Source organism: Scardinius erythrophthalmus, assembly GCF_964197995.2.
Source record: "Scardinius erythrophthalmus genome assembly, chromosome: 5".
NCBI classification, from domain to species: domain Eukaryota; kingdom Metazoa; phylum Chordata; class Actinopteri; order Cypriniformes; family Leuciscidae; genus Scardinius; species Scardinius erythrophthalmus.
The window spans coordinates 3498220-3568153 of record NC_138225.1 but is presented as its reverse complement, the minus strand read 5'-3'; the positions used below and the strand labels follow the sequence as shown (position 1 = coordinate 3568153).

The 69934-nt window shown below is 38.4% G+C and overlaps 3 protein-coding genes across 3 annotated transcripts; 2 read left to right on the top strand and 1 right to left on the bottom strand.

The window, feature by feature from the left end:
• Positions 1-11146: 11146 nt before the first annotated feature.
• LOC308691325 (cytosolic phospholipase A2 gamma-like) lies at positions 11147-15010 on the top strand (the record flags this gene model as incomplete). The annotated part of the gene is made up of 5 exons (XM_081366400.1): positions 11147-11158; positions 11569-11637; positions 12660-12908; positions 13014-13179; positions 13265-15010. The coding sequence occupies 5 exons, from the start codon at positions 11147-11149 to the stop codon at positions 13429-13431; spliced, it is 663 nt and encodes a 220-aa protein (XP_081222526.1). The 3' UTR covers positions 13432-15010.
• Positions 15011-17497: 2487 nt separating this feature from the next.
• rplp0 (ribosomal protein, large, P0) lies at positions 17498-24171 on the bottom strand. Its single transcript, XM_081365939.1, has 8 exons — positions 23754-24171; positions 22996-23106; positions 22601-22776; positions 20938-21025; positions 20709-20855; positions 19658-19843; positions 19278-19418; positions 17498-17705 (listed from the first exon to the last, which is right to left on the bottom strand). Exons 2-8 carry the CDS (start codon positions 23047-23049, stop codon positions 17547-17549), a joined length of 951 nt encoding a protein of 316 aa, XP_081222065.1. The 5' UTR covers positions 23050-23106; positions 23754-24171; the 3' UTR covers positions 17498-17546.
• Positions 24172-24203: 32 nt separating this feature from the next.
• On the top strand, positions 24204-42209 carry dhx33 (DEAH (Asp-Glu-Ala-His) box polypeptide 33). Its single transcript, XM_081365937.1, has 12 exons — positions 24204-24562; positions 26057-26217; positions 28585-28812; positions 29850-30020; positions 30790-30975; positions 31063-31174; positions 33256-33415; positions 34369-34457; positions 35303-35430; positions 36129-36332; positions 37192-37278; positions 40845-42209. Exons 1-12 carry the CDS (start codon positions 24355-24357, stop codon positions 41151-41153), a joined length of 2043 nt encoding a protein of 680 aa, XP_081222063.1. The 5' UTR covers positions 24204-24354; the 3' UTR covers positions 41154-42209.
• The last annotated feature ends 27725 nt before the right edge of the window (positions 42210-69934 follow it).

Below are 69934 nucleotides of genomic sequence, written 5' to 3'. Positions count from 1 at the left end.
GATCTGCTCTGGATCGGCGTATACGACAGCGTGTTCCTGGTCCTGCCAATATCCAGCAACTTCGCACAGCCATTGAAGAGAAGTGTACCAAAATTCCACAGGCCACAATCAACAACCTGATCAACTATGCGAAGGAGAAGTGTTGCACTGCGTGAGGCAAATGGTGGTCACACCAGATACTGACTGGTTTCCCCCCAATACAGTAAAACTGCACATTTTAGAGTGGCCTTTTATTGTGGCCAGCCTAAGGCACACCTGTGCAATAATCATGCTGTCTAATCAGCATCCTGATATGCCACACCTGTGAGGTGGATGGATTATCTCGGCAAAAGGAGAAGTGCTCACTAACACAGATTTTGACAGATTTGTGAACAATATTAGAGAGAAATATGCCTTTTGTGTACATAGAAAAAGTCTTAGATCTTTGAGTTCAGCTCATGAAAAATGGGGGCAAAAACAACAGTGTTGCGTTCATAATTTTGTTCAGTGTAATAGATTCTTATCTAACTCTGCTATAATTTCCATGATCTGAATCCTCTTGATTTCACTACACGACGACACAAGAAAATGCTTACGGTATTCCACAAAGGTCAAAATAAACGAGGAGAAACGTTGTGAAAAATAATAGTAGGCCTATACCACAATCACAAGAAAGATATGAGAGACGGCGTTAAACTACCTCATGTCTCAAAGGACAAAAAATTACAATAATAATGAACGTTAACAACTTACAGAGCTCTTGTACCACCTGACTGCTGCAGATTCATTTCGCCATTGATAGTGTTGACATATAAATGCATAAATCCGAGTCTGAGGACGAACATTTTTTGGTCCTGAGACTTCCACAGAAGATATATGTAGGGGAGACCGGGGACAGTTGCAACAGGGGATGGTTGCAACATGTCATTTTTCTCCAATCAGAAACAAGCTAGAGTGATGACACTCATACTGAACATGCACAGTTAGACCCTCCACCCACCAAAAAGACAGTAGACATTTTCAACATCTGCTGCTGCATTTATTGAACAAAACTTGTTTTGGAGGTATGAAAGTATTTTTTTTCATGAGATGTATTTTTGTCATACTGTCCAGACATTTTGTATGAATTAATCAAAACTTACTTAGTTTGAATTATTGTTGTGTTGACTTCTAAGTGACATGGTTAGCATGTGTCAAAGTCAGTGTGTCTAGCAGGCACATGATGTTCTGTCATGGCTGATAGGGTCGGGGACGGTTGCAACAAGTTATAAATTGCATGTTTAATAAAGGTTTGTTGCATTGCAAATTGTTCAATTCTTCCTGTCTGACACTGAAAAATGGAGAGATTGAATATCATCTGTAATTCCTGCACACTGAATCTATGTAGGCCTATGTTTTACACATACACAAACAAAACTCAATAACTGTTATTTGATAAATATGACTAAATAAATAAATTATAGGCTACAATAATAGTATTGAAATACATAATACTATAATATTATAGTAGGCCTAAAACAGTTAATATTTTCAGAATTATATGCTCATTGAGACAAAAAGCTAAAATTAATTAGAGAAATTTAAGGTATTTTTAATGTGTTGCAACCGTCCCTGGGTTGTGTTGCAACCGTCCCCTGGGTCGGGGTCAGTTGCAACATCTGACTTCTTCCATTCAAATAAATACTGTGAACAATATGTCATATATAATCATCTTTAAATGGTATGGGTAATTAGCAGACAGATGCAAGTTTAATATATACAAATTTGGTTGGTCTACTCCAAATAGTCTCTGAGTAACTGAGAGAAATGCAAAAAGTGTTGCAACTGTCCCCGGTCTCCCCCTACATGTTTTAATATTTAGACCACTTCTATTATTAATAGCTATCAGGATGTGAAGAGTTTCAACCAGTATAACAAAAAGTGTTTATAAAACAAATTGCGTACCCTTCATGTAATCATGAATTGGGCAATACACGTGTGTGTACAAGCTGTGTTTTTGGTGCACTCTTTCATAAGAGTGATTTGTTCGTAAATCAGGCTAGACAGGTTACTGTGTGTTTCTGACTCAATAAAAATAACCAGTTCATGAGAGGATTATATCTGAAAATATAAATTACAGTCTAAAGCATTGTCATTTATATTCACTTTTAACCAACATCATAGAGATAAAACTGAAGGGGGGGGGGGGGGTCATCCAAAAATGTCCATGTTTTAATCTGAACATTTCTCATGAAGTCAAACAGTCATATTTCTTTTTTCAAGCATGAATAAAATGGCGATGAAATTTACTCAACATTTTCTCAGTTAAATTATTTTTATAAAGTTTCTCACTGCAGAAAGGATACTTGAGGCTCCATTTGTTCTGCAGATCTTTATAAATAGATCTTAATTGCTGAGAAAATGTTGTGTGAGTTTTAATGGGATGTACTTGTCCCCGGCAAAAACTGTGTTTTCTATAGATTGATGAACGCACTCTCACAGAGCAGTGGAACCAGCAGAGTAAAGACCCGCTTCCCATCTACACGGTGATCGACAAGCAAGGCAAACAGTTAAATGAAGCAGGTCTGTGTTTGTCTGAAAGAAAGACAGAGAGTTGATGTGTTTGTGTCAGCTGTTATATGGACGTGTTTCTGTCTGCAGACCCCTGGTTCGAGTTCACTCCACATGAAGCAGGTTATTCTCTCACTGGAGCGTTTGTGGACGCCTCCAACTTTGGCAGTCAGTTTCACAACGGCTCTAAGAAAAATAAGCAGAATGAATTTGACATGCTGTACTTGCAAGGTAACAAACTCTGTCTCATTGACCTTTATCTCAATCTGTTTTGTCAGGCCTGCATTATTAGCGTATTGCATTAAATATGTGGTATTTATGTTATATGTTAGGGTGTTTTACTGTAAGCCTTATGTTTACTGATATTGTGTGTTTTTCTGCAGCTCTATGCGGCAGCGCTTTAGCTGATGAAGACGAGATTAAGAAAGTCCTCTGGCAAAAGATAAAAGGTGCAGCTGCAATTATTCTGAGGACTGAATTCTGCTTAAATTTAAATGGTTAAAATCATTACCATCCATCTGATTTTTTGTTTTTGTTTTGTTTTTTAGATTTCTTTCAACAAAAGGAAAACATACTTGAGGAAATGAAGAAGGGTGAAAAATGTCTTAGGCTTTATTTACTTAAATATTTAACAGCCCTGATTTGATGTTTTTAAAGAAGTCTCTTCTGCTCAACAAAGCTGCATTTATTTGATCAAAAATACAGCTAAAACAGTAATACCATGAAATATTATTAGAATTTAAAATAACATTTCTGATTATTATCAATGTTGAAAACAGTTGTGTTGCTTCATATTTCTGGGGGGAAAACATGATTTATTTTATTTTTCAGGATTCTTTGATCAATAGAAAAGTAAATCCTTTAAAAGTATCATAACAATTATTATAAAAGTATCCTTTTTTTATCTTACACCAAACTTACAGCACAGCTGTTTCAAATGTTTCTTGAGCAGCAAATCAACATAATAGAATGATTTCTGAAGGTTCATGTGACTCTGAAGACTGGAGTAATGATGCTGAAAATGTAAATGATATATTTAGAACAGCAAGAGAGCAGTGAGGAAGCAACAGGACTCAAAGAGTTGAGTCAACTAGATCCATACTCTCCAGATACAGACGAATGCTACCAGGAGCTCATGGATCTCTTGGATATGAATCTCTCTGTTTTTAATGGTAATAATCCTTCTGCTCTTGATGAACCACCCATCAGAACAACACTGAATGGTGACAAACCATTGAATGGTCTGTATGTCCATCACAGCCTTGTGTTCATGACTTCATTAAATACACCACGTGTCCACGGCGGATTTTATGTTCAACAAGTCTTCACAGTGAGAACCTGCTGTTAAAAAGATTGAATGAAAATAACCCCATAATTGACCCACCCTCAAGACATCCTGTTGTATATGACTTTCTTCTTTCAGCCAAACACAATCTGAGTTTCTAACACCCATGAAAGAGACAAATTTAGCCGTCTAGCTCCATAGACTCCCATTCATTTTGCACTCATGGGTGATCACCCCCCGGGGGGGCTCGGGTGGAACTACAACCAAAATTCAGTAGAATAGGACTTAATAGGGAGTGGCCAGGCTCTCCATAGATGGGCTCTGGATACGTTTTCTCTTGTTTGGTGGGTGTGTCAAAAATGTTAGCCCATTTGTCGTTTACAAATATGTCCGCTGCAGCTCGGTATACTCAACAATTGAAGATATTAGAAGACATGTTTGTCGTAAAAGTTTTATTGTAAAATTATAGCATATCAACAGTGATAAGCAATAATTATAAGCCTAATACTCACAATAAAACATCACTAATTATATAGCTTGGAAGAGCCAGAATATTTTTAAATATAACTCTGATTGTGTTTGGTTGAAAGAAGAAAGTATAGCTACACCTAGGTTGGCTTGAGGGTGAGTCAATTATGGGATAATTTTAATTTTTGGGTGAGCTATCCCTTTAAGTCCCGTTCACACCAGGAACGATAACCATAACGATAAAGATACAGTTCTAAAAATCGTTCTAAATATAAAAGAACATCATAGTCGACACCACAACTATAATGACATTGGCAAAGAGGAACAATATCATGGCATTGGAATCACTTTCAGAATGATTTTTTCCAGCAAAATTGACAGCCAATCAGAATCCATCCTGAAGACGACAAAACTGCAGCGAGTGCTTAATAAACAGAATGATATAATCCGCTGGTGTGGTCTATGTGAACGCTAAAATAGTTATCGTTATAGTTATTGTCCTTGGTGTGAACGGGCCTTTATAGACACAGATTTGAGAAGAAAACCAAATAATTTGTTTTAAACATGAAATGCTGTCTACAGTACAAATTAAAAAAATTGTCATTTGTACGTCATGTTGGTAAAAGCAAATGTTAATGATAAAACATTAAATGTACTACAGTCTATTTAACAGCTTTTTGGCACAATTTAAAAACAATTATGAAAATCAAACCATGAAACAGAAGAAAAGTGCAAGATAACATGCAGAAATATCAACCCATTTTTGGCTAAGAATGTATTAATTATAAATAGATTGTACTTGTAGATACACAAACTACAGTAAGAACTCACTAACATACATGTCACGTCTTTCTACAGAGCCCTCTCTAGAGAGCACTCAGAGTACTGATGAAAAAGAAGAAGAAAACCTGAATGTGAAGCGTCACACCATGGATGTAATCAACAATCTGAGTAAACGGATTAATATCTGGCCATATGGTAGGTTAAACTGTTTCTAATATCATCCCTCCATTCTCCACACCACTTTTCTAGAGTCGTGGAGATGCTGATCTACACTTTAAGATGTATGTGTTTGAGTTTCATATAAAATTTCCATCCATTGTTTTAAAGGGGGGGTGAAATGCTCATTTTCACTCAATCTCCTGTTAATCTTGAGTACCTTTAGAGTAATATTGCATCCTTCATATCTCCAAAAAGTCTTTTGTTTTATTATATTTTTAATTGAAAGATTGGCTGTACCGAGTTTTTCCGGAAAAAAACGAGCGGGTGGGGGCGGGCCGTGTGGGCGAAGCTAAAGCTGTGCTAACGCGCCGAGCTAACAACACACAGAGACATTTGTTCAACAGTTTTACTCACCGTTCCAACGCACGACCGCGAACCTTTATCATTGTGACTGCTCGATCCTTAAGCATTAGACGATCTGGGCTTTGTTTATAAAACAATCATCGTCGAAATGCAGGGAACAACAGTCTTAACAGTTACACAACTCCGTTTATGCTCAGGAAAACAAACTCCATCCACGGGTGCCTTAACGCCGGGTTCTTTGGGAATCTGTGCAGGGTTGTCTTGCCCTGGCAACCAAAAACACACTTCTTTGGTGACACTGACTTCCCAAAAGCCGGGCAGGGCGCTTTGATGGCGAACTGCTTTCTCTCTTGCTCTGTTTTACGAGTGCGCGCGCGCCCGCGATCTTACCGGAGAAGTGCCCTTAGGACCCATATAAGGAAATTCCGCCCTCTCTTACGTAAGACAGAGCCATACTCGAAAAAAACTTTCCGAAACTTGTGACAAACCGGAAGGACAATTTTTGGAACAAAAATACTCCTTCAAACGTACAACTTAACTTTTGAAACTTTGACCATGTTTAGCATGGGAATCCAACTCTTTAACAGTGTAAAAAACTCAGTATGCATGAAACAGTAATTCACCCCCCCTTTAACATAAACTAATAAACGTAATGTGATGCATATTTGTCAGTCATACATAAATAAAACTAATAAACGTAATGTGATGCATATTTGTCAGTCATACATAAATAATACAGGATTTCTGCACTCAAAAAGTTATTTATTATTTACCTAGTTTATTATTAATGATTTGATTGAAATTATAATATAAATCATATTTTCATGTTTCAATTGATATAAATCATATTTTCAAAAAGCCTTGATTCAAATTGCTTAGAATCAGCATAAAAATGTGCATTGTGAAAATCAATGTATGAGATTAATCAATATACACTCACCTAAAGGATTATTAGGAACACCTGATCAATTTCTCTAATGCAATTATCTAATCAACCAATAACATGGCAGTTGCTTCAATGCATTTAGGGGTGTGGTCCTGGTCAAGACAATCTCCTGAACTCCAAACTGAATGTCAGAATGGGAAAGAAAGTTAATTTAAGCAATTTTGAGCGTGGCATGGTTGTTGGTGCCAGACGGGCCGGTCTGAGTATTTCACTATCTGCTCAGTTACTGGGATTTTCACGCACAACCATTTCTAGGGTTTACAAAGAATGGTGTGAAAAGGGAAAAACATCCAGTATGCGGCAGTCCTGTGGGCGAAAATGCCTTGTTGATGCTAGAGGTCAGAGGAGAATGGGCCGACTGATTCAAGCTGATAGAAGAGCAACTTTGACTGAAATAAACACTCGTTACAACCGAGGTATGCAGCAAAGCATTTGTGAAGCCACAACACGCACAACCTTGAGGCGGATGGGCTACAACAGCAGAAGACCCCACCAGGTACCACTCATCTCCACTACAAATAGGAAAAAGAGGCTACAATTTGCACGAGCTCACTAAAATTGGACAGTTGAAGACTGGAAAAATGTTGCCTGGTCTGATGAGTCTCGATTTCTGTTGAGACATTCAGATGGTAGAGTCAGAATTTGGCGTAAACAGAATGAGAACATGGATCCATCATGCCTTGTTACCACTGTGCAGGCTGGTGGTGGTGGTGTAATGGTGTGGGGGATGTTTTCTTGGCACACTTTAGGCCCCTTAGTGCCAATTGGGCATCGTTTAAATGCCACAGCCTACCTGAGCATTGTTTCTGACCATGTCCATCCCTTTATGACCACCATGTACCCATCCTCTGATGGCTACTTCCAGCAGGATAATGCACCATGTCACAAAGCTCCAATCATTTCAAATTGGTTTCTTGAACATGACAATGAGTTCACTGTACTAAAATGGCCCCCACAGTCACCAGATCTCAACCCAATAGAGCATCTTTGGGATGTGGTGGAACGGGAGCTTCGTGCCCTGGATGTGCATCCCACAAATCGCCATCAACTGCAAGATGCTATCCTATCAATATGGGCCAACATTTCTAAAGAATGCTTTCAGCACCTTGTTGAATCAATGCCACGTAGAATTAAGGCAGTTCTGAAGGCGAAAGGGGGTCAAACACAGTATTAGTATGGTGTTCCTAATAATCCTTTAGGTGAGTGTATAAACTTGGTTGCTGTGAATTAAAAAACACAGAAATTTTAACTGTTTCACTTATGTGTGCAGTTATGCATTTATGAACAATTATGCATCACATTAAGCTTGATAGTTTTAGATCAAATGGATGGGAATTTAATATGCAATTCAATTACATTTAGGCCTCAGTATTTTTGCCAGTCCATCAGTGTGTCTAATATTCAAATAACTTTTTATCCTCTAGTTCATTTGAAAACCAGTTGCATAGTTCTAGTAAAAATGTTCTGGTCTGAAGATCCTGCAATGAAACTTGTTGACAAGAAGTAAAGTATACAGCCAGCATTGCTCTTGATAAGAACTCAAAACTACACTATGCAACTGTTTTTATGCTAAATTAACAAAATTTAAACAATGAGCGAGTACATTGAAAATCCATCTTCCAAATCGTGTTTTTTTGCCTCACCCCAAATCACTAAGTCCCCCCTTGTTCCAATAAAGCGGCATCCATAATAATTTTATTAAATACAATATACAATATTATAATATATAAAATATAATAATTTGCACTCTTGGTGATTATACCAAGTAATGTACAACACTGAGGTGCAAATAGTATATGTCACTATTTATAAATATAAATAACTACTATTTACACAAAAAAATATATTTTTATATTATTTTGCTATTGTAAATAGAATTTCACTTAGTGTAAATGGCATATAGCGCTAATCTATTGCTATTTGCCATTCATATTTGAGAGCTGTAGGATTTTGTGTTAAAGTTAAACTGCATATTTCCCTTGCTAATGTCATATCCATAAATAGCTAAGAGGTCCCATGACATGAAATTTTCACTTTCTGAGGTTTTTTAACATTAATATGAGTTCCCCTAGGCTGTATATGGTCCCCAAGTTTCTAGAAATTTCAATCGGTGTAAATCGAGCTTTTGCTATCTTTCTCTGCCTTTGAGAAAATGGAAGCTCAATCGCGCTGATCTTGAATCTCCTCCTTGTGACGTTATAAGGAGGAATGTTACCTCCCCTGTCTCTGCTTTGCCCGCCCAGAGAATATTTTCCGCCCATGAAAAAATGAGCTAGGAAGGAAGTAGGAACACGCGCGCGCGATTTTAGTTTGTCCACGAGAGATATCATGGCTTTTGAGCAAGCGAAGCATAACACTTGCTCAATAATTGGATGTACAAATGAACACCGAAGGGTTAATACAGAGCTGGGCTTGCTGAACGTCTGAAACTAAAGTCTGGATCACTCTCTTTGGCTCAGCTACACACCTCGGAACAGTAAGTCAACCAGCGGCGGTTTCTTCATTAGGGCGATCGGGCGACGCACCACCGGACTTTTTCAATCACTATCTCATTCAACCACAGAGTTACGCTAGCAGTCACTCACTGTTGTTCTGCCTCTGGATATAGCAGCTAGTCCAATCAGCGCCGAGTCACGTTCTGTGGAGTACCGCCTCTTTTTGGGCGATTTCACTCTGGCTGAGAATCGCCCAGAGTCTTCCCATAGACTTACATTCAAAGATTTTTTTTTTCGAACTGCAGGCACTGCAATGCATTCTCTATGGGTTCCGGGAGGGCTCGCACTAACGTGCTTTCGTCATCATACGTAACCTTATCTTGTGCAGCGATTGGTGGAAACAAATGTTCCTCTAATAGTATTTAGCCATAAGCTGAAGTGACATCCAATAATTTCCTCAGTGCATAACTTACATTTCACGGACATATTCTCCATCTGTAAATGTTAGAAAGTCCAGTTTGCTGTCATGAGTGGGCGAGCTTTCTGCAAGCTATACTTCCGTGAACGAGCGCCCCCGCGTGCATGCGCGCCGAACAGACGGAGCGCAATAGAATAGGAGCGCAATTATTCTGACTAAAATATACATTAGCACTAAATTATAAATATATTTAGCTAAAACATTTGTTGTTGAATATTTGTTGTTGTTGGTGAACATAAATGTGCTAGAGAATTTCAAACCTACATGTGTATTTTTATGATATTAGCTTTTTTTTTTTTTTTTTGGGTTTAGTAAATTTAACTAGGCTACTTCTTTAAAAAACATTATTTTGTTTTTAGATTGTAATGTTGCAATGTTAGAATGTAATGTGATTTGACCCCTTTTTTGGATAGACTGCAGATAGACAGCAAGGTTACACTATGTTTGTTTTTATAACCTTCAATATAAACATTGTTTGAAGGACAATATCGATCTGGATATTAAATATTAAAAAAAAAAATTAAATACAGGTTTTTTTTATTCAAATAGAAAAATAATAATTAAATACTCAGATTATACTATACATCGCCATTTAGCCCAAAAATTCTGATTTATTTGGCAATTGGCTACCCTACCGGCTGAAGTTTTAGCTAAACTTTAGGCTAATGATAGCTACATTATTATCACTGTTAAATTGTTATTTAACAATAAGCCTACATTCAGTCCTGAATTAAAAATTCAGTTTGTTGTGCCCCCCCAAAAATTTTTAGCACCAGCCGCCACTGAAGTCAACTAATGATATATAAGTGTGTTGCTTTACTGTTTATGTTTGCCTAGACTGTTACAAGTAGAATGTGGCTGTCACATTAGCTATGCAGCCATGCAGTTTATGTGTGTGAATACACACACTGTAACGCGAGTGTTGTACACTTCTTTGTTATTTGGATAACCGTTTTCCTGTTGGTTATACGGCGCGCGCGATATCCGCATTTCAAGATCGCAGAGCTTGATGATGTAATTGTAATAAGATAAATTACAGATGTTACAGATCTCTCATGAAAAGGCAACAGTAGGTTAGCGTTAGCTACATGATAATAACTGTAAACCATCCGAATAAAGTACCGTATCCAGACATAATATTTTAAACTAACCATTCGGAAATGTCCTGCTGGAACCGCTGAGTTGTTGCTTCTCCATCCGGATCAGATTCTGGGTCAAACTGAAATGCTTGAACGACTGCGTGTCTCCGTGCCATTGCAATATATCCAATGTAAACATGCATGGTCTACCGTTGCCGCAGATGGTCAAGGCCACACCCACCCTCCACCTTGCGCCGCCTTTCTCCTCCTTATTAGTATTTAAAGCTACAGACACCGAAACGGCCTGTCTGAAGGAAGCTCATTCTGGGACTGGCTTATAGTGGCTATAATTCTGCACTGAGACTGAATTTTTGAAAAGAGATTTCAGATACAGTACTAGGGACCACTAAGGCCTATATTAAAGCCTACAAAAAATAGCATGTCATGGGACCTATAGCTAAATGAAAGAATTTCAGGGTACTTTATGCAGTTGAAGAGTAATAGATGCACGGCAAATTAACCTTGAACCTAAATGGAAGCGTCAGAACCCGTAATAAAACAAAAATCAACATAGTTATAGCAAAGCAGCACATTTACTGCATTGGCTAAGTTCACAAAACGATGTTTATGCTGGTAACTAGTTTCCACTGTGTTCTGATATGAATAGCAATCGTTATGTCAGCACCGCTAAACTTTTGTAACGTTATTTTAAAACAAGTGATTCCAAGTCCAGTCAAAACAACAGTTTAATATATAGTTACCTGCTCATAAGACATTATTTATCCGTCTTTCTTTCATTAACGTGGGAGTTGTCATTACTTGTGACGTTCGCACTGATCAGATTCATCCGCGTAGGAGCCGAAGCACAACTCACATGATCATTAAAACGATGTTCCTCCGCAAGTAACTTGTAGTTGTATGCTTTAGCCGCTAGAGGGCCAAAAGTCACATATTGTAGCTTTAAGACTGAGCCCAAGAACCGAAGATTTATAAAAAAAAAAAAAAAAAAAAATTTTGTGCATTTTGTTTTACAGATGCATTAGGGAGCATTATTGAATGCATCACTAATTGGATCTGGGGCAGGAATTATAACTTCCTCCACAACATGCCAGGTAAGAACAGACCTGCAAACTGCTAAGATACTTTTTAAACACCCACTGACATTTTAAAAAGATGAATCCACAAATAAATAATGACTTATAATATGCAAAGTAGATTTGTATTTCATGCCATTGAACATTTAGCCCTACTGATTAAAATATAAAGTCTATTAATATTAAGGGAATAAAAATCCCCCCCCCCCCCCCAGACATGACATGCATGCATAGAAAATGCACATCTTGAACTTAAATGGTTGTAATTCAAGAATGCTTTGGAATATATATGTAAGATTGGTCTTGTTTTAAAGTTACAGCACATTGGAGCTGAAAATGTCAATATAAACTAGACATCTAGTGTTTATATCTATGGGTCTTATGCACCAGAGAAACGAGGGCGCCGCCATCTTTAGAATATTGTCTTTGAACTTCCGTTTTTGCGGTCACTCTGTATATTTCTATGGCATTGCTGTCCAGGAGTAATTAGCTTTTGAAGTGGATTTACTTAATATAAAGTTAACACAAGTTAACGAAAGTTATCATGAGGATTGTAATGTTTAAACCAGATGTCTTAACAAATGTCAGTAGACCGGGAAGATTTTAAAACGAGCCGTTCATTCACCAAACCAAACGCTACCAAAAACTAAAACATCCTTTTGGTTTTGATTATCATCAACCAATGAGGTTCATTCTCGTGTTACGCAGCACGTTTGAGCTAAAGCAGTTTAACAATGCAGCCGCACACGCTTGCTATTATTAAAAAGTACCCATGAAGCCTCCTACAGTTGCCCATATAACAACTTTTACTGACCCATTTTCTGACGGAAAGCATGAAATTACCGCAAAAGCGTATGTTGTCTACTGTCAGGCAAACGGTTGAAGAGTTACGGTAAAATGAATACAGCTTGCTGGTATGTGTCAGCGACACATCACTCCAAACGCTGCTATTATCTCAACAATGTTTTTATCTAGCCCCCTATTTGCATGATAACGGTGATGCTAATTTCACACGAGAGGGTTCTAATGTTAATTTCCAGAAAGTCCTTGACTTCTCGGGGAGTGGTCGCTCCTCAACCAGACTGCCCGGCATTTTCTATTTTCTCAAGTGTTACACACACGTCTCTGCCGTAGAAGAAGCAGTTCACTCCACTCTTCTGGAAAGTAAGACGAGAGACTTTGAAGACGCTGGACTGTTGCTCAACTCACCCTATTTCTCAGTGCTGAGAAAAGAGAGAGACATTGACCTCATCATTTCCCTGGATTTCAGTGATGGGGATCCTTTCATGGTATTATACGCGTATTTAATTCACTACAGCTTCACTCATATGTTTCAGAATCTGGAAAATGTTAGTAATTAAATAATCTGCACTTGTGATGCTTTTCCTCTGCAGACAGTGAAGGACGCTGCCAAGACGTGCAGGGAACGAAACATCCCTTTCCCTGAGGTCATCATTCCCAGTGAGGACTCAGAGAAACCGAAGGACTTCTATGTGTTCAAAGGCCAAAACGCTCCAACCGTGATTCACATCCCTCTCTTTAATGTGGTCAACTGTGGAGGCAAGTTATGATCTTACAATATCCTGAATAAAATGTAATATAATATCAACTGTGTTCTGATTTAAGTGTGTCACTGTTTCTTCAGATGATATCGAGGCCTGGAGGAACAAATATGGCACGTTTCAAGGTGCTTACAGCGCTGAGATGATCACTGATCTCATTGAGGTCGCTGGAAAAAACATCACAAACAATCAAGCAAAAGTGGTGGAAGAGATTCGTGCGATCATTGGGCAAAAAAGATCCAGAGACTAATGTGAATAAACTTAACACTATGACTAAAATCTATTTTTTCTTAGTGTAATTTCACATAAATTCCTTACATGCCCTTAACGGAGTTGAATACACACACACACACAAAAAAAATCTATTGGTTATCTACTGGATTTTAGTTTAGTAATCATTTTCAAAAATGTGTCTTCGATTCCTTATAATCAGTATAAACATCATGAATTGAATCGTGAACATGGTTTAAATGTATGTGAATGCAAATGTCAATTAGGTAAAATGTATGGGACTGATTTAATAAAAATGTGATATGCAAACCTGGTTATTGTGCATTTAAATCCATACTGATAATACTTGAGTCTCATTCTTGTTTCTTTTATGTACAACTGACAAATTCTAATCCAAACTAGGGTTGCAAAGGGGCGGAAAAAATTTCCGGTAAATTTCCATGGGAAGTTAAGTTGGGGAATTTTGGAAATATTGATTACCACGGCAACCGCTAGCGCGTCCACTCTGAAAGTAACTGTAGCTACACATAAGAGACGGATAGATACATTATTTAAGGTTATTTCTATTTGTTAGAATATTGATATATCAACTTGTTGTCATGTAAGCCCCGTTGCGAGCATGTGCGTCTCTCTAAACTTTCAGTGTGCTGCACTGCTCTAGTTGACTTCAAGATCTTCAAGATTATGCTAAAATATACTTTCCTCAACAATATTTAAGTTCCCTATGAAGAACCAACCCTCAACTTTGAAAATTCCCAGTTTATTCCCATAAATTCCTGTTAATTCCCTTAAATTCCCATTAATTCCCATGGAAAGTTTACATCTTTGAAAATTCCCAGAATTTTGCAACCCTAATCCAAACAGATGGAAATTTTACAACCCGAATTCCGGAAAAGTTGGAACGTTTTTTAAATTAATAAAATGAAAACTAAAAGACTTTCAAATCACATGAGCCAATATTTTATTCACAATAGAACACAGATAACATAGCAAATGTTTAAACTGAGAAATTTGATTTGATTTGATTAATTAGTCACTAGATGTTCTCCCAGCTGAATCTTTTCAAAATTGCTTGCTTTTTTAGCCATTTGTTGCCCCCGTGCCAACTTTTTTGAGACCTGTAGCAGGCGTTAAATTTTAAATGAGCTAATTAAGTGGATAAGTGTACAATTTCTCAGTTTAAACATTTGCTATGTTATCTATGTTCTATTGTGAATAAAATATTGGCTCATGTGATTTGAAATTCCTTTAGTTTTCATTTTATTCAAATTTAAAAAAACATCCCAACTTATCCAGAATTCAGGTTGTATATGAATTTAGATTGCACAAATATTAAACGCTAATAGGCCTAAATACTGTGTTTATCTATTTTGAGATTAGAAACTACAGAAAGGAGTAAAGGAACAAGCATAGAAATGTTTCTGCCCTACATTTCATGTTTAATTCATGCATTACATTAAAAATCCTGTGTTAACCCATTTAATCCCACCGGTCACAATAGTGACCGTAAAAAAATGTTTCATTTCTAAGGCTATAAAAATGTTACTGAATGATCTATCAATGCATTTCCAGCAGATATTGAAATAATAAAGGGTCTCAATGAAATATGTGCAGTGTCGCATGTTTACTGTAAATTGTCACATGACCAGAGCTGTTTACTTCCTGTTTGCGCCAAGAGAAGAGGATGGCAGCAAGAAAGCTCCCAAAGAAAAGGTTATTAAAGTATGTTAAAATAAAGATAGGACATAGATTTTTGGTACACATCATGTTTAAGGTGTCTAGTATTGATATATGCATTTGCAATTACTCAACTTTATTTAATGTGGTCATAGAACTCACAAACATGTCAACGGCAACAATAGTGACCGGTGGGATAACCCATTGTATCTACATGTAATACACATAGGCTAACTGTTCTACCTTACTTTCTGCTGCTACCTTACTTTCTACCTAATTTTACACACAGACACACACACAGAAACACACACACAGAAACACACACACACACACGGACCCAAGGAAGACTAGCTAGCTAGCTAATTCTGCTAGCTAATTATGCTAGCTAATTCTGCTGCTACCTAACTTCCTACCTACTGCAACTTTCCACACAAACACACACACACACACACACACACACTAGCTAGCTAACTAATTCTACCTAACTTTACACACACACACACACACAAACACACACACATACACACACGCACAAGTGGTCTAGGAAGAAAAGCTGAAAAAAAAACCCATCAAAATGTCCTAAATGGCCAAGATACTATCCCGTGGCCTCGAGACACTATCCCTTGGCCTCGAGACACTATCCCGTGGCCTCCAGACACTATCCCGAGGCCTCGAGACACTATCCCGTGGCCTCCAGACACTATCCCGTGGTCTCCAGACACTATCCCGTGGCCTCCAGACACTATCCCGAGGCCTCCAGACACTATCCCGAGGCCTCCAGCCACTATCCCGTGGCCTCCAGACACTATCCCGTGGCCTCCAGACATTATCCCGTGGCCTCGAGATACTATCCTGTGGCCTCCAGATACTATCCCGTGGCCTCCAGACACTATCCCGTGGCCTCCAGACACTATTCCGTGGCCTCGAGATACTATCCCGTGGCCTCCAGACGGTATCCCGTGGCCTCCAGATACTATCCCGTGACCTCCAGACACTATCCCGAGGCCTCCAGGCACTATCCCGTGGCCTCCAGATACTATCCCCTGGCCTCCAGACACTATCCCGTGGCCTCCAGACACTATACCGTGGCCTCGAGATACTATCCCGTGGCCTCCAGATGGTATCCCGTGGCCTCCAGATACTATCCCGTGACCTCCAGGCACTATCCCGAGGCCTCCAGGCACTATCCCGTGGCCTCCAGATACTATCCCGAGGCCTCCAGACACTATCCCGTGGCCTCGAGACACTATCCCGTGGCCTCCAGACACTATCCCGTGGCCTCCAGACACTATCCCGTGGCCTCCAGACATTATCCCGTGGCCTCGAGATACTATCCCGTGACCTCGAGATACTATCCCGAGGCCTCCAGACACTATCCCGTGGCCTCCAGACACTATCCCGTGGCCTCGAGACGGTATCCCTTTGCCTCCAGATACTATCCCGTGACCTCAAGATACTATCCCGAGGCCTCCAGACACTATCCCGTGGCCTCCAGACACTATCCCGTGGCCTCGAGATACTATCCCGTGGCCTCGAGATACTATCCCGTGGCCTCAAAATACTATCCCGTGGCCTCGAGACACTATCCCGAGGCCTCCAGACACTATCCCGTGGCCTCCAGACATTATCCCGTGGCCTCGAGATACTATCCCGTGGCCTCCAGACAGTATCCCGTGGCCTCGAGACACTATCCCGTGGCCTCCAGACACTATCCCGTGGCCTCCAGACAGTATCCCGTGGCCTCCAGACACTATCCCGTGGCCTCGAGACACTATCCCGTGGCCTCGAGATACTATCCCGTGGCCTCTAGATAGTATCCCGTGGCCTCAAGATACCATCTTGTGACCTCAAGATACCATCCCGTGGCCTCAAGATACTATCCCGTGGCCTCAAGATAGTATCTTAAGGATTTTATACACTCTTATGCACGCACGCACACACACACACACAGGTCAAATAGACCTATATTCAGTCTGTCCAATGGTTGATACAACACAGTATCCCACCGGTCACAATTGTGACCGATCATAAAACACACTTTTTCACACACTTTTCCATGAAAATTAAAAAAAATTATGATTGATTGTTTCAAAGGGATACTAATGACACATGATTTGGATATTTTTGTTTCTGAGAAAAATTCGGGATTAAATGGGTTAATGTTTTGTATTGTTCAACTTCTGAACCAAGTAAAACAGATCCTGAAATGCTGGCACTATGAAAAATTAAGTTTTAAATGATATTTGTAATGTGCAACAGTATTGTGAACTATTCCTCAAGGACCAATTAATAAAGCTTCCTTTGCATTTAAAGACTACAAGCTCTTTCCAATTTTTTTATCAATAGCAAGACTATATTTCTACACAGAAAACATGAACACACCAACCAAAAGACACAGTCACAACGGCTGTTTCCAGATGTTTTATTGGTGTTAAACTGACATGTTCATTCAGGAGTTTAATCGAAGAGGCCGAAGCCCATGTCCTCGTCAGACTCCTCGGACTCCTCCTTGGGCGCCTCCACTTTAGCAGCCGGAGCGGCGGCTTTCTCCACGGCAGCAGAAGCGGCAGGAGCTGCAACAGCGAAAGCGGTGGGATCAGCCAGGAAGGCCTTCACCTGCGAGAGGAAATAACACATTACAAATCAATCCCTTATGAGGAGCATTTAAACAGAGCCTGATTTCTCAAAAAAAAAAAAAAAAAAAAAAATTCAGAACAAAAATAGCAGACTTCCTGTTGGTTGGAGCAAGTGACTGAATTAGAAAGTTGTCCTGCTCGATGAGATCAGAATGTGTACTGAGTTTGGTTACTGTAGACTTGTTTCAGACATGCTTTTAATGCCAATTAAGGAAAAGCATTTTAGGATTAGGGCTGCATGATGCATCGATATCGCGATGTGCGCATCCGTGATAGTCACATCACAGTATAGGGTTCGTAGTGGAGCCGTATGGACCAGAACGCTGCCCACACCGAAATAAATGTTCCGTGCACATGTCCATTCACGCACAAATTAAGTAAAAAAAAGCCAATCTCGATGAGTTTCCTCATGAACCCATTTGGTTATGAGTTAAAAACAAAGAAAATGGATGTTTTCAGCATTGTATAGTCAGTGCAAAGCCCAATATACCCCCAGCTAAAGGGAAGCAGCCTGCAAAAACACAGGAATCAAAACTCAAACCCCCTTTAAAACCCCAAATAATACATGCAGCGAATACAGAATGTCTGAGACCAAGCGTCCCTGTGAGCCGTGGGATGCAGACACTCAGGGATAGTAGGAAACATGTTGATTTGTGCAGGGGGAACGACAAACAGGCACTGACACAGCCCGTCCGTAACTTATCCTGCACACCCGTACTCATCAGTGCTGTATTAATCACGCTGCTCGAACTGTTTAAAATTTACATCAATGTTAAAGGTGATTTATCATTAGAGATTGCAGATTATAAACGGCAATTTCTAGTGAATAAAATGTTTGACTAGATTTTATACAATTTCAGGAACTCTGAAAGCCTGAAACCTCATTTATAAAGATGAGCATAAGATGATCCGAAATGTGAACGTACGAAAAAACGCTTCCAAAAATGTCCCTATGAATAATGGCATGTACAAAAATTTTCCTGAATGCATATCTTTATAAATTTGTGATATTGCTTGATTTGTATTGCTTTGAATTTTATTGATTTGATCTTGTGCTGCAAGGTGACCTTGAGAACTTCAGACCTTGTAGAAGTTAAATCATAAAGAGAGAAAACCACTTTTGTAGCTTTAACAAAGATAAAGCATATTAATTATGAATCAATTCAGACAGCAAAGACTATACATTTGATTTAATGTCTGTACTGGAATAGTTAAATTTACCTAAAAAACAAAGAACTGATTATTTCATCCATCTTTGTTCTATCGTATTCGTTGATGCTTGTAATTTGTTTTTATATGCAGAAGCACAACCCTACAAAATTACCACAATCATCCTAGAACGATTCTTTACAAATAGAGCCATTAAAATCATCAGCTGAAATGTTTATATTGTAATATATCAAATCGCAGAAAAACAATGTCAGTTTTTCCAATATCGTGCAGCTCTACTTAGAATTGTCAGACCAAGTGTCTCGAAGACCGGGACAAAAAGACCTGACGCAGACACACTCGGGACTGACGGATAGACAGAACGAAAAGAACCGAGTCGTACCTTCTCAGCCAAGGGGAAGGAGTAGTCAGTCTCCACAGCGACAGCCAGGACCCTCTTGTAAGCATTGATGATGGAGTGAGGGATGGAGGCGAGCGTGGGGTAGCCGATCTGCAGACACACACTGGCGATGTTCCTCACACCCTGAAAGGAAAACAGTGAACAGGTTATAGGCAGTGTTTCCAAGCCTGAAGGTTAGGGGGCAACCCTATTAAAATAATGTCTGAAACCAAGCGTCCCTGTGAGCCGTGGGATGCAGACACTCAGGGATAGTAGGAAACATGTTGATTTGTGCAGGGGGAACGACAAACAGGCACTGACACAGCCGGTCCGTAACTTATCCTGCATTTTACACTCAATAGTAGTAGTTTAAGTGCACGAACCTCCAGGAACCTCTGGTGCAGAGCATCTTCAGTGATGTCCAACACCTCTGGGCTGTAGACGCTGCCGTTATCATACACCTGCTGGATGATCAGCCCGTAAGAGAAGGGCGAGATGTTCAGCATGTTGAGCAGCGTGGCCTCGCTGGCGCCCACCTTGTCTCCAGGTTTGATCAGTTGAACGTCGCTCTGCAGGCGGAACAGGTCCGTTAGTTCATGTGCCGTATTAAGAGAAGGAAATCAGCCTAAAATACCAGCTATAGTCTGTTAACGATAAACAAATGAATGAAAAAAAAAAAAAAAACAAAACTCCCTGATCTTGACTGAATAACTGTAAGGTTAAACCAAATATTTAATGTGAACAAGACTATACAGTGTTATTTTACATGCAATTAATTTTTGTTGTTGTAGACTGTTAGTACATCTTCCTGAAAAACTTAGTTTATTTAATTTGCATATTTATTCTGTTGTCTTTATTTGTCCATTCTGTTTGTAATTAGTTTCTTTGTTCCCATTGCATTGCTGAGGGTTGTCTTGTGTAATTGAGGACCTTTTCCTTACTTTAGTCAAGCTAGTTTTTGCTGAAGTATCGATAATTGTAAAATTTGACTGATATTTAAAATTACTCCCATCGTGAAATAAGACTGATCATATCGCTCGCCAATAATATGATTTGCCATAATCAAGCAGCCCTACCACACACACCTCCCAAACACATACTAATTAGAGGAAATTAAGTTAAATTATTTAACATGAATGCTCAAGTATATTTGGAAACATCATGCATTTATTGAACTTTTCTGTGGGGGAAAAAAAAGCCTTTTTAATAGATTTACTTTAAATACAAGAGAAATAAATAAATAAAAGCAACTGGAAACTAGTTAAACTGTCATGGAGTTTGGGATTTTGGAGAGGGACAAAAGTAAAGAGAAATACTACCCACACAAAAAGAGCTGAAATGGGGTGTATCTGATTTATAACATCATTGCAAAATAGAATACAGCGCAATAATGATCTTGTTTCCATAATTATTGGAAACCAAAATCATACTCACCAAGATTTCAATGGTTCCTCTGGAGATCTTGGTGGTGATTCCCAAAGCCTGGAAGAAGGAGGTCTTCTCAGGGCCGAGACCGGTGTTCTGCGCCGGGACGGTGACCTCACAGGGGGCGATGGCTCCGGCACGGGCAGCGGCGGGCACCTAAGACCAGAGACCACGAGAGTTACACCAGAAGAGACGCATTCAAGCCCTGAACGCTCAGCCGCTCAACAGTCATACTCACTTTGTTTGCCAGCAGCAGATCCCTGACCTCAGGCAGATCCTCCTTAGTGAAGACGAAGCCGACATTCCCACGGATGTGGGGAAGCAGCCTGCAAAAACACAAGTTATTAAATAACTCAAACCCCCTTTAAAACCCCAAATACATGCAGTGAATACAGAATGTCTGAGACCAAGCGTCCCTGTGAGCCGTGGGATGCAGACACTCAGGGATAGAAGGAAACATGTTGATTTGTGCAGGGGGAACGACAAACAGGCACTGACACAGCCCGTCCGTAACTTATCCTGCACACCCGTACTCAGTGCTGTATAAATCACGCTGCTCGAATGACTGATTAAAATCTGCTTAAATTTACATCAATATTAAAGGTGATTTATCATTAGAGATTGCAGATTAGAAACAGCCATTTCTAGTGAATAAAATGTTTGAGACTTCAGAAACTCTGAAAACCTGGAGCCTCATTTATAAAGACGTGCATAAGATGATCCGAAATGTGAATGTACGACGAAATGTTCCTATGAATGATTTGTAAAATGTTGGTGTGTACAAAAATGTTCCTGAATGAATCTCTTTATAATGGCAGTTTGTTTAGAATAGCTTTTAGTGATATTGTTGTTTGATTTGTATTGCTTCTTTGATCTTATGCTGCAAGGTGACCTTGAAAGCCACCTATAAATAACAGGTATCATTATTACTAGTTTATCTTATGGTTCAGACTCCAAGCACACTCTCAGAAAATGTGCAGTACCCATGGCTCAGTTTGTTTAATTCCTCAAAAGCAACAGCAAGGCAAATGATTATGAGGTGCACATTAAAGGAAGAACTTGAAATAAAAGACAAGTGCACACTCTTAAGCACATTCATTACTAGGGCTGGGTAAAAAAAATATTGATTTCTCGATTTTAACCGATTCTCATTTTTTTTAAATCCCAAGAATTGATAAGTCATCCTGTTTTCAGTTGACGAATGAATGTAACATTGTAGAAAAACCATATCCAGTGACCATAAACTCGTTAGTCAGCTAGAAAAATTAACTCTAGAGGAGCATTTTGCTAAATATATGCACCATATTACATATTCATTATAATTTAATAATCTTCAATTTTTAATGCATGTTTGAATAAATCTGGCAGGTTTTTATGACAGCCACCATCTAAATGTTTATATTCCATATAACTATTATAAAAATAGTTTAAGTGCTTGTATACAAATCAGTTAATGTTTACCTTCAATATTATAGCAACAACTGACTCCCATAGTTTACAGCATTAGTTAAGAGATTTGTTTTCCTTGAGAAAATTTGCCATGTACTGTACCTGATATCCAAAATAATCTATTGAATCGAAATCGAATTGTGAAATTTGTGTCAATACCCATCCCTATTTATTACCAGCATTTAGCGCAGAAACATCGGCAATAAATGTGATTAAGAGAGTGTGCAGTTATATTTTCTTTGCATCAGTTTGTTTAACCATCAGGAAAGTTCAGTTGCCTTGTGCATAACATTATAAATCTAAATTTGTTCCTCACTTTTGATGGAGGATAAAATCCATGGGATTTAGAGTTGAATTCTGTCCTATGGGTGTTTTAGAAGTAAGGCCCCATAACTTTAAAAGCCCTTAATTTTTCTACCGTGGATCATCCTTGTGCCCAGACTGACACGCACCTCTCCAGAGCCGGGTTGTTCTCCAGGTGGCCACGGATGGCCTTGCGCATCATGGTGTTTTTGCCCATGAGCACGACAGCCTTGCCCCGCAGGGACAGACGGATGGTCTGCATCTGCTTGGAGCCGACATTGTCTGCGCCCACGATGAAGCACTTGGGGAAGTCATCCAGCAGTTGCTGCACACATGGAGAAAGACTATCAGAAACGACTCAACCCGACGGGGTTCACGATTAAACATGTCTGAGACCAAGCGTCCCTGTGAGCTGTGGGATGCAAACACTCAGGGATAGTAGGAAACAGTTTTATTTCAGCAGGGGGAACGACCAATCAGCACTGACACAGCTGATCTGTAGATGACCTGCTGTACTTCATGCCATAAAGCGCTGATAACTTACGATGATTTTCAGAAAATAGTTGGACTTCCACGTGGCCCTGTCTTCCCTGGGCATCTTTGCAGTGCTTCCAAGGATCGGTGAACAGCCGGTTTAAAGACAAGGTTGAAAAATCTGAGAAACAGAGATTGAAAGCCATTTAGACAACCTTGTCTTTATATAAAGTGTCAGTGCTAAAATACAGCTGGTTAAATCTCAAAACCAAATCAACCCAAAATCAAAGGTTATAGAAGCATTGACCTTAAAACATTTTCACGACAATTAAAGCACTATTATTTGATTGATTGGCCTTAATTTACAATAAGAATGTCTGAAACCAAGCGTCCCTGTGAGCTGTGGGATTCAAACACTCAGGGATAGTAGGAAACAGTTTTATTTCAGCAGGGGGAACGACCAATCAGCACTGACACAGCTGATCCGTAGATGACCTGCTGTACTTCATTTTGAGTATAATACATACACACACTAAATACATTATATATGCATATATATGTATTATCCACCTCTATAATCGAAACAAGAAACAATCTACAACGAGAAAATAAGTATAAAAACGTTTCACGTCTCATCTCACGTGGTGCAAAGGCCTAAGCTAACAGGCTAATGCTAACCTTTTCCTAAAACAATTATTATTATACACATATCGAGTAAGAATTACATCTTCTCACGATTCTTAAAACAGTTATGATACATTTATAACTCGTATGGTCACGGGTATGTTTAAAATTAGGAAAGCAGCAGAGGGCCGCACTACACCTCACCTCACTGTAGGGACGCGTGAAAGAAAGAGACCGTTGCGGGAAGCGGAACAATATTAGTACAAGTCGGACATCCAATCAGAATGTCGCAAGAGAGCGTATCTGTGCGCTGATTGGTCAATACACATGTCTCTCACTCTGTAGCAGCGATGGGCGCGAGCTAAGAATAAAGAGATTAAAGTTTAAAGAAAATAATTTGACATAAAGTCCAACTCGCTAAAACATGAAAAAATATTTCCCTTTTTTTCTCTATTTAATTTTATTAGCCTGGCATTGCGTACTATGTGTTGGAACTGAACAGCCTATAAAATGCGGATTTTTTTCTTCAAATAAAGTCATAAATTATCTTATCTGAATCCTTAACCACATAAGGAGGCACATATCATGATAAAGAAAAATAAACATGAAAACAATTGTGAGAGATGCACCATGAGGCGCAGCAACGTCATCAGTGCGCGCCGCCAGCAGAGCCACATGAACACACGGATGATGTAAACAACTGCAGCGCGAGACTCCTCTGCTGTCCGTCTTTCTATTTTCTTTCTTTATCAGCCCTTCTCGGTGAGTGAGACGGATTCACAGTGCTGCGCGTCTCCTGCAGATCATGCCCCACGACCCCGACCCTCCTCCGGCGAAGAGATTTAAGCCGGGCTCTCCCTTCTTCCGCCTGGATAAGAAGCCCGGCATGCTGTTGCCCAGAGCGGGACACGCGCCCGTCAGCGTGGACGCGCAGCGGAGACAGTTGCCCATCTACCCGAGCAGAACACAAGTCATCAACCAACTCCGACAACTGCACAATGCTGTGTTCATCGGTAAGACTTCATATGGGTCTGTAAGCTGACAGTATTCTCAAAGTATAGCATGGTAATACCTTGGTACCGTGGTAATGCTATAAAAGTTTTACGTGTATTTTGACAATACACTACTACTTCTTGGACATTGGGCTGGTAATTTCAAATGGTGAAATTTCACAATTATCGATGCTTCAGCAAAAACTAATAGTAGGTTAAGCAATGTAAGGAAAAGGTCCTAAAAATTACACAAGCACTCAAGAATACAATAGGAACAAAGACTAATTACAAACAAAATCGACAAATAAATACAACAGAACAAATATACAATGTTTTTGTATATGTACCATTGTAATACCATGCATTTTTTATATTTACCAATGTAAAAGCATGCATTTTGGACATGCAACATGGTAATACCATGCGTTGTGGACATGTACCATAGTAACACCATGCACTTTGTACACCTACTATGGTAATATCATGCATTTTGGATATGTACCAATGTAAAAGCATGCATTTTGTACACGTACCATGATAATATCATGCATTTTGGACATTTACCAATGTAAAAGCATGCATTTTGGACATGTACCATAGTAATACCATGCATTTTGTACACATACCATGGTAATACCATGCATTTTGTACACATACCATGGTAATATCATGCATTTTGTACACGTACAGTACCATGATAATATCATGCATTTTGGACATTTACCAATGTAAAAGCATGCATTTTGGACATTTACCAATGTAAAAGCATGCATTTTGGACATGTACCATAGTGATACCATGCATTTTGCACATCTACCATGGTATTACTATGAATTTTGTACATGTACCATTAGTAATACCATGCATTATACAAGTACCATGGTAATACCATATATTATTTGACGTGTGTTGCATCAGATGTAATTATTCTATAGCTCAATTATACAGTATATATCAAAGTACAATGATATTACTAAAGACAATACATTTTGAAAGGGCCATTTCCTATGAAGTTGCAGTTTATCGTAGCATTCTTAATGTTGGAAACCAAATTGTTTTAACGTGTTCTGCAGGTTTTTCATATGAAACAGACTTTATCTGTAAGTAATGCACATATGTTTATGAGATGAGGGACTTCTATTATTTCCATCTCCTGTAGCTTAAACAGTAGAGCAACACCAAAGTCATGGGTTCGATTGTCAGGGAATGCGCGAACAATAAAATAAGTTTAATTTCATTTTTCATACATATAATATAATGTAAACCTTCAACGCAGGGTATGTTGCTTTGGATAAAAGCATCTGCCAAATGCAGAAATGTAAACTTCCTAAACCTTACAAGAGCATTTTGACATTTTTTTTTAATTAAGATTTTATTTAATCAGTTCATGAGTTTTTATTTACTAAAGACCATACTCAAGTTGCCATTTTTCTGTATTTGCAAGGATATTTTTCCAAAATGTGATCCTCACTATTTTAGCAAAAGAAGTGCACACATGATGCTTTCCTGTTGCAGGTGAGACGGGCTCAGGTAAAACCACGCAGATACCGCAGTACCTGTATGAGGCGGGCATCGGGCGGCAAGGCGTCATCGCCATCACTCAACCCCGCCGGGTGGCTGCCATATCACTGGCTGGAAGAGTGGCCGAGGAAAAGAGAGTTCAGCTGGGAAAACTGGTGCGTTTTCACTCCTTATTCAGTTAAAGCCCACGCTCTCTATTTGCATCATCTTTAATGAATATGATTGTCATTACACAATTTATTATTGAATAATGACACTTACACTGGGTGTCAAAAGTATAATAATTAATGTTTTTGAATGAAGTTTCTTCTGCTCACCAAGGCTGCTTTTTGATGAATGAAAAATGCAGAAAAAACAGTAAAATTGTGAAATATTATTACAATTTAAATCAGCTGTTTTCTATGTGAATATATAGTAAAGTGTAATGTATATCCTGTGATCAAAACTGAATTTTTAGCATCATTACTCCAGTCTTCAGTGTCACATGATCCTTCAGGAATAATAAGTGACCCTGGACCACAAAACCAGTCACATGGGTCAATTTTTTTAAATTGAGATGTATGTATCGCCTGGAAGCTGAATAAATAAGCTTTCCATTGATGTGTGGTTTGTTAGGATAGGACAATATTTGGTCGAGATACGACTATTGTAAATCTGGAATCTGAGGGTGAAAAAAAATCGAAACACTGAGAAAATCTCCTTTAATGCCTGGCTCACACTACAGGAGTTTTAAAATCCTAACCGATTTTGAAATCTGGTTGAAGCACAAACTTAAGGAGAATCTTTGCAGATTTTTTCCCCCAAATCTTAAACATGCTCACACTACAAGGTTTGAAAATCGCGGTGCACCACACACTACAAAATGTTATTAAGATTATCGTGCCAGAGGAAGCGTCTCACGTGATCACGTGACGCAGCAGATCTGAAGTGTAAAAACATGGAAACATATGGGATATGCATTGCCATGAGACACACACGCATGCACGCACATACACACGCACAGAGACTTTGAACCTACCGGTACTTTGAGTTAAGAGCTTAGATCGGGCCCAAAAAAATCAAGCCCGACCCCTACCCGAGCCCATGCACGTTGTGTCCGAGCCCGGCCCGGCCCGACACAACACAACACAACACATTAACATAACTGTAATTATGAGCCCGAGCCCGATTTAAACCCGACCATTTTTTTAATACGTGGGCCAGGGGCGGTGCGAGATATTTTTTTAACGAGGGGGTGCTAGATAGCATATAAATACTATTGCAAAAATTGTCCACTTAATATTTAATATTCATTCAATCATTTTAATTGTCACAATTAAAGTAGCCTATTCGTTTTATTAAATTGACCAAGCACAACATTCAGCATTCAATCAAATATTAATTAAAGATTTATTATTATTAGGCTAATAATGTTAACATAATATACTATCGTTATTTCGGCATAATATGTGTGCGTGCAACAAGCTAGATGTGCATTTTTAAATCCGGTGATGCGTGCATTGATTTTGAAATCCACGCGCTTTTTAACGCGCTTTTTAGTTTCGGTTTCATTACTGAACATGTAACGTTTGTGCCTGCTGACCACAGCGTAATACTTATTTATTTAGCAATAAATAAATGGAGATAAAAACGCATATCGAGTTGAGTCATTTAAAATTATCTCAAGGGAAATTCCTTCAGCACGACAGCCCTGCTGTCTTGACAGCACTGACGTAATCACAATCTTGCTCATCCCGATAAATATCAAACATGTTTGATATGATCGGGGCGAGCCCGATTTGTGTGAGAGCAGATCGGGAGGGGCAAGATTCGATCTGTGAACGCCTCACATTACCAGATAATCTGCGCCGAACATCGGAACCGATCGAGGTCCTCGACAAGATTTTTTCTCAGATTCTCGGGAGGGGTAAATCGGGCATAAATCGGCCTAAAACTCCTGTAGTGTGAGCCAGGCATAAAGTTGTTCATTTATGTTGGCGATTGTGCTGCATTCACTCACACAAATACATGTTTTACATATTTACAGTAGGAAATTTACAATATATCTTCATGGAACATGATCTTTACTCAATATCCTAATGATTTTTGACATAAAAGGAAAAATGGATAATTTTGACCCATACAATGTATTGTTGGCTATTGCCCCAGATCGAATACCCGTGCGACTCGAGACTGGTTTATGATTCAGGGTCACATATGATGATTTTCTGCTTAAGAAACATTTTTGATTATCATCAACATTGAAAACAGCTGTACTGTTCATATTTCTGTGGAAACCATGATACATTTTATAGCTGAAGTGAACTTGTTTCAATTTTGATGAACTTTACACAGTTATTGAGCTAAACTAAATCAACACTGAACTGAATAACGGCACGATTGTGTTTTTAGAGCTGCTTTATTTGATGAAGCATGTGTTATTGTCCTGTTCATTACTGTAAAGCTGCTGTAGAAATAAAGGTGACTTGCCTATTGGACGTTTGCTCACGATGCGTGTCCTCTTCATCCCGGTTGTTCCTCAGGTTGGCTACACGGTGCGCTTTGAAGACGTCACGTCGTCGGAGACCAAGCTGAAGTTCATGACGGACGGGATGTTGTTGCGAGAGGCGATCGGGGATCCGCTATTACTGCGCTACACTGTGGTGATCCTGGACGAGGCTCACGAGCGCACCGTACACACGGATGTCCTGTTCGGCGTGGTGAAGGCCGCCCAGCGCAAACGCACAGAACAGAACAAAATCCCTCTGAAGGTACGAGACAATCGGACGGATTCTTAAAGAGTATGGCAAGCCGTTTTAGCTTAAATTGTACCCAACGTTACTCGTCGTAATTGCATTTTTACTAGTAAGAATTAAATTTGAGAGCTCTCTAATTCAATTCTTACTAGTAGCAATTCCAATTTGAGAGCTCTACAAATGAATTTTTACTAGTCATATGTCTCCATTAACTTCCATTCATTTTTAATTACGGCGCTCTACAATTGAATTGTTACTAGTAAGAATTACAATTAGAGAGCTCTAATTGTAGTTTTCAATAACACTTGTATTATTCATGAGATATTTATTTAACATGCATATATAATTAACAGTAAATAATCTCCTCTCCAGTGTTTATTTATAGATAACTAATGAATTGAACATTGGGTAACCTTCCTAATGTTACATGACATATTGTTCACAAGCTGTTTTATTGACGTGTTGAAACACTGATTGAGAGAGTATTTGAGACATGATACATTTCAGTAAGTTCTTTCAACTCACCTTTTGATGTTCATGCATGTTTTATAACTTGTATTAAAGTGGAAAAAAAGACCCAAGCTCCACACTGCATTCAACATCCATGTTTTAATGAACTAGTGACTTTTAAAAAAAATAAATGTGGGATTTAAATTTGAAAAGCTCTCATGGAATGTTCCGCATTCAAAATGTAACAGACACTAATGACATCATGCATTCAAAAAGTAACAGACTGTAGTGACATCATGCATTCTAAATTTTGATTGGTCTGTAAACACTTCTCAGACATTCTAATTCCGAAAACAAGCTCCGACAGATGCCAACAGACTAGTTGCAACAACACACTGATCCGACAAAACCAGACGAAGTGTGTGTTGCCGTCTGTCGATGCGGTGTGAATTGTCCTTAATGGTTGATGTGTAGCATCTTTATTCAGCTTTACACTGCAGAGATGCTGTTAGGTTGTGTGTTGATTCTCATACTCGGCTGACAGTAAACCAGCTCTGTTGTTCTGCTGCGTCAGTGAATGGATGCTGTGTGTGTGTCTGCAGGTGTTTGTGATGTCCGCCACCATGGACGTGGATCTGTTCTCTCAGTACTTCAATAAATCACCCGTTCTGTATCTGGAGGGCCGACAGCATCCCATTCAGATCTACTACACCAAACAGCCTCAGTCCGACTATCTCCAGGCAGCGCTGGTCTCGATCTTTCAGATTCACCAGGTCAGTCCACACACACACACACTCACTCACTCACTCACTCACTCACGCATTCGCACACACACTCGCTCACACGCTCACACACTCACTCACTCACTCACTCACTCACTCTCTCTCTCACACTCACTCACTCACACTCACTCACTCACTCACTCACTCACTCACTCACTCACTCACTCACTCACTCACTCACTCACTCACTCACACTCGCTCGCTCGCTCCCTCACTCACACACACACACACACACACACACACACACACACACACACACACACACACACACACACACACACACACACACAGAAGAGGCAAATGTTAAAACAGTATTTATTTTCTAAAAAATTAAGAATAAAATTAAGAAAATAAAAAACATTTTCTATAAAAAATATATTTATTATTAAAAAATTATACTTATTTTTAAAAAACTACTTAAAAGTTGTAAAACTTTATTATCTTTAAAAAAAACGATTTATTTTCTATAAAAAATATACTTATTTAAAAAAATATCAAATATTTATTTCTTTACAAAATGTATACTTATTTTCTTTACAAATTATACTTGTTTTCATTAACAAATAATACTTTTTATGATAAAACAATATTTATTTTCTTAAGAAAACTATACTTTTTTTTTTATAACACAATATTTATGTCTTTAAAAAAAGATACTTATTTTTCAAATTTTTATCTAAAGTATTAAAAAACCCCGACTTATTTCTTAAAAAAATAACAATTTTTTTTATGTCTTTTAATGTTACTTCTTTTCTTAAAGGAAGCTCCTCCGTCCCATGATATCCTGGTGTTCATGACGGGCCAGGAGGAGATTGAGGCGCTGGCGCGCACCTGTCGGGACATATCGAAACACCTTCCTGAGACCTGTGCACCGATGACAGTCGTCCCCCTGTACGCCTCGCTGCCGCCCACCCAACAGCTCCGGGTCTTTCAGCCCGCGCCAAAGGTCACGACCCCAAACGCCTCGACACACCCAATGCTGAACCTGCACTTCCACTCACTCACACACACTCCCTTTCTGTGACCGTTACAGGGATCCAGGAAAGTGATTCTCTCCACAAACATCGCCGAAACGTCCATCACCATCTCCGGCATCAAGTACGTCATAGACACGGGGATGGTGAAGGCCAAGCGCTACAATCCAGGTGAAACTCTCAAGCCTCCTCTCTGAAGTCCTTGCACACTGAGTCCGAAATTTTCGCATGTTAAAAATAAATAAAATTGGGATCGGGTTCGATTTTCTGCATTTTCCGCATCCGTAGCAAACATGAGAGAGGTGTTTTGACACTTCAGAGCCACTGAATAACGAATAGGAAAAAACGCACACGAAAATTTCGGACTCAGTGTGCCAGGACATTAAAGGGTTAGTTCACCCAAAAATGAAAATTCTGTCAGTAATTACTCACCCTCATGTTGTTCAACCCCGTAAGACGTTCGTTCATCTTCAGAACACAAATTAAGATGTTTCTGATTAAATCTGAGAGCTGTCTCACTCCTCCATAGGCTTCTCTGTTATTGAAACTTGCCGGCCCAGAAAGTTAGTAAAGACATTGTTAATTTAGTCCGAGTGACTACAGTGGCTCAACCTTAAGTTTATCAAGCGACGAGAATACTTTCTGTGCGCAAAAAAACTAAAATAACGACTTTATTCAACTATTAATTTTCTTCTTTGTGTCTCTGAGTGAGTTCACGTAGTGTAAGGCCACGTGTCCACCAAAGCGTTTTTAGCCAGCTGAAAATGCCTAGCTGTGGGCGCTTGAGAGTGTTTTAGCAACGCAGTGTTTTTTCAGTTGAGACGCTTCGTTGCTATGATTCAGAATATCCACAGCACAGTTTACTTGTAACTGAGTTCGCAGATAATTTGTTTCATTGGTTGGTCGGTGTGGTATTAGTCCCACCCCTCCTCCACTGTGATTGGACGGCTGGGTAAAAAGTGACAGTGATGAGCGCTGCGTTTTACCCAAGCGGCAACCACCCTGTCTCTCTCTTGAAACCAACACGGAAGTGAATTAAACAGCAATTCATCAACTGGCCACTAGAGGCTGGCTGCAGAAGTGAGTCAAATCTGCATCTCCCCCATGTTGAAATGCCCAACTTTACAGCAGAAAAAACATGTTTACAGCCTGGAGCAAAAAGTGGCTTTGGTCTATATAGCTAATTTTGCCCTTCATGACGACTGTGAGGGGGTGAATTTTTTTATAACTCATCCGTTTAAATTATATTAAGCCTTAAAGTTCTGCATAATTAAGGGTGTCCACTTTTGAGTGACAGGTGGATTCCCGCTGCTGTGGTCATTAGTCATCATTAGCCGTTTGTCTGCTGTCTGTTAGCCGTCACGTTACCTCAGTTCATTGTCTGACTGTAAAAATAAATAAATTCGGGAGTGACGCGCTGCCAAGATGGCGACGGTCGGCCACGCCCACTTTAGGCTTCAAAAACGGTCTTCAGAAACCTACGGGTGACGTCACGGCCACTACGTCAATATTTTTTTACAGTCTATGGGTTTACCCAAAGTTGAACTTTCTTCAACTCTCGGCGACCTGTAAAAAATGCTGGGCGCTCAATGCTTCAGTGTGAGAAAAACGCTCAGCGCCTCGTTACGCTCATGGCTTTTTAAAAACGCGGCGCTCCCATTGAAAACAATTGAACAAATACGCTAGCCGCGTGAAAAAAAAACGCTTTGGTGGACACACGGCCTAACAGCGCAATGTCAGAATGGAGGCTCACTATTGGCCGACGCTGGTCATGTGTGTGATGCTGGCCAATAGTGAGCCTCCGTTCTGATGTACAACCCAGAAGCGCTGCGCTGTTACACTACGTGAACTCACTCAGAGACACAGAAGAAAATGAATAGTTGAATAAAGTCGTTATTTTTGTTTGTTTTTGTGCACAGAAAGTATTCTCGCGCTTGATGAACTTAAGGTTGAGCCACTGTAGTCACTTGGACTATTTTAACGATGTCTTTACTAACTTTTCTGTGCTGGAAAGTTTCACCAACAGAGAAGCCTATGGAGGAGTGAGACAGCTCTCAGATTTAATCAGCAATATCTTCATTTGTGTCTGAAGATGAACGAAAGTCTTACGGGGTTGAACAACATGAGGGAGAGTGATTACTGACGAATCTTCATGTTTGGCTGAACGAACCCTTTAAGTCCAAGGCTTTCCTGTTGAGGAGTGTTGCTGATGTCCTGGTGTCTGTGTGATCACATTACCTGTGCTGACTCAGAGAGTGGTCTGGAGGTGCTGGCGGTGCAGCGAGTGTCTAAAGCCCAGGCGTGGCAGCGGGCCGGTCGGGCCGGCAGAGAAGAGGCCGGGTCATGTTACCGTCTCTACACTGAAGAGGAGTTCGACAACCTCGCCAACATGACCGTGCCTGAGATACAGAGGTACAGCGCCCTGGCATCACGTGCTGACTCCTAAAGCTGGAGTTGTGTTGTGGTGATATAATAGACATTATCTGACAGTATTTATTGCCGTTCACACAGGGACATGTTCTTGCATTTCATTCGCAAATTTTTTTGAAAAAAGGTTGAAGCCTTTCGATACTGAGTTTCATTTCCCTGTTGGTCAGAATCAATGATGCTTATTATTTTCTTTGAAGATGCTTATTTTCTGAAATGATACCTATTTTCCTAAAAACTAATTTATTTTAAATTATACTTATTTATTTAGAAAAAAAACTTATTTTCATTCAAAATAATTATTTATTTATAAATTATACTTTTTTCTAAGAAAAAAAATATGTTCTTTAAAGAAGATCCTTAATTTCTTAAATGTAACTCATTTTGCTAAAAATACTACAATTATTTTTTTTAAATACAATACTTATTTTCTTTAATAAAGTTATATATATATTTTTTCAAATGATACTTATTGTCTTTATACAAATTTTCCTAAAAAGGTATACTTATTTTTTTTTAAACTTTTTTCTTAGAAAAAAATCTTATTTTATTTGAAAATAGATGCTATTTTTCTTTAATGATACTTATTTTCTTAAAAAAATACTTATTTTCCTAAAAAATTATATATATATATAATTTTTTAGGAAAAGAAGTATTTCATCATACTATGCTATATTATTTTTCTAAATAAATACATATTATACTATGCTATATATAATTTCTTTTTAAAAAACAATACTTATTTTCTTAAAAAATACTATTTAAAAAAAAAGAAAAAAAAAAAGTTTCTTCTTAGTTTCTGCAATACTGTTTTTAAGGTGTTGTTTCAAATGCAAGAACGCCGCGTCCGGTGTGAATGTAGCTGCATGCTAAGACAAGCTAGCTGCACTTTCATAGATCCTGCCTGTGTTCAGTAATGATTATTAATATCTCTGCAGGTGTAATCTGGCCAGTGTCGTTCTGCAGCTGCTCGCTCTGGGAGTTCCTGATGTTCTCAACTTTGACTTCATGTCTAAACCGTCACCTGGTATGAACTATATTATACCAGACACTGCAATAATGATTTTCTTTATCTCGTTTCCGGAAGAAATATCTAAACATTCTAGAATCAAGATACATTTACTTGACAAGTAAAATTACTTCAGATGTTAATTCTTGTTTTCTGAAACATTGATCAGAATGAAGTGAGTTTGAGTTTAAAATAGGAAAAAGAAAATCTGCCAATGAAGTTAAAAAAAATTATCTTGTTTTCTATTTGAATTAAGATTATTTTTCTGACCCCACTGGCAGATATTTGTTCTTGTTTTAAGCTTAAACTCACTTCATTTTCATCAATGCTTTACAAAACAAGACTTAATATAATTTGCTTCTCACGTAAAGATCTTATTCTTAATGTAATGTCATGTACTGGAAAACAAAACAAAAATTAATTTTAAGTTAATATTTCAATAATTTATCAAAACATTCACATGTTCACAGTTCTCTGATTTCCATTAATGACTTTCAGGTAAACAAATAAAATATAAAAAATTTTTAGTAATTGCTTGATTTTAGATTTGTTTTTGTTTTACAATTATTTATATTAATTTTACTTTCTTTTTTTTTTTTTACTTTTTTTTTTAGCTTTTCCTCAACTCACAAACACTAGTTTGCTCTATTATGACCTTCACCAGGTTGTTGCTATTATAAAAAAACGCAACAACAACAAAAAACTACACAAATGTTCAATAATTAATAGTTATGTTCACTAATAACGATGATAATCACTATAAACTATTTTTTTTCAATGGTTGCTTCAATAATACAATCAGCTTTCATGTGCAGTTTGTTATGTTAAAGATATTTTCCCCTGTGCGTGGTGTGTGTGTGCAGAGTCGATGCGGACGGCTGTGGACCAGCTCAGTATCCTCGGGGCCGTCGAGAGGAAAGATGACCAGGTGTCATTAACGCCCCTGGGCAAGAAAATGGCCTGTTTCCCTCTAGAGCCTCGCTTCTCCAAAGTAGGAAATACTCATTCACTTGTTATTAGATAATGCAAAACATTGAGAAAATCTCCTTTAAAGTTGTGCATTTATGTTGGTGATTGTGCTGCATTCACTCACAAAAATAAACGTTTTATATATTTACAGTAGGAAATTTACTAAATATATTCATGGAACATGATCTTTACTAATATCCTAATGATTTTTGGCATAAAAGAAAAAATTATAATTTTGACCCATACAATGTATTGTTGGCTATTGCCCGTGCGACTGGTGACGTGATCCAGGGTCACATTAGTATTTTAATGCATTATCAAATCAAATAAAAAAAAAAAAAAATTTAAAACTATATAGACACACACACACACAAAAAAAAAAGAGACTCAGATTCCAGATTTTCTAATAGTTGTATCTCAGCCAAATTATGGTCATATCCTAACAAACCAAACATCAATGGAAAGCTTATTTATTCATATTTATGATGTATATCTCAATTTCAAAACATTGACCCATGTGACTGGTTTTGTGGTCCAGCTATATATCTATATATCTCTCTATATATAAGCTGTTAATCTGGTTCATTTCTTTTTTTTTTTTGGCTAGTAGAAGTTCTGAATGGCCGGTAACTTAAAAATTTTGTAGCCAAATTGGCCGGTGATTGAAAAAGTTAATTCCAAACCCTGGACATAATTCTGTGTTGTCCTCCGTGTGCACAGACTCTCCTGATCTCGCCTGAGTTCTGCTGCACTGAGGAGGTCCTGACCATCATCTCGCTCCTCTCCGTCGACTCGGTCCTCTACAACCCCCCCGCTCGCAGAGACGACGTCCTCGCCGCGCGCAAGAAGTTCATCTCCAGCGAGGGCGACCACATGACGCTCCTCAACATCTACAGGGCCTTTAGGAAAGTCAGTGGTAACAAGGTACAGACATGCAAGTCCCAAAAGTCACTTTCTGGCCAATCCTTTCACTTGGTGATGTCCTCAGGATCTGTTTCCTTTATACTAGCGATACCCGCTTCACGATTCGATACATATCACGATACTGAAATCACGATACGATATTATTGCGACACTCCAGGACATATGATAAAAGGTTAACAGAAAATGAACTGTTGATTAAAATGCTAAATTTGATAAATCATTGTGTATGTAAATGAATAGGACAATAGAGACAATGCAGGACAATAGAGACACCAGAATAACAATATTCATGATTCTGAAGCTGAAAACAGAATTATTTTAGACGAATGTGCTTGATCTCTGTCACTGACTAGATATATTTAAAATAATGTAGGCCACTTTCCCTGTACAATAATGTAGGCCACACAAATATTCCCTCATTGTATTATTTTATACATTATATTCAACATTATAAATAGTAGTTTAATGCAGTACTGACACTAAAACGTATTCTCACACATTAATGTTTATTTTGGGTGAGCTATACACAATACATATTATTGCATGTTTGTATTGCGATATATTGTGACACAAATATATTGTTGCACCCCTACTTTATACAGATATACTTTATACACTTCCTCATTTGTAAGAACGAAACACAATACATTTAAGAGACGATTATTAGGGTCTAAAGTTTACTCAAAGGGTATAAAAATGTATAAACGGGATGATTTTTGTCAATTTAGGTCTTATTATGTCTTGAATTTGTATTGATCTTAAAAAAATGCACTGCATTTGAGTTAGCATGTGAATGTCCGTGCTGCTCTGTCTCTGCGTCAGGACATATCCTGATGTTTATGCTCATGCTTCACTACAGGAGTGGTGTCGAGAGAACTTTGTGAACAGCAGGAACATGGGGCTGGTGCTTGAGGTCCGTTCACAGCTGAGAGACATCTGCATCAAGGTAGAGAGATGCACACACACATGCAGACGCAACTGTGAGAATGTGTTTTAGAACGAGAATCTATCTATATATCTATCTCGTTCTATCTATCTATCTCATTCTATCTATCTATCTCATTCTATCTATCTATCTCATTCTATCTGTCTATCTCATTCTATCTGTCTATCTCATTCTATCTGTCTATCTCATTCTATCTATCTATCTATCTATCTATCTCATTCTATCTATCTATCTCATTCTATCTGTCTATCTCATTCTATCTGTCTATCTATCTATCTATCTCGTTCTATCTATCTCGTTCTATCTATCACATTCTATCTGTCTATCTCATTCTATCTGTCTATCTCATTCTATCTGTCTATCTATCTCGTTCTATCTATCTATCTCATTCTATCTGTCTATCTCATTCTATCTGTCTATCTATCTATCTATCTCGTTCTATCTATCTCGTTCTATCTATCTATCACATTCTATCTGTCTATCTCATTCTATCTGTCTATCTCATTCTATCTGTCTATCTATCTCGTTCTATCTATCTATCTCATTCTATCTGTCTATCTCATTCTATCTGTCTGTCTCATTCTATCTATCTATCTATCTATCTATCTATCTCATTCTATCTATTTATCTCGTTCTATCTATCTATCTCATTCTATCTGTCTATCTATCTATCTATCTCGTTCTATCTATCTATCTCATTCTATCTGTCTGTCTCATTCTATCTATCTATCTATCTATCTATCTATCTATCTATCTATCTATCTATCTATCTATCTATCTATCTATCTATCTATCTATCTATCTATCTATCTATCTATCTCGTTCTATCTATCTATCTATCTCGTTCTATCTATCTATCTATCTATCTATCTATCTATCTATCTATCTATCTATCTATCTATCTATCTATCTATCTATCTATCTATCTATCTATCTATCTATCTATCTATCTATCTATCTATCTATCTATCTATCTATCTATCTATCTATCTATCTATTAGGGCTGTGTTGAAAAAATCGATTCACCGATTCTGAATCGATTTTCATATTAATTTCTAAAGATCGATCCGTAACTCAGAGGATCGATTTTCCCCGTGAACTTTAACTTGCCGCGTCATTGAATTCACGCATGCGCGCGAGGTGGAAGGACATTAAAACAACGTCAGTAACGTTAAGCAAGCGGTTGCTTTGAAAACTCCAGAAACGCTCAAAGCTGCGATCTGGCACCATTTCGGGTTCAGAAGCAATGCAGAGAACGAGCTTGACAAAAGCAAAGGTTTTCTAAAGGTTTTGTAAGTTCAAATTTTATTTACATTCTGTGTAGAGATGCGCGGTTGGCGGTTACAGCCGCGGACTCCGTGGATAAACCGTGGATCGGGCGGATGACGTGACGAAAAATTATATTTTAATTAAATTCGGATGGGTGGCGGGCGGTTAACCAATCAAATAAAAAATATATGCATACATTAAGCGGATGGCGGGCGGGTGCGGTTTTGAAAATTGGTCAAAAACGGTGCAGATGGATGAGTTTTGTTTTGTGATGCGGTTGAAATAATAGCCCATCCGCTCATCTCTACTGTGTAATGTTGTCTGTTTACTGTGAAGCCAGTAACCAACAATCTGTTTACATTTGCTATCTATCTATCTATCTATCTATCTATCTATCTATCTATCTATCTATCTATCTATCTATCTATCTATCTATCTATCTATCTATCTATCTATCTATCTATCTATCTATCTATCTATCTCGTTCTATCTATCTATCTCGTTCTATCTATATATCTATCTATCTTGTTCTATCTATCTATCTATCTATCTATCTATCTATCTATCTATCTATCTATCTATCTCGTTCTATCTATCTATCTCATTCTATCTGTCTATCTGTCTATCTATCTATCTATCTATCTATCTATCTATCTATCTATCTATCTATCTATCTATCTATCTATCTTGTTCTATCTATCTATCTATCTATCTATCTATCTATCTATCTATCTATCTATCTATCTATCTATCTATCTATCTATCTATCTATCTCTCTATCTATCGTTCTATCTATTGTTCTATCTATCGTTCTATCTATCGTTCTATCTTGTTTTATCTATCTATCTCGTTCTATCTATCTATCTATCTTGTTCTATCTATCTATCTATCTATCTATCTATCTATCTATCTATCTATCTATCTATCTCTCTATCTATCGTTCTATCTATTGTTCTATCTATCGTTCTATCTATCGTTCTATCTTGTTCTATCTATCTATCTCGTTCTATCTATCTATCTCGTTCTATCTATCTATCTCGTTCTATCTGTCTGTCTATCTATCTATCTATCTATCTATCTATCTATCTATCTATCTATCTATCTATCTATCTCGTTCTATCTATCTCGTTCTATCTATCTATCTATCTATCTATCTATCTATCTATCTCGTTCTATCAATCTATCTCGTTCTATCTATCTATCTCGTTCTATCTATATATCTATCTATCTTGTTCTATCTATCTATCTATCTATCTATCTATCTATCTATCTATCTATCTATCTATCTATCTATCTATCTTGTTCTATCTATCTATCTATCTATCTATCTATCTATCTATCTATCTATCTATCTATCTATCTATCTATCTATCTATCATCTATCTTGTTCTATCTATCTATCTATCATCTATCTTGTTCTATCTATCTATCTATCTATCTATCTATCTATCTATCTATCTATCTATCTATCTATCTATCTTGTTCTATCTATCTATCTATCTATCTATCTATCTATCTATCTATCTATCTATCTATCTATCTCGTTCTATCTATCTATCTATCTATCTATCTATCTATCTATCTATCTATCTATCTATCATCTATCTTGTTCTATCTATCTATCTATCTATCTATCTATCATCTATCTTGTTCTATCTATCTATCTATCTATCTATCTATCTATCTATCTATCTATCTATCTTGTTCTATCTATCTATCTATCTATCTATCTATCTATCTATCTATCTATCTATCTATCTATCTATCTATCTCGTTCTATCTATCTATCTATCTATCTATCTATCTATCTATCTTGTTTTATCTATCTATCTCGTTCTATCTATCTATCTATCTATCTATCTATCTATCTATCTATCTATCGTTCTATCTATCATTCTATCTTGTTCTATCTATCTATCTTGTTCTATCTATCTATCTATCTATCTTGTTCTATCTATCTATCTCGTTCTATCTATCTATCTCGCTCTATCTATCTATCTCGTTCTATCTATCTATCTCGCTCTATCTCGTTCTATCTATCTCGTTCTATCTATCTATCTCGTTCTATCTATCTATCTATCTTGTTCTATCTATCTATCTATCTTGTTCTATCTATCTATCTATCTTGTTCTATCTATCTATCTATCTTGTTCTATCTATCTATCTCGCTCTATCTATCTATCTCGTTCTATCTATCTATCTGTCTATCTTGTTCTATCTCTCTCTCTCTCTCTCTCTCTCTCTCTCTCTCAGATTTGTGTCCATGCAATAAGTCTCTGTGATCTTCTGTTCTCCAGTTAAACATGAAGCTGGAATCGTCTCTCTCAGACCTGGCTAACGTGCGGCGCTGTTTAGCTCACGGTTTGTTCATGAACGCTGCAGAACTGCACCTGGACGGCAGCTACGTGGCTCTCGACACCCATCAGACGGTGTCCATCCACCCCTCATCGGTCCTGTTCCAGGCCAAACCGGCCTACGTGGTGTTCAACGAGCTCCTGCACACGTCTCGCTGCTACATGCGGGATCTGTGCCTGGTGGATGCTGATTGGCTGCATGAAGCCGCGCCCGAGTATTTCCGCCGCAAGCTGCGCGCAACAAAGAGTTAGCGTCCGCTAAACGTCCAGTTCATGTTCCTGAACACTGCATGGTAGGAAGAACACAGAGAAGAGTTTTTTCACAATATGCATTTTGTCGACACGTCAACTCTAGTGCCGTTGCAGCACATGAGCTGTTTGGATGCTTTGCTTATTTCTGGGATTTGAACTGCTATGCTGATATGCAACACGTTAGGCAGTTTTTTCCAAAGAGTTTGATTAATCGAGTGCTTTGTTAACTGGAAGTTTTCTAGAAGTGAATGAATGAGTCCTTTATACTTGCTCTAAATCTAAAGATGTCATGCCTGTTTCTACAGTTCTTTTACAAACTGCTGAAGAGCTCTGATTGTATGAAATTCAGGTTTGCTTCATCTGGAATGTTTGCATGTGTCTTTTGTTCTCACGCGTTAGTCAAGGTCATACAGCTTGATTTTAGATCGATAAGGAGTTATTTAAAGGTTTAAAAAAAGACTAAAACACATATTTGGGAATGAAGCTGAAAATCGATTGAAGATTCGCATTCTGATGTTCTGTGTCTTATTTCACCTCAAAATTCAGAAGTGATAAAAAATATATATATTTTAGGCTGGGTTATTATAGTTAACTAAAATTAAAACCATAAAAAATGATTACTTGAAATAAAATGAACGTTAACTAAAATAAAATAAATATCTAATTTTATCTTAACTAGTTGTCAAAGAAATATTTCTCATTTTTATTTAGTTTACCTTGATGTACTAAAACTGAAATATAAAAATATATAAAAACTATATAGTCATATTTTAAAAACAAACTAATAAAAATGACAAACACAACAAAATTACTAAAACATTTACTAAAATTAAAATGGTAGCATGAAAATGCAAACATAATTAATTCAAAAACTATAATAGCAGCTTAAAAAGAATTATGATTTTTTTTCATATTGTGACATTATTTCCATGACAATTAAACAATTTTCCTCCAGATTCTGATTTTTTTTAAAGCAATAAACTGTAATACAGTGCTTTATCATTGTGTGGGTGTGGATGTGTGTGTGTGTATTGTCATTAAAATAACCTTAAAGGTACAAAATATGTGTGTGTGTGTATATATATATATATATATATATATATATATATATATATATATATATATATATATATATATATATATATATATATATATACATATATATATATATATCTGCTTAATTGTGTTTTTTGTTTGGTAGAATTGAATGCACAAATCACTGAATATCTGAATTCACCTAAACCCTGAAATAGTTTAGTTTTGTTCTATAAATGCAGCATGTGTAATGTTGCTGTTCTAAGTTCCGGTGCCAATTTTAGAACCAGTTCTGGATGAAATGGAATTCTGGATCGGATCAATTTGGAAATTGGTGAGAGAAAAACATTAGTTGATTTGCAGTATATTACCCATATTAATGTAATGCATGCCACTTTGTAATATGGGGAATAAAAGGCATATCACATGCACATCAATTTAACAAATACTTCATTGTTTGCTTCACTTTGCAACTCAAATCGAACCCACGTGTATTGTTAGATAAATGTATATGACCATGTATGTATGCTGTGCATGAAATCAGATGGATAAAATGTGATCACTCAGGTTTTTATGGTACACACGATGTACCAGTGTGCAAATGATTAGTATTAGTATACAAGAATTTTTCCTCAGACTTTCACTTACAGCATGGGCAGAGAAAGCTTCCGAACTTTTGTTTGTGAATGCAACAGATTTCCACAATCTTAATAATAAAAGAAATGTTAAGTCAAAAGGAATGTTATATCTCATCTCATCTTTATTGAATTCTTATCAAGATGAATGAAAATGTGTATTTTTAATTAGATGCTCTGACAAAATGTTGAGGTTTGAAACAAGGTATTCATTTGTAAGAATAAAAATCTAAAGAGAGTAATCCCTGACACTTTGTTTATACATTGTATAGACTAAACGGTTTCAACTAAGAAAAGCAAGAGTATCTCAGTGAAAAATGATCAGGACTTTCAAACAGGATCATGGTCATGTGAGCGTTATTTACACACTTGAAAATATAGGTCACTGGTCTCATGGTTTGGGTGGGTAGAGATAAATAGTTGTGACTAATTTTAGTTATGGCTGTTCATATTAGAAGCCACAGAATTTAAAGTAACTTGAGTAAGTTAAACGTGTCTTCTCTGTAATATCAGATGTTGTAGCTCAAATAAAATTGCAGTTGTGTGGTGATTTCCCACATTAAAGGGGTGGTAGGCTATAATGCCCTTTTCACAAGATGTGAAATAAGTCTCTGATGTCCCCAAAGTGTGTGTGAAGTTTTAGCTCAAAATACCCCACAGATATTTTATATAGCATGTTAAAGTTGTCACTTTTTGAGGGTGAGTAAAAACACACCGTTTTTATGTCTGTCCCTTTAAATGCAAATGAGCTGCTGCTCCCGGCGCAGGGGGCGGAGCTTCAACAGCTTGCACTCACACAGACTAGGGGCCCGTTCTTCGTACGTTGCTTATTACATCCGAGATCAAATGACACATCCAAGATGATATCATCGTGCGAATCATGATCTGGCTAACTCGGTTCTTCGAACACACTTGCCGGATATGATTAGTATCGCTGGATTGAGTTATCTGAGATAATTGCGCGTTCATGCGCTGGTTAAAAGGGGATATGTATCGATAGTAGAAACATTGATCAGCAACGCTGCTATTGGCTGTTCAGCGTGGCCAAAGAGCGCGCACAGTTTTTCTCCTCAGCAGAGCAAGAACTAATAGTCGAAGTTTATTCGGAATTTTAATGTTTAATCAAAACGCCAGGGAACACCTCAAAGTCAGCAAAAGCCAGGAGAGAGGGCTGGCAAAAAGTAGCAGACAATTTAAATCCGTTAGTGGCCATGTTAGATGTTTTTATCACTTATTAGCCTATATTTTTGTATTTTAATAATTGCATAATTACTTTGTTCATTGTAAAGTCAGAGTCACCACAATAGAACATGGGAACAAATAAAAGTGAAGAACAAAAATATTCTACATAATGGTAATTTTTAGTTATATTATAGTCTCTTTTATAAAAGGCACTGTTAAATAAATGGTTGTCTTTATAAAAGCAACCAAGAAAAAGGCTGAGAAAAAAGAAAAGAAAAGATCTTAGTAGCCTACACTATAAAATAATTTTTGCTGCATTAAATTAAGGCCGTATAGTCATTTCAGCTGTTAAATCTTGAGTAATGATGAATTGCTTTGACTTGTGAAAGTGAGAACTGATAAACTTATGTTAATGTAAAAATATTTTGCCATGAGTTATTGATCACATTTTTCCCCGAGTGTAGTTCATTGTAATGACATTGTGTTTTCCTCTTTTGTGCACTTTTACATAATACACCAACACTTGTATCTGTTCCCAAGAAAGAAAGTGGTGGCTGAAATATGTGCAGTAAGTGGACATTTACTAACTTTCCAAAAGAAAGAAAGTATAAGACTTTGTAATGTCCATTTGTTTCCATTGCACTGGACAGTGAATAAACCCTCTCAGATAACTGTCATATATGCCATATATGGGGGGGGCATGGGGCAATGTTGTCACAGGCCCTGTCAGGTGTGCAACCCTCAGACTTTTCAGACACTGACATCTTCCCTTTAGTTAGCCAAAGTTCATTTCATTGTGTGCCCTTGTCCTGGCTAGAGCTGCATTGTAACTGGTTTGGGTCAGGGAATGGGGTCATAAAACACCTGTCTGCAGGAACATGTCATAATCACCTATGAAAAAATGCAGTTCTGTTAGGATCAGCATAAGTGTATGTAATACAATGAGCTTGATATTAACAGCATTTGTCCCCTGCCTCTTCAATTCCACTGTGGTGTCCTTGAGAAAGAGCCTTAACTAGTTGTGTAACAGTGAGAAAGTGAACAGGACATTTCTGATAAAGACAGGTGGGCTGCGATGTCCCCTGAATAGACATGTTTAGCAATTCTAAAATAACAAAATATCTTTAAAGCAGAAAACATACATGTTCAAATCCAGCTAAACATTTCATTCTACTTCAGATAATTTACTTTCTGAAAGAAACTCTCAAAAGGCTGCATTAATAATTTACAGTAATAACTTTGACTGTATCATTAAACATACTTTATACTACGGTATACCGTTGTATAAGTTCAAAGAAACTTTTAGCCTACTAGCTAATTTTAGCCAAACTCAGTTAACGTTAGCCAATTTCAGTTGACAATGTGGGCATCATTTCTTTCGGTTCATTAATGTCAAACGAGTAAAACTCTAGCGCGTGAATCTAATAATACAAAATGTACGTACCCAACAGTAGATTTCTAATAATATGGATGGATAAAACACGCGCCTCAATTCCTCCTCTCTTCGTGGTTGTTCAAACTTCAATGTTCCAGAGTCTATGGGGAGAACGCGTTAACATCTCGTGAGATAATCTAACCTATCGCGGGATTTTGTAATGTCGCAAGATCTTTTGTTACATCTTGGCAGCACAGTTTTGGCAATTACATCCAACTCAGACATAAATGGTGACCGGATATATTTCTGTTTTACATGCATATGCATACATTCCATAAAAAAAGTAACAACGAATACATCAGGTACAACAGGTTGAAATAATGGCTAAAATGCAGAGGCTTTGCATTCACTTAACCACACTGGGCACTTTGTGATTATAATTTATTTAAACAAGATAAAGTAAATATATTTACTTTGTATACAAATCGTATATTTCATAATGATAATTCCTGTTTTTTTTCTGTCTTGCTTGACTACACGTGTGAAAAAAACGTCAGTGGACGTGTATTCACAGCCTTGACTAGACGTGTAAAGGACGTCAGTGGACGTCTTCACAACCTCTTAAAAACTACTTGGGCAATTAAATGAATTATTGCAGTATTAACCATGCAAGGATTAAGCACAGCTTTAGCATATTTCACAAGAATTTCATAGAGGGTCATGATGGACTATAAATGCACGTGTAAAAGACGTCGCCAGGTGACGTCCTCTCATCGATACACTACATATTGAACTACACGTAGCTAAAAGTCAAAATAACAATTATACATGCAACCCCAGAGAACTGTAGACATGTACAAATTTTTAGGAAATGTTCTGTGCTACATATTTTTATTGATTTATGCCGTCATACCGCGACTATTTTTGGCCAGGGACACGACGTTGCCGTCAGACCAGTGTTTGCTGGGAAGTGGCTTGGAAATGCCACAAAAAAACCTAAAACTGTTTTTTAAACCTAAAAGCGCCAGGTAAACTCCGAATGACATGACAGACAGCACTTTCCATCAAGTTCTCCGCATCTCCAATAGTGTAAAGGAAAGAGCCACTCGCAAATAATCATAGGGCAATGCAAACAGTTTGTGCTGTAGTTAAAGCCCGACTACGACAAGTTGAAAATAAATTTCCAACAAATGAATAATGTAAACGATAATCTCACGAGTCACGAGAAAAAATATATATCTCAGAAAGTGCACTACTTCCCGTATCAGCTCCGCTTATGAAGCCGCAGTCTAATCCTGTTTACATGAAATAAGCCTGCTCCCGAGCAGGTTTAAGTTTGCGCACCTGTTGCTATGACAACAAGTCTAGGATGAGCTTCGAAGAACCAAACAATCCAAGATCATGCCAAATTGCCAACAATCAAATCCAGCTAACTGAGTTAGCAACGTACGAAGAACGGGCCCCTGGCCTGGCACACACACCAACTCAGCATCTGCAGGATCTGCGGCGTTTGCTTGATCCTGGAGGGACCTGGAACACACAAAGACTCCCGCGGGCCGGGTCGGGCCGATATTTCCCCCCACTATCCTCAGGCCGGGCCGGGCCTTTGATCAAGCATTTGCATTTTTTTAATCATTACTTTATTAGCCTAATTGGCTGGGGAGAAAGCTATGTCATAATCAGAAATATTATATATATATATATATATTAGGGGTGGAACGCTACATGTATTCGTATTGAACCGAAACGGTATGGGCGTCACGGTTCGGTGCATATTTACACAGAGAATAGGCTACATGGTATAAAAAAAAAAAAAAACTCGCGTGCAAATTAATTAATGTAATGCGGAACTACTGTTAGATACGCAGGTTCTTTAGGGACACCAAATCTGTAGCTCCGCCTTAGCTCTGAAGCTCTTTGGCTATAATGAAAACGCTGCGATGTAAAGATTGCAGTTGAAAATTCGCAAAGTGTTTATTTATATTTGTGTGTGTCTATGTGTGTGTGTGTGTGTGTGTGTGCGTGTGTGTGTGTGTGAGGTGCGGGCGCGATCGAACTCAAACATGACAATCTGGGGCTCAGGTCAGGAAGCAGACAGACTGGCTTAACCGACCGTCTGCTAGCTGTCTCACGTCACCAAGGTCTGATAAATCCCATCACATAGAGACTCTTTCACCTAGCTATCATCACATAGAGACTGTGTCTGCTCCCCGAATTTGGAAATCCACCCCGAAAGATTACTGTTACAAACATGAACCTCAAAGGGGGAGGTGTCGCTGTAACTTATAGTAATATTTTCAAAATAAATATGAAATCTAGTTTTAAATATACTTCTTTTGAAGTGTTGGTGCTTAATGTAAAAATGTATAGTGTAAATGACAAATCACGTTTGAGATTTGTGCTGGCTACTGTATCCAGGCCACCAGGGCACCATAAAGATTTTATCAAAGAATTTGCTGACTTTCTACCAGAGTTAGTCTTGGCAACAGATAAAGTACTAATTGTTGGTGATTTTAATATACATATAGATAATGAAAAAGATGCATTGGGATTGGCATTTAAAGACATTCTGAACTCTATTGGAGTTAGACAACACGTGTCAGGACCTACTCATTGCCGTAATCATACTCTAGATCTAATATTATCACACGGAATAAATGTTGATGGTGTTGAAATTCTGCAGCAGAGCGATGACATCTCAGATTTTTATCTAGTCTCGTGTAAATTACATTTAGCCAAGGCTGCAAAGCCGACTCCGTGTTACAAGTATGTTAGACCTATCACTTCTGCCACTAAAGATTGCCTTATCAATAATCTTCCTAATCAGTTTCATCATCTCAGCATCCCAGATAGCTTAGAAGAACTCAATATTGCGACAGAAATTTTTAACTCTCTCTTTTCCAGCACTTTAGACACAGTTGCTCCGTTGCGCTTAAAGAAGATTAAAGAAAATAGTCCAACGCCGTGGTACAACGAGCACACTCGGGCCCTTTAGAGAGCAGCCCGAAAAATGGAGCGCAACTGGAAGAAAACAAAACTAGAGGTATTTCGCATTTCATGGAAAGAGAGCACGATTGCATACAGAGAGGCCTTAAAAGCTGCTAGATCTGCTTATTTTTCAACCCTATTAGAAGAAAATAAACAAAACCCTTGGTATTTATTTGAAACAGTGGCTAAACTAACAAAAAAGAAAGCTTCAAGCCCAGAAATTTCCAAGCAACACAGCAGTAATGACTTTACGAACTTCTTCACTTATAAGATTGATAATATCAAGGACAAAATTATAACTATGCAACCGTCTACTACAGTATCGCATCAGGGAGTGCATTGTAGTCTCCCTTAGGAAAATTAGATTCATTTATTGCTATAGAAGAGGAAGAATTCGCTAAACTCATTAAATCATCTAAACCGACAACATGTTAGACCCTATACCGACTAAGCTACTGAAAGAGATGCTTCCAGAGGTCATAGATCCTCTTCTTACTATCATTAATTCATCTTAGTCTCTAGGATACGTACCTTTAAGCTGGCTATGATTAAACCGATTGGTAAATAAATGCAACTTGATCCTCCAAAATTAGTCAATTACAGGCCGATCTCGAATCTACCCTTTCTGTCAAAGATACTAGAAAAGGCAGTATCTTCACAACTATGTTCCTTTTTAGAAAGAAATGATATCTGCAAGGATTTTCAGTCAGGATTTAGACCGTACCATAGTACCGAGACAGCTCAGTAGTCAGTAGATTGTGTTCACTCAATGGCTGACTGTTGAAGTCGTGTCCGCAAAATAATATAGAATTCATAGACAATTGGAAAAGTTTTTGGGGCAGGCCTGACCTGTTGAAAAGAGATGGTATTCATCCCTCCTGGGATGGTGCTGCTCTTCTCTCTAGTAATATGGCACATAGTCTTAGAGCTCAAACATGACAATCTGGGGCTCAGGTCAGGAAGCAGACAGACTGGCTTAACCGACCGTCTGCTAGCTGTCTCACGTCACCAAGGTCTGATAAATCCCATCACATAGAGACTCTTTCACCTAGCTATCATCACATAGAGACTGTGTCTGCTCCCCGAATTTGGAAATCCACCCCGAAAGATTACTGTTACAAACATGAACCTCAAAGGGGGAGGTGTCGCTGTAACTTATAGTAATATTTTCAAAATAAATATGAAATCTAGTTTTAAATATACTTCTTTTGAAGTGTAGGTGCTTAATGTAAAAATGTATAGTGTAAATGACAAATCACGTTTGAGATTTGTGCTGGCTACTGTATCCAGGCCACCAGGGCACCATAAAGATTTTATCAAAGAATTTGCTGACTTTCTACCAGAGTTAGTCTTGGCAACAGATAAAGTACTAATTGTTGGTGATTTTAATATACATATAGATAATGAAAAAGATGCATTGGGATTGGCATTTAAAGACATTCTGAACTCTATTGGAGTTAGACAACACGTGTCAGGACCTACTCATTGCCGTAATCATACTCTAGATCTAATATTATCACACGGAATAAATGTTGATGGTGTTGAAATTCTGCAGCAGAGCGATGACATCTCAGATTTTTATCTAGTCTCGTGTAAATTACATTTAGCCAAGGCTGCAAAGCCGACTCCGTGTTACAAGTATGTTAGACCTATCACTTCTGCCACTAAAGATTGCTTTATCAATAATCTTCCTAATCAGTTTCATCATCTCAGCATCCCAGATAGCTTAGAAGAACTCAATATTGCGACAGAAATTTTTAACTCTCTCTTTTCCAGCACTTTAGACACAGTTGCTCCGTTGCGCTTAAAGAAGATTAAAGAAAATAGTCCAACGCCGTGGTACAACGAGCACACTCGGGCCCTTTAGAGAGCAGCCCGAAAAATGGAGCGCAACTGGAAGAAAACAAAACTAGAGGTATTTCGCATTTCATGGAAAGAGAGCACGATTGCATACAGAGAGGCCTTAAAAGCTGCTAGATCTGCTTATTTTTCAACCCTATTAGAAGAAAATAAACAAAACCCTTGGTATTTATTTGAAACAGTGGCTAAACTAACAAAAAAGAAAGCTTCAAGCCCAGAAATTTCCAAGCAACACAGCAGTAATGACTTTACGAACTTCTTCACTTATAAGATTGATAATATCAAGGACAAAATTATAACTATGCAACCGTCTACTACAGTATCGCATCAGGGAGTGCATTGTAGTCTCCCTTAGGAAAATTAGATTCATTTATTGCTATAGAAGAGGAAGAATTCGCTAAACTCATTAAATCATCTAAACCGACAACATGTTAGACCCTATACCGACTAAGCTACTGAAAGAGATGCTTCCAGAGGTCATAGATCCTCTTCTTACTATCATTAATTCATCTTAGTCTCTAGGATACGTACCTTTAAGCTGGCTATGATTAAACCGATTGGTAAATAAATGCAACTTGATCCTCCAAAATTAGTCAATTACAGGCCGATCTCGAATCTACCCTTTCTGTCAAAGATACTAGAAAAGGCAGTATCTTCACAACTATGTTCCTTTTTAGAAAGAAATGATATCTGCAAGGATTTTCAGTCAGGATTTAGACCGTACCATAGTACCGAGACAGCTCAGTAGTCAGTAGATTGTGTTCACTCAATGGCTGACTGTTGAAGTGGTGTCCGCAAAATAATATAGAATTCATAGACAATTGGAAAAGTTTTTGGGGCAGGCCTGACCTGTTGAAAAGAGATGGTATTCATCCCTCCTGGGATGGTGCTGCTCTTCTCTCTAGTAATATGGCACATAGTCTTAGAGCTCAAACATGACAATCTGGGGCTCAGGTCAGGAAGCAGACAGACTGGCTTAACCGACCGTCTGCTAGCTGTCTCACGTCACCAAGGTCTGATAAATCCCATCACATAGAGACTCTTTCACCTAGCTATCATCACATAGAGACTTTGTCTGCTCCCTGAATTTGGAAATCTACCCCGAAAGATTACTGTTACAAACATGAACCTCGTCTGAAACGCAAAGGGGGAGGTGTCGCTGTAACTTATAGTAATATTTTCAAAATAAATATGAAATCTAGTTTTAAATATACTTCTTTTGAAGTGTTGGTGCTTAATGTAAAAATGTATAGTGTAAATGACAAATCACGTTTGAGATTTGTGCTGGCTACTGTATCCAGGCCACCAGGGCACCATAAAGATTTTATCAAAGAATTTGCTGACTTTCTACCAGAGTTAGTCTTGGCAACAGATAAAGTACTAATTGTTGGTGATTTTAATATACATATAGATAATGAAAAAGATGCATTGGGATTGGCATTTAAAGACATTCTGAACTCTATTGGAGTTAGACAACACGTGACAGGACCTTCTCATTGCCGTAATCATACTCTAGATCTAATATTATCACACGGAATAAATGTTGATGGTGTTGAAATTCTGCAGCAGAGCGATGACATCTCAGATCATTATCTAGTCTTGTGTAAATTAAATTTAGCCAAGGCTGCAAAGCCGACTCCGTGTTACAAATATGTTAGACCTATCACTTCTGCCACTAAAGATTGTTTTATCAATAATCTTCCTAATCAGTTTCATCATCTCAGCATCCCAGATAGCTTAGAAGAACTCAATATTGTGACAGAAACTTTTAACTCTCTCTTTTCCAGCACTTTAGACACAGTTGCTCCGTTGCACTTAAAGAAGATTAAAGAAAATAGTCCAACGCCGTGGTACAACGAGCACACTCGGGCCCTTTAGAGAGCAGCCCGAAAAATGGACCGCAAGTGGAAGAAACAAAACTAGAGGTATTTCGCATTTCATGGAAAGAGAGCACGACTGCACATAGAGAGGCCTTAAAAGCTGCTAGATCTGCTTATTTTTCAACCCTATTAGAAGAAAATAAACAAAACCCTTGGTATTTATTTGAAACAGTGGCTAAACTAACAAAAAAGAAAGCTTCAAGCCCAGAAATTTCCAGCAGTAATGACTTTACGAACTTCTTCACTTCTAAGATTGATAATATCAGGGACAAAATTATAACTATGCAACCGTCTACTACAGTATCGCATCAGGGAGTGCATTGTAGTCTCCCTAAGGAAAATTCGATTCATTTATTGCTATACAAGAGGAAGAATTCGCTAAACTCATTAAATCATCTAAACCGACAACATGTTAGACCCTATACCGACTAAGCTACTGAAAGAGATGCTTCCAGAGGTCATAGATCCTCTTCTTACTATCATTAATTCATCTTAGTCTCTAGGATACGTACCTTTAAGATGGCTATGATTAAACCGATTGGTAAATAAATGCAACTTGATCCTCCAAAATTAGTCAATTACAGGCCGATCTCGAATCTACCCTTTCTGTCAAAGATACTAGAAAAGGCAGTATCTTCACAACTATGTTGCTTTTTAGAAAGAAATGATATCTGCAAGGATTTTCAGTCAGGATTTAGACCGTACCATAGTACCGAGACAGCTCAGTAGTCAGTAGATTGTGTTCACTCAATGGCTGACTGTTGAAGTGGTGTCCGCAAAATAATATAGAATTCATAGACAATTGGAAAAGTTTTTGGGGCAGGCCTGACCTGTTGAAAAGAGATGGTATTCATCCCTCCTGGGATGGTGCTGCTCTTCTCTCTAGTAATATGGCACATAGTCTTAGAGCTCAAACATGACAATCTGGGGCTCAGGTCAGGAAGCAGACAGACTGGCTTAACCGACCGTCTGCTAGCTGTCTCACGTCACCAAGGTCTGATAAATACCATCACATAGAGACTCTTTCACCTAGCTATCATCACATAGAGACTGTGTCTGCTCCCCGAATTTGGAAATCTACCCCGAAAGATTACTGTTACAAACATGAACCTCGTCTGAAACGCAAAGGGGGAGGTGTCGCTGTAACTTATAGTAATATTTTCAAAATAAATATGAAATCTAGTTTTAAATATACTTCTTTTGAAGTGTTGGTGCTTAATGTAAAAATGTATAGTGTAAATGACAAATCACGTTTGAGATTTGTGCTGGCAACTGTATACAGGCCACCAGGGCACCATAAAGATTTTATCAAAGAATTTGCTGACTTTCTACCAGAGTTAGTCTTGGCAACAGATAAAGTACTAATTGTTGATGATTTTAATATACATATAGATAATGAAAAAGATGCATTGGGATTGGCATTTAAAGACATTCTGAACTCTATTGGAGTTAGACAACACGTGTCAGGACCTACTCATTGCCGTAATCATACTCTAGATCTAATATTATCACACGGAATAAATTTTGATGCCGTTGAAATTCTGCAGCAGAGCGATGACATCTCAGATCATTATCTAGTCTTGTGTAAATTAAATTTAGCCAAGGCTGCAAAGCCGACTCCGTGTTACAAATATGTTAGACCTATCACTTCTGCCACTAAAGATTGTTTTATCAATAATCTTCCTAATCAGTTTCATCATCTCAGCATCCCAGATAGCTTAGAAGAACTCAATATTGTGACAGAAACTTTTAACTCTCTCTTTTCCAGCACTTTAGACACAGTTGCTCCGTTGCACTTAAAGAAGATTAAAGAAAATAGTCCAACGCCGTGGTACAACGAGCACACTCGGGCCCTTTAGAGAGCAGCCCGAAAAATGGACCGCAAGTGGAAGAAACAAAACTAGAGGTATTTCGCATTTCATGGAAAGAGAGCACGACTGCACATAGAGAGGCCTTAAAAGCTGCTAGATCTGCTTATTTTTCAACCCTATTAGAAGAAAATAAACAAAACCCTTGGTATTTATTTGAAACAGTGGCTAAACTAACAAAAAAGAAAGCTTCAAGCCCAGAAATTTCCAGCAGTAATGACTTTACGAACTTCTTCACTTCTAAGATTAATAATATCAGGGACAAAATTATAACTATGCAACCGTCTACTACAGTATCGCATCAGGGAGTGCATTGTAGTCTCCCTAAGGAAAAATCGATTCATTTATTGCTATACAAGAGGAAGAATTCGCTAAACTCATTAAATCATCTAAACCGACAACATGTTAGACCCTATACCGACTAAGCTACTGAAAGAGATGCTTCCAGAGGTCATAGATCCTCTTCTTACTATCATTAATTCATCTTAGTCTCTAGGATACGTACCTTTAAGCTGGCTATGATTAAACCAATTGGTAAATAAATGCAACTTGATCCTCCAAAATTAGTCAATTACAGGCCGATCTCGAATCTACCCTTTCTGTCAAAGATACTAGAAAAGGCAGTATCTTCACAACTATGTTCCTTTTTAGAAAGAAATGATATCTGCAAGGATTTTCAGTCAGGATTTAGACCGTACCATAGTACCGAGACAGCTCAGTAGTCAGTAGATTGTGTTCACTCAATGGCTGACTGTTGAAGTGGTGTCCGCAAAATAATATAGAATTTATAGACAATTGGAAAAGTTTTTGGGGCAGGCCTGACCTGTTGAAAAGAGATGGTATTCATCCCTCCTGGGATGGTGCTGCTCTTCTCTCTAGTAATATGGCACATAGTCTTAGAGCTCAAACATGACAATCTGGGGCTCAGGTCAGGAAGCAGACAGACTGGCTTAACCGACCGTCTGCTAGCTGTCTCACGTCACCAAGGTCTGATAAATCCCATCACATAGAGACTCTTTCACCTAGCTATCATCACATAGAGACTTTGTCTGCTCCCTGAATTTGGAAATCTACCCCGAAAGATTACTGTTACAAACATGAACCTCGTCTGAAACGCAAAGGGGGAGGTGTCGCTGTAACTTATAGTAATATTTTCAAAATAAATATGAAATCTAGTTTTAAATATACTTCTTTTGAAGTGTTGGTGCTTAATGTAAAAATGTATAGTGTAAATGACAAATCACGTTTGAGATTTGTGCTGGCTACTGTATCCAGGCCACCAGGGCACCATAAAGATTTTATCAAAGAATTTGCTGACTTTCTACCAGAGTTAGTCTTGGCAACAGATAAAGTACTAATTGTTGGTGATTTTAATATACATATAGATAATGAAAAAGATGCATTGGGATTGGCATTTAAAGACATTCTGAACTCTATTGGAGTTAGACAACACGTGTCAGGACCTTCTCATTGCCGTAATCATACTCTAGATCTAATATTATCACACGGAATAAATGTTAATGCCGTTGAAATTCTGCAGCAGAGCGATGACATCTCAGATCATTATCTAGTCTCGTGTAAACTTAATTTAGCCAAGGCTGCAAAGCCGACTCCGTGTTACAAATATGTTAGACCTATCACTTCTGCCACTAAAGATTGCTTTATCAATAATCTTCCTAATCAGTTTCATCATGTCAGCATCCCAGATAGCTTAGAAGAACTCGATATTGCGACAGAAATTTTTAACTCTCTCTTTTCCAGCACTTTAGACACAGTTGCTCCGTTGCACTTAAAGAAGATTAAAGAAAATAGTCCAACGCCATGGTACAACGAGCACACTCAGGCCCTTTAGAGAGCAGCCCGAAAAATGGAGCGCAACTGGAAGAAAACAAAACTAGAGGTATTTCGCATTTCATGGAAAGAGAGCACGATTGCATACAGAGAGGCCTTAAAAGCTGCTAGATCTGCTTATTTTTCAACCCTATTAGAAGAAAATAAACAAAACCCTTGGTATTTATTTGAATCAGTGGCTAAACTAACAAAAAAGAAAGCTTCAAGCCCAGAAATTTCCAAGCAACACAGCAGTAATGACTTTACGAACTTCTTCACTTCTAAGATTGATAATATCAGGGACAAAATTATAACTATGCAACCGTCTACTACAGTATCGCATCAGGGAGTGCATTGTAGTCTCCCTAAGGAAAATTCGATTCATTTATTGCTATACAAGAGGAAGAATTCGCTAAACTCATTAAATCATCTAAACCGACAACATGTTAGACCCTATACCGACTAAGCTACTGAAAGAGATGCTTCCAGAGGTCATAGATCCTCTTCTTACTATCATTAATTCATCTTAGTCTCTAGGATACGTACCTTTAAGCTGGCTATGATTAAACCGATTGGTAAATAAATGCAACTTGATCCTCCAAAATTAGTCAATTACAGGCCGATCTCGAATCTACCCTTTCTGTCAAAGATACTAGAAAAGGCAGTATCTTCACAACTATGTTGCTTTTTAGAAAGAAATGATATCTGCGAGGATTTTCAGTCAGGATTTAGACCGTACCATAGTACCGAGACAGCTCAGTAGTCAGTAGATTGTGTTCACTCAATGGCTGACTGTTGAAGTCGTGTCCGCAAAATAATATAGAATTCATAGACAATTGGAAAAGTTTTTGGGGCAGGCCTGACCTGTTGAAAAGAGATGGTATTCATCCCTCCTGGGATGGTGCTGCTCTTCTCTCTAGTAATATGGCACATAGTCTTAGAGCTCAAACATGACAATCTGGGGCTCAGGTCAGGAAGCAGACAGACTGGCTTAACCGACCGTCTGCTAGCTGTCTCACGTCACCAAGGTCTGATAAATACCATCACATAGAGACTCTTTCACCTAGCTATCATCACATAGAGACTTTGTCTGCTCCCTGAATTTGGAAATCTACCCCGAAAGATTACTGTTACAAACATGAACCTCGTCTGAAACGCAAAGGGGGAGGTGTCGCTGTAACTTATAGTAATATTTTCAAAATAAATATGAAATCTAGTTTTAAATATACTTCTTTTGAAGTGTTGGTGCTTAATGTAAAAATGTATAGTGTAAATGACAAATCACGTTTGAGATTTGTGCTGGCTACTGTATCCAGGCCACCAGGGCACCATAAAGATTTTATCAAAGAATTTGCTGACTTTCTACCAGAGTTAGTCTTGGCAACAGATAAAGTACTAATTGTTGGTGATTTTAATATACATATAGATAATGAAAAAGATGCATTGGGATTGGCATTTAAAGACATTCTGAACTCTATTGGAGTTAGACAACACGTGTCAGGACCTACTCATTGCCGTAATCATACTCTAGATCTAATATTATCACACGGAATAAATGTTAATGCCGTTGAAATTCTGCAGCAGAGCGATGACATCTCAGATCATTATCTAGTCTCGTGTAAACTTAATTTAGCCAAGGCTGCAAAGCCGACTCCGTGTTACAAATATGTTAGACCTATCACTTCTGCCACTAAAGATTGCTTTATCAATAATCTTCCTAATCAGTTTCATCATGTCAGCATCCCAGATAGCTTAGAAGAACTCGATATTGCGACAGAAATTTTTAACTCTCTCTTTTCCAGCACTTTAGACACAGTTGCTCCGTTGCACTTAAAGAAGATTAAAGAAAATAGTCCAACGCCATGGTACAACGAGCACACTCAGGCCCTTTAGAGAGCAGCCCGAAAAATGGAGCGCAACTGGAAGAAAACAAAACTAGAGGTATTTCGCATTTCATGGAAAGAGAGCACGATTGCATACAGAGAGGCCTTAAAAGCTGCTAGATCTGCTTATTTTTCAACCCTATTAGAAGAAAATAAACAAAACCCTTGGTATTTATTTGAATCAGTGGCTAAACTAAAAAAAAGAAAGCTTCAAGCCCAGAAATTTCCAAGCAACACAGCAGTAATGACTTTACGAACTTCTTCACTTATAAGATTGATAATATCAGGGACAAAATTATAACTATGCAACCGTCTACTACAGTATCGCATCAGGGAGTGCATTGTAGTCTCCCTAAGGAAAATTCGATTCATTTATTGCTATACAAGAGGAAGAATTCGCTAAACTCATTAAATCATCTAAACCGACAACATGTTGGACCCTATACCGACTAAGCTACTGAAAGAGATGCTTCTAGAGGTCATAGATCCTCTTCTTACAATCATTAATTCATCTTAGTCTCTATGATACGTACCTTTAAGCTGGCTATGATTAAACCGATTGTTAAATAAATGCAACTTGATCCTACAAAATTAGTCAATTACAGGCCGATCTCGAATCTACCCTTTCTGTCAAAGATACTAGAAAAGGCAGTATCTTCACAACTATGTTGCTTTTTAGAAAGAAATGATATCTGCAAGGATTTTCAGTCAGGATTTAGACCGTACCATAGTACCGAGACAGCTCAGTAGTCAGTAGATTGTGTTCACTCAATGGCTGACTGTTGAAGTGGTGTCCGCAAAATAATATAGAATTCATAGACAATTGGAAAAGTTTTTGGGGCAGGCCTGACCTGTTGAAAAGAGATGGTATTCATCCCTCCTGGGATGGTGCTGCTCTTCTCTCTAGTAATATGGCACATAGTCTTAGAGCTCAAACATGACAATCTGGGGCTCAGGTCAGGAAGCAGACAGACTGGCTTAACCGACCGTCTGCTAGCTGTCTCACGTCACCAAGGTCTGATAAATACCATCACATAGAGACTCTTTCACCTAGCTATCATCACATAGAGACTGTGTCTGCTCCCCGAATTTGGAAATCTACCCCGAAAGATTACTGTTACAAACATGAACCTCGTCTGAAACGCAAAGGGGGAGGTGTCGCTGTAACTTATAGTAATATTTTCAAAATAAATATGAAATCTAGTTTTAAATATACTTCTTTTGAAGTGTTGGTGCTTAATGTAAAAATGTATAGTGTAAATGACAAATCACGTTTGAGATTTGTGCTGGCTACTGTATACAGGCCACCAGGGCACCATAAAGATTTTATCAAAGAATTTGCTGACTTTCTACCAGAGTTAGTCTTGGCAACAGATAAAGTACTAATTGTTGATGATTTTAATATACATATAGATAATGAAAAAGATGCATTGGGATTGGCATTTAAAGACATTCTGAACTCTATTGGAGTTAGACAACACGTGTCAGGACCTACTCATTGCCGTAATCATACTCTAGATCTAATATTATCACACGGAATAAATTTTGATGCCGTTGAAATTCTGCAGCAGAGCGATGACATCTCAGATCATTATCTAGTCTCGTGTAAATTAAATTTAGCCAAGGCTGCAAAGCCGACTCCGTGTTACAAATATGTTAGACCTATCACTTCTGCCACTAAAGATTGTTTTATCAATAATCTTCCTAATCAGTTTCATCATCTCAGCATCCCAGATAGCTTAGAAGAACTCAATATTGTGACAGAAACTTTTAACTCTCTCTTTTCCAGCACTTTAGACACAGTTGCTCCGTTGCACTTAAAGAAGATTAAAGAAAATAGTCCAACGCCGTGGTACAACGAGCACACTCGGGCCCTTTAGAGAGCAGCCCGAAAAATGGACCGCAAGTGGAAGAAACAAAACTAGAGGTATTTCGCATTTCATGGAAAGAGAGCACGACTGCACATAGAGAGGCCTTAAAAGCTGCTAGATCTGCTTATTTTTCAACCCTATTAGAAGAAAATAAACAAAACCCTTGGTATTTATTTGAAACAGTGGCTGAACTAACAAAAAAGAAAGCTTCAAGCCCAGAAATTTCCAAGCAACACAGCAGTAATGACTTTACGAACTTCTTCACTTATAAGATTGATAATATCAGGGACAAAATTATAACTATGCAACCGTCTACTACAGTATCGCATCAGGGAGTGCATTGTAGTCTCCCTAAGGAAAATTCGATTCATTTATTGCTATACAAGAGGAAGAATTCGCTAAACTCATTAAATCATCTAAACCGACAACATGTTAGACCCTATACCGACTAAGCTACTGAAAGAGATGCTTCTAGAGGTCATAGATCCTCTTCTTACTATCATTAATTCATCTTAGTCTCTAGGATACGTACCTTTAAGCTGGCTATGATTAAACCGCTTGTTAAATAAATGCAACTTGATCCTGCAAAATTAGTCAATTACAGGCCGATCTCAAATCTACCCTTTCTGTCAAAGATACTAGAAAAGGCAGTATCTTCACAACTATGTTCCTTTTTAGAAAGAAATGATATCTGCGAGGATTTTCAGTCAGGATTTAGACCGTACCATAGTACCGAGACAGCTCAGTAGTCAGTAGATTGTGTTCACTCAATGGCTGACTGTTGAAGTGGTGTCCGCAAAATAATATAGAATTCATAGACAATTGGAAAAGTTTTTGGGGCAGGCCTGACCTGTTGAAAAGAGATGGTATTCATCCCTCCTGGGATGGTGCTCCTCTTCCCTCTAGCAATATGGCACATAGTCTTAGAGCTCAAACATGACAATCTGGGGCTCAGGTCAGGAAGCAGACAGACTGGCTTAACCGACCGTCTGCTAGCTGTCTCACGTCACCAAGGTCTGATAAATCCCATCACATAGAGACGCTTTCACCTAGCTATCATCACATAGAGACTGTGTCTGCTCCCCGAATTTGGAAATCCACCCCGAAAGATTACTGTTACAAACATGAACCTCGTCTGAAACGCAAAGGGGGAGGTGTCGCTGTAACTTATAGTAATATTTTCAAAATAAATATGAAATCTAGTTTTAAATATACTTCTTTTGAAGTGTTGGTGCTTAATGTAAAAATGTATAGTGTAAATGACAAATCACGTTTGAGATTTGTGCTGGCAACTGTATCCAGGCCACCAGGGCACCATAAAGATTTTATCAAAGAATTTGCTGACTTTCTACCAAGAGTTAGTCTTGGCAACAGATAAAGTACTAATTGTTGGTGATTTTAATATACATATAGATAATGAAAAAGATGCATTGGGATTGGCATTTAAAGACATTCTGAACTCTATTGGAGTTAGACAACACGTGTCAGGACCTACTCATTGCCGTAATCATACTCTAGATCTAATATTATCACACGGAATAAATGTTGATGCCGTTGAAATTCTGCAGCAGAGCGATGACATCTCAGATCATTATCTAGTCTCGTGTAAATTACATTTAGCCAAGGCTGCAAAGCCGACTCCGTGTTACAAATATGTTAGACCTATCACTTCTGCCACTAAAGATTGCTTTATCAATAATCTTCCTAATCAGTTTCATCATGTCAGCATCCCAGATAGCTTAGAAGAACTCAATATTGCGACAGAAATTTTTAACTCTCTCTTTTCCAGCACTTTAGACACAGTTGCTCCGTTGCACTTAAAGAAGATTAAAGAAAATAGTCCAACGCCATGGTACAACGAGCACACTCGGGCCCTTTAGAGAGCAGCCCGAAAAATGGAGCGCAACTGGAAGAAAACAAAACTAGAGGTATTTCGCATTTCATGGAAAGAGAGCACGATTGCATACAGAAAGGCCTTAAAAGCTGCTAGATCTGCTTATTTTTCAACCCTATTAGAAGAAAATAAACAAAACCCTTGGTATTTATTTGAAACAGTGGCTAAATTAACAAAAAAGAAAGCCTTAAGCCCAGAAATTTCCAAGCAACACAGCAGTAATGACTTTACGAACTCCTTCACTTATAAGATTGATATCAGGGACAAAATTATAACTATGTAACCGTCTACTACAGTATCGCATCAGGGAGTGCATTGTAGTCTCCCTAAGGAAAATTCGATTCATTTATTGCTATACAAGAGGAAGAATTCGCTAAACTCATTAAATCATCTAAACCGACAACATGTTAGACCCTATACCGACTAAGCTACTGAAAGAGATGCTTCCAGAGGTCATTGATCCTCTTCTTACAATCATTAATTCATCTTTGTCTCTAGGATACGTACCAAAAACCTTTAAGCTGGCTATGATTAAACCGCTTGTTAAAAAACGCAACTTGATCCTACAAAATTAGTCAATTACAGGCCGATCTCGAATCTACCCTTTCTGTCAAAGATACTAGAAAAGGCAGTATCTTCACAACTATGTTGCTTTTTAGAAAGAAATGATATCTGCGAGGATTTTCAGTCAGGATTTAGACCGTACCATAGTACCGAGACAGCTCAGTAGTCAGTAGATTGTGTTCACTCAATGGTTAACTGTCGAAGTGGTGTCCGCAAAATAATTTAGAATTCATAGACAATTGGAAAAGTTTTTGGGACAGACCTGACCTGATGAAAAGAGATGGTATTCATCCCTCCTGGGATGGTGCTGCTCTTCTCTCTAGTAATATGGCACATAGTCTTAGAGCTCAAACATGACAATCTGGGGCTCAGGTCAGGAAGCAGACAGACTGGCTTAACCGACCGTCTGCTAGCTGTCTCACGTCACCAAGGTCTGATAAATCCATTCACATAGAGACTCTTTCACCTAGCTATCATCACATAGAGACTGTGTCTGCTCCCCGAATTTGGAAATCCAAAACAAGTTTCAACCCATCTAAGGTTAAAAATGTAATTGATGTTCAACTAATAAAACACAGCTATAATACATGCCCCAGCCCCAATCATTGAATAGTTACGCTGGTCTTTAATGGCTCTTGGAGCCCGAGCCCCAGCCCCAGTCGTTGAATAGTTAGGCTGATTGGATTAGCATCTATGCATTTGAATAGTTATGCTGATTGGATTAGGATTGGTTACAGTCTAGAGTCTAGGGCGGGTTCCTAAACCTGTATACTTCATTTACATGCTTTGTTCCGAGTGTATTCACCTATATATAAATCCCTCCCCCTTGAAATGTATATAAACTACAATGTCTACTGCCCTAGTTAGACTTGATGACTGCAGCTACCGACAGCTCTAAATAAAGAATCCTGCTGAAGAAACAACCAAGTCTCCTGGTCTCTGCTTTGACGAAGGAAAAGTTTCCAACAGACGTCTGAACAGAGGTATGAACCGAACCGTGACTTCTGTGTACCGTTAAACCCCTAATATATATATATATATATATCTTAAGCAAAGTAAAGTAAGCCTAAGTTACAAATGTGTACAAAGTTGCACAAGTTAGGCTACAAAGATACAAAATGCAATATGTCACGTGTCATGCGAAGCGCCTCCTCCACTCGCACGCATCACTCCGGGCCGGCTGTGCTGTATTGTGTAGCTTAAGTGCAACATGGAGCTTGAAGACGTAAAGAAAAAAATAAAAACAGGAGAATTAACTTTGAGCAAGTTTGGAGTAAAGTCGGAGGTATGGAACGATTTTAAACAAGTCGTGGGCAGTGACAACATGTGTGTTAATAATGACTCACTGTCATCTAAACTGGAGAGATCTGGCACAGACGGCAAGTCTTGATCCTGGGGGGACCTCGGACACACAGAGACTCCAGATCTTCTAGACCTGGCATGGCACACACACCAACTCAGCATCATATTGCATCCCAAACAATAAGTGTAGGCTATTGTGATTGTCAGAACATTTGGTAGCCCAACTAAACACAATTTTATTGAGTTTAGTGACAGCATAGTGCAATAATTGGTATAGGCTACTGCTTTTACTATTGCTTGATACAAATTTTACTATTTCAGTTTAATTCTTGTGGTTTTATTCTGATCTTGATTCAGTTTGGATACGTATTAGGTACAGTAGATACATATTAATTTCTCTCAAGAAAGAAAATCACACCTAATGCTGTAAACATAGGTTAAAGAGATCCCCGTCATCTGGTATAATTAAAGGTTAAAAATAACTACTGTACTCAAGTACTGTACTTGTTTGTATCTCGAGACTGCGTTTGTAAACTGTATCTCACTACTGTGTCTATAGACTGCGTGTTTGCACTACAGGAGGATAAATTCTGATAATTACTGGACTGACCTGCTCTCACACACGCTCCCTGCCTGTGACGTCACAAACAGAACTGGCGCCTGTGACGGCTCAACACTCCTGGAGGACAGCGACGGCTCCTCCTGGTTTGGGCAGCCGACAGGAGTTCCTCATTCACTGCTCCCTGTCTGTAGATTCCTTGAATCTTGAAACTTGAAATGCAATGTAAGTCGCTTTGGATAAAAGCGTCTGCCAAATGCATAAATGTAAATGTGTCAACCATAGCGCGTCTGCTAAATGATTCACTGTAATGTCAATGTCCAGGCCTGGTCCTCTCCTGTTCTTCACTGTCATCGCTCCTCCGTGAGACACTCGAGACTGGTGCTCATCTCGGCCTCGTCCTGCTTGCCTCAGTAGCTCAATTAAATAATGTTTAAAATATTAAGAATCATTAAAACTGCTCGACTGAAGAACTGGCTGTTATGTGACAGTAATTTCATCTATTAAATTAATCTAGTTATTTGTTAGTCTGCAGACCTGCCAACCTTGAAATTATTTTTGAGTACCATCAGTGGTACATTATAAACAGGACACGCATTAGCTGAACAAACGTTAGCCAATACAAACATATTTATAAAAAACTGTTGACAATGAATAGACAGGACCAATAGGAGCAAAACGAATAACTTATATAATGTTATATAATGGCCTATATAATAAGGGGTTTTGTTAACGGTATTTTAACGATTTTTAAAAATGGATAATGATGGATAATACAAAATGCTTTCTAATATTTTAACAGAAAAAAAAAAACACAAGCAAGAACAAAATTTAGAGAAGAATTTTGCAAACTCGTTAAATCATCTAAATCGACAACATGTATGTTAGACCCTATACCGACTAAGCTACTGAAAGAGATGCTTCAGAATTAGTCAATTACAGGCCGATCTCGAATCTGCCTTTTCTGTCAAAGATACTAGAAAAAGCAGTATCTTCACAACTGTGTTCCTTTCTTGAAAGAAATTATATCTCCGAGGATTTTCAGTCAGGATTTAGACCGTACCATAGTACCGAGACAGCTCTCATTAGAGTCACAAATGATTTGCTCTTATCATCCGATCATGGTTGTGTCTCTCTATTAGTGTTACTCGATCTTAGTGCTGCTTTTGATACTATTGACCACAACATTCTTTTATAATAGACTCGAACATTATGTTGGCAATAGTGGAATTGCACTAGCATGGTTTAAATCATACTTATCTGACCGTTATCAGTTTGTAGCAGTAAATGAAGAGATGTCTTATCGATCACAAGTTCAGTATGGCGTACCACAAGGCTCAGTACTAGGACCGCTGCTGTTCACTCTGTACATGCTACCATTAGGAGATATCACTAGGAAGCATGGCATTAGCTTTCACTGTTATGCTGATGATACTCAGCTCTATATTTCTTCACGCCGTGACGAAACTTACCAATTCACAAAATTAACGGAATGCATAGCTGATATAAAAAACTGGATGACTAGTAATTTCCTACTTCTTAATTCTGAAAAAACAGATTCTAATTATTGGACAAAAAACTTCCTCATGTAATAACCTAGAATACTGTCTAACACTTGATGGCTGCTCTGTCAAGTCGTCGGTTAGGAACCTGGGTGTGCTCTTTGATACCAATCTTTCATTTGAAAGTCACGTGTCTAGTATCTGTAAAACTGCATTTTTCCATCTTAAATATATATCTAAATTACGCCATATGCTCTCATTGACAAATGCGGAACAATTAGTTCATGCGTTCATGACCTCAAGGCTAGATTATTGTAATGCTCTACTGGGTGGTTGCCCTGCACGCTTAATAAACTAGTTCAAAATGCAGCAGCTCGAGTTCTTACCAGAACCAGGAAGTATGACCATATTAGCCCAGTTCTGTCAACACTGCACTGGCCCCCTATTAAACATCGTATAAATTTTAAAATATTGCTAATTACTTACAAAGCACTAAATGGTTTAGCTCCGCAGTACTTGAGCGACCTCTTAACGCATTATAGTCCTTCACGTCTATTGCGATCTCAAAATTACAGCCAGTTGATAATACCTAGATCTGATTTGAGTACAGTGCGTGGACAAGGTTTTTACGTAGTTTAGAGTGACAAATCGTACCAGCGCACTTTGAGGTCAAAATACATACAGGTTGGCAGGTCTGAGTCTGTTCTATCTAAAATATGAAAACATTTTTAAAAGTGATTTGAATAAAGAAAAAACCCCAATTATCATAAATATTCCGGGCAAAGCCTTAAGCCAGAGATGATATGTCATGTTCTCTGAAGTCAAGTAGTCTATTTCGTCAAGCCGATGTTCTGTGAAAGTTTTCAGAAGAGAGTGGATTAATCACGTTTGACCTTTCTGTAGAAGGGTACATCTAAGGTGAATGTTACCATGAAATACAAAGCATTTGTTGCTGTTACTATGACATGAACATGTAATCACTGCTAACATTCATTATCAGTCCCCCGTGTTTTACACTTTGCTCATTCGTCAACAAAGTTTGACACTTATCATTTTACTGTCACTTTATGTGTCAGAGCTTTATATGTTTTCCAAGCAATGTTATTTCCACTTCGTTCTTGTTATCGAACTTACCATCTCTTTGAACTGCCAGTACAGATAGAGCACTGTATTCGTAGACCATATTCCTCCACTCCGTGTTTTCAAGTCCTGCAAGCAATACATTTCCAGTGTTTAGTAAAACATCACCAGTCATCAGTCATCTATGTTCAAAAAGCCAACTCACTTTCAAGGTCTTTTTCGCCAATGTGTGCATATTTTATATGCAGGGTTTCTGGGTTGATCAGTATCAATCTCTTGAGTACTGGGTATAAAAGATCATTATCCAAGCAGTGATTCACTGCAACCAAGATCTGGCTCATGATGCGGTCCGCTGTCTCTTCAGTCAGGCTCCCTCCGTTTCTTCTGATGAACTCACTCCAGGTCACATAGGCAGGAAGATGTTCCATTATCAGGATGCTTTGGTCTTTCAAGATGAAATGCTCATATAACCGTATGAAATGGTCGCAAGTTGGAGCCTTTTGCATTTTCCGCAATGTAGTTCCCTCTTCAACAAACTCAGGCTGAAGAAAAGAGATTGACAAAACATTTGCTTATTTCAAATCTCCTAATTAAAGAATGAGGGAAATGAAAGATGAAAGCATTAGCTATGTTTCCATCAGCCTGTTTTTATGCACTTTTTGAAGTCTCGCATCAGAAACGCGATGGAAACGGCAAATGAGAAAAAAATCCCTAATGACGCAAAAAAGTTCACACACTCGCTTGAGGTGGTTTTTGACTTGTGCGAAAAAGGATTAATGCGAATATTGAGAGATGGAAACGCATTTGCCAAATTAATTTGATTTATATTGAACTATTGAAAATAAAACCAATGTAAGCACATCACACTTAAAACAGATCACATTTATAGGGTTGTTAAAGGTCGTCCCTGCTCGATATGAGTTTCACTTTACAAACTTTCTTTAAGTTGTCTGTTAATAAAATGCATTCAAATGCTACTTCGTTTGCTTGTGTTACTGCTCTTGTTTTCTGGCCTGATATTAAGGATGAAAACACATCAAAATAACATTAAGCGAGTGACTACTTGTCGTGTGGCTGAGCAGTGTAGCGAAAGGATAATCATATTATCCTTGCTTATATTAACATACAAAAATACAAAAAGAGAAAACAGCTCTCAGGCGGGATCTGACTCTCACCGTTCTCTTAAAGCAGTCGCTCATTGAGTCGAACGACACACATCACTACTGTTTTGCTGATGGTGTTTCATTTACTGTTGGTCACTAGGTTACCCAATACCACGTCGTCCGCTCAAACAACCTGATGGAAACCCTCCTAATTCACATTTGTTTTATTTAAAAAAAATGTGCTCCACGTTTGGATGGAAACCCAGCTACTGGGAAAACTTTACATGAACTCTATAACAGATGCCTCTAGGCTTTGGTTGTGTAATTCAGTTATATCTCATACTATCTCCATACCGAATTTACCAAACCAATTCTTACTAGAGAATTTCATGAAGAATAAAGTCTTGTCAACTTACCGATCTTTCCCAAAGTCTGCACCTTTCAACAAATTTGATGTCAACCTAAAAAATAAAGACAATTTTGTGCACATGATCATCAAGTCTTTACATTTTTTAAACACTTTTTGATCAAAACTGTCAACACTGATGTTTATGGCAAGACTCAAAGTTCACAGAAGGAAACAAGAGACGAAACGTTTGGTTATGGAGAAAGAGCAACATACTTTCTTGCCGTCCGATCTTCTAATTCCTTCATAGACGCGATCATCATATCCCTGTTTCTTTCCCACTTTATAAAGAGACCGAAAGTGTTCAGATAGTAGTGTTGGTTCAGGAAACATGAAGCTCACTGAAAAACAAACAGCAACAACCTGTTAACATACAGCATGAGACTGAACCAGTGCAGATCAGGTGAGGAGCCAGTATGAGTGGACATTACAAACAAAACCAGAACAACAGATTGAAATGGACATGAATCCAGTGGTATGTGAAACCTCTACTGTAAGTAAAAGTAGCATATATGTTCTCATTAACGTAACCGGAGCAGCAGGGGGCTGTTGCTATCTTGAATTGTCTCTAGAACTAAGGGTGTAGAAATCTCTGTTTACTCGCTACAAAAAACTAGACTACAGCACTGCATGATAACTGGACACTCACGGTCTGCTGGCTCTTCTTCAGGTGTTTGTGGATTAGCGCTGGTCGGTGGTTCAGGTGTTTGTGGATTAGCGCTGGTCGGTGGTTCAGGTGTCTGTGGATTAGCGCTGGTCAATGGTTCAGGTGTTTGTGGATTAGCGCTGGTCGGTGGTTCAGGTGTTTGTGGATTAGCGCTAGTCGCTGGTTCAGGTGTTTGTGGATTAGCGCTGATCGATGGTTCAGGTGTCTGTGGATTAGCGCTGGTCGGTGGTTCAGGTGTTTGTGGATTAGCGCTGGTCGGTGGTTCAGGTGTTTGTGGATTAGCGCTGGTCGGTGGTTCAGGTGTTTGTGGATTAGCTCTGGGGTGCGTTTCCCGAAAGCATCGTTGGCCAACTATGGTCGCAAGTTCATCGCAATGTCCATTGAACTCTATTAGTAACAACGGAACTTGCGACCATAGTTGGCCAACGATGCTTTCGGGAAACGCACCCCTGGTCGATGGTTCAGGTGTTTGTGGATTAGCGCTGATCGGTGGTTCAGGTGTTTGTGGATTAGCTCTGGTTGGTGGTTCAGGTGTTTGTGGATTAGCGCTGGTCGGTGGTTCAGGTGTTTGTGGATTAGCGCTGGTCGGTGGTTCAGGTGTTTGTGGATTAGCTCTGGTTGGTGGTTCAGGTGTTTGTGGATTAGCGCTGGTCGGTGGTTCAGGTGTTTGTGGATTAGCGCTAGTCGGTGGTTCAGGTGTTTGTGGATTAGCGCTGATCGGTGGTTCAGGTGTTTGTGGATTAGCGCTAGTCGGTGGTTCAGGTGTCTGTGGATTAGCGCTGGTTGATGCCTCAGGTGTTTGTGGATTAGCGCTGGTCGATGGTTCAGGTGTTTGTGGATTAGCGCTGGTTGATGCCTCAGGTGTTTGTGGATTAGCGCTGGTCGATGGTTCAGGTGTTTGTGGATTAGCGCTAGTCGGTGGTTCAGGTGTTTGTGGATTAGCGCTAGTCGGTGGTTCAGGTGTTTGTGGATTAGCGCTGGTCGATGCCTCAGGTGTTTGTGGATTAGCGCTGGTCGATGCCTCAGGTGTTTGTGGATTGGCTGCTGTAAAATTAAAATGTATTTAAAATAAAAGTTTTTCCTTTGGCAAAATTACATTTTTTTAATATACTCTTATCAGAAAACTTTTTTCTATATTTATAAATGGCATTTTCCCCGTAATTTTATTAAATGTATGCTTCATCTTTCATTTCAAATTCTTAAATCTGATCAATAAATTCAATTAGAATAATAGGACAGTAACTTATTTGGCTGAATAAAGTCTGTTGTTATTTTGTAGATCGTTGTAACTAGGCTT

Bases quoted from the DNA above. Each gene is read 5' to 3' on its own strand.
- rplp0 (XM_081365939.1), bottom strand. From the start codon at position 23,049: ATGCCCAGGGAAGACAGGGCCACGTGGAAGTCCAACTATTTTCTGAAA. The intron at 20,856-20,937 runs GTGAGTATGACT...CTCTGGTCTTAG, and splicing joins ATCTGCTGCTGGCAAACAAA to GTGCCCGCCGCTGCCCGTGC. The intron at 19,419-19,657 runs GTTCGTGCACTT...TTTTCCTTTCAG, and splicing joins TGCACCAGAGGTTCCTGGAG to GGTGTGAGGAACATCGCCAG.
- dhx33 (XM_081365937.1), top strand. From the start codon at position 24,355: ATGCCCCACGACCCCGACCCTCCTCCGGCGAAGAGATTTAAGCCGGGC. The intron at 31,175-33,255 runs GTGAAACTCTCA...GTGCTGACTCAG, and splicing joins GGCCAAGCGCTACAATCCAG to AGAGTGGTCTGGAGGTGCTG. The intron at 35,431-36,128 runs GTAGGAAATACT...CCGTGTGCACAG, and splicing joins TAGAGCCTCGCTTCTCCAAA to ACTCTCCTGATCTCGCCTGA.